The sequence below is a fragment of the Oenanthe melanoleuca genome, chromosome 2 (assembly GCF_029582105.1).
Source record: "Oenanthe melanoleuca isolate GR-GAL-2019-014 chromosome 2, OMel1.0, whole genome shotgun sequence".
Lineage (NCBI taxonomy): Eukaryota > Metazoa > Chordata > Aves > Passeriformes > Muscicapidae > Oenanthe > Oenanthe melanoleuca.
Window position 1 is genome coordinate 118,449,224 of NC_079335.1, and position 72,089 is coordinate 118,521,312.

At 38.7% G+C, this 72,089-nt stretch overlaps 1 protein-coding gene across 3 annotated transcripts; it reads right to left on the reverse strand.

The window, feature by feature from the left end:
- Window positions 1-22,129: 22,129 nt before the first annotated feature.
- ABCB5 (ATP binding cassette subfamily B member 5) lies at window positions 22,130-58,329 on the reverse strand. Of its 3 annotated transcripts, none has more exons than XM_056484981.1 (30): window positions 58,242-58,329; window positions 57,857-58,018; window positions 57,441-57,504; window positions 56,346-56,433; window positions 56,176-56,224; window positions 55,216-55,360; window positions 54,706-54,772; window positions 54,304-54,495; window positions 53,014-53,185; window positions 51,907-52,031; window positions 49,436-49,610; window positions 49,028-49,141; window positions 48,096-48,206; window positions 45,695-45,820; window positions 44,237-44,440; window positions 42,884-43,054; window positions 40,692-40,853; window positions 39,992-40,222; window positions 37,939-38,085; window positions 37,291-37,395; window positions 36,359-36,436; window positions 35,782-35,865; window positions 33,729-33,932; window positions 32,932-33,032; window positions 31,523-31,663; window positions 30,843-30,999; window positions 28,879-29,076; window positions 27,782-27,988; window positions 26,660-26,806; window positions 22,130-25,432 (listed from the first exon to the last, which is right to left on the reverse strand). In XM_056484981.1, the coding sequence occupies exons 2-30, from the start codon at window positions 57,887-57,889 to the stop codon at window positions 25,235-25,237; spliced, it is 3,996 nt and encodes a 1,331-aa protein (XP_056340956.1). In that variant the 5' UTR covers window positions 57,890-58,018; window positions 58,242-58,329; the 3' UTR covers window positions 22,130-25,234. The 3 variants fall into 3 exon arrangements, with proteins under 3 accessions (XP_056340956.1, XP_056340958.1, XP_056340959.1); XM_056484983.1 differs by having other exon boundaries at window positions 22,132-25,432; window positions 57,441-57,532; XM_056484984.1 differs by lacking the exons at window positions 54,304-54,495; window positions 54,706-54,772; window positions 55,216-55,360; ... (3 more) ...; window positions 57,857-58,018; window positions 58,242-58,329 and having other exon boundaries at window positions 22,134-25,432; window positions 52,835-54,176.
- Between the last annotated feature and the right edge of the window lie 13,760 nt (window positions 58,330-72,089).

Genomic DNA, 72,089 nt, shown 5'->3' on the forward strand with positions numbered 1-72,089 from the left:
GACTGACCCATATTTAATGTCATAATGTCATTTTATTTAATGTAAATCTGACACAGAAATGTCATAAACAGACACAGGGTAAGACTTTTTTCTCTTTCCCTGGCTAACTTGTCCCCAAAGATCCAATATTTTGTTTTTAATAAGGTAGGATTTTCATATAAGAGTAGACTTAAGGAGCAAAGGCATAGAAAGAAGAAAGATTATTCAGTGTGTAAAAGGCCTCTTCTCTCCTTCCCACATTATTGCTGTTAACAAAGTCTTCAGTGTCTGCAAATGCATCTGTCTGCACATGAAAAATCCATGGCAAGCATTAGTTCAATAGTGCTCTTGCTAATTAGTATGAACACTTACACATGCAAATCAAAATAACTATCAGTTTGTGCATGCAATTATTTGATTTATGCATGCAAATGTCCAGCTGAGGCCAGATCTTAACCTGTTGTAAACTGAAATAACTCCACAGGCTGCAGTCAAACTATGCTGGTTCATAGTTGCTACAGAATATTCCATGCTTTATTTCAGGCAATTTTCATTCTTGTGGAACTGTAGACACAGTTATAGATCTGCTTTAAAAAGTTGGCTTTTGGCACTCCTAGTAAAGACAGTATCTGACTCTAATGATGACCTGAATTTTGCATTGTCTATGAGTTCTATAAGCTCAATCTCCTCTTTCTCCCTGAAGCTCAGACCATGTCCCATAACCTGCAGTCTGATTCCAAGCATGGAGTGAAGGTGACTGCAGAATGAAGATCTGGAAAAGGATTAATTTTTCAAATATTTGTCCAGCTTAAACAACACTCTAACAGTGAGCAGGCTATTTTGATGTAGATACTGATTCCACCGGAGAGTATTTCCATTGTGTCACTACCATGTTGCATTTGATTAGGGAATGTTGTGGTCCAAATGACATCAACATGGTCTGAAAAATATGTTTTTGAGGCTTTCCAGGTTTTTAGCCTTCTAGAGGTTTAAAGAAGGAGTTTCAAAATCATTGCTAAAAGCTTTGCAGTGGATGTATTGAAGCTCATAAAATACAAAATATAATTTTTCTTGACATGAGATAAGATTAGTCTGACCCTAAAGAATACAGACATGTTGGTTCTGCTGGGTGGAGCAACAGGTCTTTTAAAGAAAAGTAAGTTGTAAAATAACCAGAATATGATATAAGCTCTCATTTGAGGGTCAGCTGTAGCAGGTGATTTGGTTATGGCAAATAATTCTGGGCAATAAATACCCAGGAATTCTTCTCCATCTCCAACCATTCACCATTCTGAGTGTGCACCCCACATTGCAGCCCTGGTCATGTTTGTAAGCACAGTCATTCCCATCCAAGGAAGTGCTTGTCACTGGTGTATCATGGACACCTTGGTAATGGTTTGCTGCAAAGTGACCCTGAAATAACCTGCTGAACCTGGCACTAAGATGGCCAGAAATGAGCTCCCAGAATAATCATGGGTACTGGGATACAAGATAAGGAGACATACAGGCAATTCTGGATGAAAATGATAACTTTCAGCCAGATTTGTTTGTTATCTTAGCTAGTAGATTTGGCAGAAGTAAGGATTCAAGGAGCAGCATGGAAAGCAGGCAGTGACAACAGCCTCAGAGAGACATGAAGAGTGAAGTCCAGGGCACACAGCCAGAATTGTATGGAAACACCTCCTATTTTCTCAAGCAAGGTCTAGATTCAAAGAGACTTACTGCTGTGATACTCGGAAACTGTGAAAAAATTCGGAATCTATGCATGTTGCAGTGAGATTTTTTCAGTAGCAACATGCATACAAGACCTGAAGAATAATCAACTTGACCTTCTAAGAGATCTGATAGGAAAGCAATGTTAGCATCCAGAGGTGACTAAATATATCTTTCTGCTCCTTGGCAAATGAAACAGCTATTTTGTCCATGAGCTCTGCTTCTTAAAATTACTACTTGATTTACAGCTGCTAAGTCATTTTAAGGACCTGATTAATCATTTGCTCTTGGCAGGTGGAGTTACAGCTGCTAAAAATAAGAAACAATGTCTTGTGTCTTAATCAGCAAAATGGGGATCGCGGCCAAACACTGGAGATTCTTGCAAACTTTCTGGGCACATATATGTATATATGATGTATGTTTGGGATAGAAATACAAACACTGGCTGCAACATGTTTGGTTACTTGTCCCAGTTATCAAAAGGAAGATGAACTCCATTCCCACTGCATTTTAGTGCCATGATGGGTCAGGGATATTGTGTGAGAAGACAATGTTCAGTTGTGGGTGTACCTAGCAAAGGTCTCCTCTGAGACTGACAGGTACACCAAGAGGTAGGGAGTTAGCAAATGCTTCAAGTATCATTTTTTTTTTTTTTTAAACCATAGAAATTGATACAATAAAATAGAACTGGACAAGAGTATAATATAAATATAAATGTTTGCTAATGGTTTGGTTTTTGGTTTTGTTATTGTGCTTGACAGCAACCCACTAAAGTAAGACTTTAAATTCTATACACCTGAGTAATGTTTGTAGAATTTATTCCACTTTCCTATAATGAAATCCCTGCAAGAAAACAACTTTTGCACTTATAGGCACTCTGCCATTTTTACATATTCTATATAAGTTATTGTAGTAGCCTTTAAGAATAGAATATTACAGGTAAATTCTAAAGGGACTGGATAAAGACAGCTGCATAGTCAAACACTTCCTCACCTCTTATGTCATGAACTCTCAGCTGTGAAAACTGAATTTATCCCAATTTAAACAGGAAGACTAGAAACTGCTTCTTCTAAACCCTATTCTATTAAATGTAAGAATTATCTGCAAGACTTCAGTGATTAGCAAAGAATCACTAATATAGTAGAAAAGGCATTTGGTTCCTTCTTAGTCCCCTAATTATTATTCTTTATGCACAAAAAATAATAAGACAAGCAAAAAAAACCAAACTGGTTTAATAACTCACTGAAGAGTGCTGTAGTTCATGAATTTTATACAATTCTCAGTCACAGTCTTGAAAATGGAAAAGAGAAGAGAAGAAAATGCCAAATGAGTGATAATTTCCAGACTAAGAATGAGCACTCAGTATAAAATTTTTCAATACAATTGTGTTGCAAACTCTGTTAAAGACATTGGGCTCTAATGTGCATTTTTGAAAGAACATCATCAGTGAGACAATATGGACTTCATTAGCTCCAACTTCAACTGTGGAAATAAATTTGTGTTGAAGACACTGTCTAACCTCTCTATAACAAATCACCACTGAGCTCAGATAAATATTCATGATTTCAAACTGTTCAGGGTAATAGGATTTGGCTGTTTGCTGCATTAGAAAAAATGAAGAAACTTGCAATTTGAATTAAAGATTTATATATAGTACTTTTATGGAAATTGTTTCCCACACATCAATATTTAGATGAAATCTTGAAAAGGAAGCCTAAATTAAATGAAAAGGGAAATATAAAGGACATATCTAGATCATGTAAAACACATATTGGGGATTTTTTTTCATAAGTTTTATTAAGATTAATTTTGCTTTTTTTTTCTCCTACAGACTGATCAATAAAATTAGTTCACTCTTCCTGATAGGAGAATTAAAGCAGGATGTTCTGGTGAAAGTTTTTGACTCAGGAAAGAGATTATGTTTACACAGAGTATTTCCACAGGAAACACAGCAATAGAAACATAGAAATAGAAACAGATTATATGTAGCTTTGCTCAAAATACGCAGTCATTATAGTTTATAGTTTTGCTTAGACCTCACAAGAATATTTTGGGTTTATCTATGCTGAGTATATGTATTTAAAATACACATATAAGTACATATTTCAGTCATATGAAGGTTTATACACTTATTTTTTTTTTGTATTAAAAGGTTTCTTGACTGTGGCTTTGACTGTTCTAAGTGGGATTTCCTTACTGCCAGTTTGCAGCTTCTCACTACTGGATCATCAGTATTTTATATCATTCCCTATTTTATAAGTATCTGAGGATCCTGGTGGACAACAAGGTGATGAGCAGTGTGTCCTTCCAGCAAAGAGGGCACCAGCACAGGGGATATGATAGTGAAGGAGTGCAGTCAGCAGATAGAGAGAGGCAATTATTCTCCTCTATTCAGAAACTGGGAGCATGTGAAGTGCACTGTGTCAGACTCTGGGCTTCCCACTGCAAAAAAAAGGACAATGACACACATGAAATGAGCTGCACAAAGGCTACAAAGACAAGGAGGGCTCAGGAACACACTGTATGGGAAGTTATGGGGATGCTGAGAGAAATGTGTATTCCCACTGGAGGAACCAAGTACAGGATTGCTGTCTACTGCTGGGTGATGGGAAGACCCAGAGGAGCTGGAGCCACATTCTTGTCAGAATGGAAATAGGAAAAGGATGGTGGGCAAAAGATGCCAACTACAGGAAGGAAACACTGACTGAGCAAAGCAGCACAGTATTCACAGGGGAGTGGCCAAGCTCAGGCTGCCCAGAGGGGCTGTGGGTTTGCCAGCTCTAGGGCTATTCAGGAGGGTGTCCAAGAGCCCTGAGTAACCTGACCTTGTTTCACAGTTCTGTCTTCTTTGAGCAAGAGCTGGATCAAATAGAATCATACAACAGTTTAGCATTGGGACTGCAAGCCTCTCTGTTGAGAAATTCTTCTCTTTGAACAAGGGAATGCTAGAAAAAGGAATGATTTAGCAGTGTAAACACAACTGGAAATTGGAGACTCCAAGAATTCACTTTTATGGGTAAATGAAATGAGCAAAAGCCTCATGTGTTCCTGAGACACAGCAAAGTGTACTCCTGGGAAAATGTATTCTCAAACATACTGTAAAAGCTCAGTCATTAATTCTTCATGCTTTGTAAATGGGAAATGTGCCATATATGTGCTAGGACTCAATATAACATTAAAAAACTATGTCAAGAACAACTGTTTTGAGTAGTAGAACCCATTCATTCTTTCCCTGAATGAAGCAGGACCACATTCAGAACCATTTTGGAGATCAATCATATTCTTTTTAAACTGGGGGATTAAAGACCAGGAAAGTGATGGCAATACTGTTTAATAATCAATCTAAGAAACATCTCTAACTGGTATTTCCCTGTTTTATGGATAATCAAAGACTGTTAAAGGTACTTACCATGCCACTTTACTAAATTTATTTTTTCAATTAAATTATGGTAATAAAAGTAATTCCTTTACACCTTCAACAAATGTGATGCAAATCAGGGGACCAGGTCACTTTCAAACTGTGGTCAATGCTCACAGACCAATAAATGATCTCTCATACTTTTAGTACCTTCAGAAATAAGAAATCAAAAAAATACTTTGAAATTATAGTTATTTCTACATTTTTAGGATACACTGCTCTTAGTGTTGTCTTCAGCTGCAGAAGGATCAAACAGAAGGATCCTGAGGCAGCAGAGAACAAGGGTGAGAATACAGGTCTGAGTCATTCCATAATGCTGCCTCAGGACTATAAATAATGGCAGAATCAAAGCTTAATGACTGTGCTGTGTCAGTGACACTAATTTTAGAACGAGGAAACGGTTCTTCTGATCACTACAGAAATAATTGTTGATGTGCTGTTCTGAAGAAGTGATGTCAGTGTGAAAGGGGATGTGGAGTGCAGGAGCTCTCACCAGCTGTCACAAGCTCACAGAACCTTGCTGGTCAGAAGGAATCTTCAGAGGTCATCCAGTACCCCCTGTGCTCAGAGCTGCTTGAGTCTTCACCAGCTTCAAGGATGGAGAATGCACAGTACACTGCTTGAGGAATATTTATCCTTTTCATGTTAGTTGTTTTAGGGTTCAGTGAGATCCCTGGACCTTTTAGCTTGTGTTGTTCATTACTTTTTGAAGGGTTTATTCTTTGTCTTCTTATTATGGAACATGATTTCCATTTTGCTCTATTTGGCTTCAAACTGCTGATGCTTGATCCACCCTTATGATCTTTTGTGGTCACTAGTTCCTCTAGTTACATCCATTTCTAACTAACTCAAGGAGGATAAGACATGAAAAAACTCAATCAGTCAGAAATGTGTTGTGTTGGTCACTGTAGCTCTGAAAAGTGCACTAGTTGTTCTTTGTAGCTTCACATAAGTACTCTGGTATTCAGTTTTAAATTTATTCATCTTACCAAATTAGCCTCATTACTAAAACCTATTTCCTATGGGACTTGGTGATCTTAGATGTCTTTTTCAAACTTAACAACTCCATGATTCTATGTAACATTATAAAAATTTCCCTTAATCATTAGGAATCCACATACAAGTCAACAGTAGAGCAAAAAAAGGAAAATGTGTTTTTTAAAGCCCTAGGAAAACAGTACTTGTTTTTTCTCAATGGCATTGTGTGTGATTTTTAAAGGTCATGCAAGTATTTATTGACTACAATGATGTAATAATTACTTAGTACCTCCTCAAATTAGCAAGTTTGTGAGCAAACAATAGATTCTTATATTCATTGACAACTTTTGGTGGCTGCTGCAATTTGCAAGTATGTTTTTGTCAGTGTCTACAGTTTACCAAAGCTAACATTAAGTCAAATAGTGCCAGATTTCACCCTTAAAATGTTGCAGTCATTTTCTTTGTGAGTCCTTCTAGTTTTAGCCACCTTTCCCCCCACAAATTTAATTCTAGGCAGTATGCCAGAAAGACCCTGGCCACAGCACACTGACAACAATGGCAGAACCACACCTACCAAATGGCTTACATGGTATTCCTGGGCAGGCCCAGATAAGTACCTGTTTTAAAGTAATTTTCCAGAACATCACTTTTAAACTGTGCTTTAGTAACCTCTGAAAATCCAGTTTTCACTGCTTTTATTGTGCATTCTAACTTGGTTTGGCTTGTTGTTAAAAAGAAGTGTCTCAAGTTATACTCCTACTAACAGTATGTGAGCTGACAATGTGCTGGGTCAAGACAGTGTCTCTCTCTGCTCTGTCATACTGACAGAACTTTCCTGCCTGCCAGAGTTGACAATTAATCAAACTTCATTAGATGGAGTGGTGGAGAGCCTGTCCCTACCTGGCCTCCTTAATCCCTTCCAAAACTTCCATTTGTACTTCTCATTTTACTGTTGGAGGTAGACCAGTATGGAAGGAAGGTCCAAAGTGTTAATAGTTCTGTACAAACAAGGGAGGGAATGTTTTCTGTGTTCTCTTGATTTTGTTTTCAGTTTGGCTCCCACATACACATAGGGCTCAGAGCTGCAGCCTCAGCTGCTGCTCTTGTCTTTACAGCCCACTCTGAACTGTAGAAACTTTCACCCACACTTCTAACTGAGACTATGGGCAGAATTGCTGCCTGGAGATTGCAGAGGAGTGATATAAAGAGGTGCAATCTCATTTGGAGGTGAGTTGATTTTGGTCTCTCAGTAACAGGCAGCACTGACAGCAGAGCACCAAGGGTTTTCCTGATGGTGACCATGATGCAGCTGTTAGGGCTGTGTGTCCACATCTGTGTGTGTCACTTTAAAGCACATGCTTGAATAACAGGTCATTCTGTATTTTAAAGCTCATCTGAGGCATTCAGAAATAAACAAACTCACAGTGGTGCATACAAGAATCCAGCATTTGTAAAACTGCTGAGTGACAAATGCATCTATGCATGATCATATTTCCAGCTCCCATATCTAAAAAATGTCTCAGTAGGGATTTGATCCATGATATATCCAGCCTGCATACTATGTTTATGCAAGTAATAACAGCCATGAAAATCAACTTACCTGGGAGGTTGCAAATTGATAATATGGCTCCTTTTCCTCCATCAGCTCTGTGTGTTCCCATTTCAACCACTGTGCCATCCACAATGCCCACTGTTACATCCACAGTTTGAGCAGTGGAGAGCCAATGAGCAATAACAAGAGTTGTTTGACCTCATGTGGCCCATAAACAAAACACCAAACTGTAATTCATGTCCCCTGTTGCTTGGTGGTTTGGAGTAATTCCTCTAATTTGTCACATTGATACGGTGGTTACAACCCATTGATCCCATCTGCTGAATATCCCTATAATCCATGATTCTCTCTCAACTGACTTAACTAACAAAGGGCTGCTTTCCCTGGCAGACTGAAGTCATCACCTCTCCTCTCTTTTGGCATATTTTCTGCTTTTCCTGGAGTATGTCTTTTTAAACTGCTGTTGAAAAGCCCAGCCAAGATGTGCAAAGCTGGGAGCATTCCCATGGGGAATGGCTCAGTGTTGAAGGACACTTCTGCTCCTGGTGTCTCACAGATTCTAACAGCATGACACCAGTTATTTGCCACTGGAAAATGCTGCTCAGCATTATCTGGCTAAAGCAATCTGTTTGCCTTAAATAGGAAGCTTTGGACTTCCTTTGCCATACAAAAAATATAGAGGCTATAATTTGGTAATTTCTGGAGGAAAGCTATTCACCTCACATGAGCACAAATGCTGAATTTCCAGGAATAAACACAAACAAACAGCTTAGTACCAGCAGACTACCTATACAAGCAAAGAAGAGAGATAAAAACCTTTTCCAAAATGCATCTTACTCAGTTTTATCCCAATGAACTGCTGGGAGTTAAACAGTGCAGTTAAACTGTCTGGGGTGTTCAGTGAGGGCTCCTCCTCTCTCAGGGCCATGGTGTCAGCTCAGCCCCCAGCCAGATAAGCCAGGTGGAAATCATTGTTGCAGAGGTGGTGAGGTGGAAGAGATGAGGATATTGTCACAGAAGAACAGTGGGCAGCTTTCTGCCCTGAATGGGAAATAATCCTTGTCCTTATTACAAACCTGTCAAGGAAAATGGTAACTGTCACTTGTGTCTTCTCTCTGAATTTAAATTGAATTCTTGATTGGAGACAAGAGTGTTTTCCCACTGACAAAACCTCCGTGTGTGAGCAGCTCTCCTGGCAGCAGCAGCAACATTCTTGAGCTGTAAGTCCCTTGGGTGAAGCACCTTGCTGCAGCAGGGCACTGGGCTTTTAAAAAGATTTTGAGAGCTGCATTTTCCATTTTCGACACAAGGTGGCTGCAGAAAATCAGATTGTGGTTTAAATTCACACACACACCCTCCCTCTCTGTGTTTTACTGGATTTGCAGGGAGGCAGATGTGACTCACTTGGGATGGCATATAACTCTCTGTTACCTTTTGATGTCCCTCCAACATTTCTACTGCATTTACATTCACTCAGCCACCCTGTAGCTTTCAACTTTGTTCTTATTACCTGGCTGATGTTAATTTCTCTTTTCCCAGTGTGCACGTAAATCCCTTCATTTTCATTTTGCTGAGTTTAGAGAAAAGTTAAATTTTAGAGATAAACTGATGTATAGACAAACAGACAAAACTCCACTACACACATGACAAAATCCCCAGCTCTTATTTGGTCTTGAACTTTGTGCCAACTCATTTCCAAGGAAGAAAGTGATTTGAAAATCATAACAGAAGATCCATTAACATAGATTATAAACACATTCTCCTTTTGTTGATTAAAACTTGTTCATAAATTGCATTGTCTATGCCATGTCTTACACCTGTTTTTATCAGTCATACAAAAATGATGGCTGCCTATTTGACCATGCCTATAAGTTCTCAGAAATCTCTTATGTAAAATGATTTTTAGGTCATGTTCCTCCAGGATGGTCTACAGAAAACATCACAATTTTTATCAAAATACAAGATTCCATTTTATGGCTTTCACCTCTGGATCAGACTGATATATATGATAGGGCAATCTGATATCAGATTAACAAGTCATTCAGTAATGTCTCCTTTAGGTGCAGGTAGTTAGACATCAAACTTCTGGATGGATGGCTAAATCCAGGTAAAATAATGCCCACATGAATTACAAAAATTATAAAGTTCAAACTAAAAATGCTTTATAGGCTGAAATGCTAGAGACTGGCAAATAGATTACTTTCAGAATTAGTCATCTCCTGTGGAGAAAAATGGATTACAACAAAAAGACAAGAAGAAGGTAACTCTCATGTATTTAGTAGCTTTAAAATGTAGTTACTATTACAGCAAGTTTTATATTGGCTACATTGTAAACATCACTATTTCATCTCCAGTCTTGCATCAAATTAATCTTGCAAATTAAGCTTCACTTAATGTTTATGAACATGATATCTATGTCCAAAAATTGTTTCAAGCTTGTATAGTAGTCTACATTGTACTGGACCAATCTTTTTGTGTATAATTTTCCCCCAGTTTATCTATTTAAGACATCCAGGAGAGAAGAGTTTACAAGCCTGAATGGAAGTTCCCAGTTTTGGCAAGCACTTCCCTTATTCTCCACCCAAAGGGGAAATACTATGAATGAGTCATCTCATACAACAGACACTTTCTACACCCCTCATATAAAGACACACATTTCTTCTGCACCAAAGGGCTCCAACCATGAGGAATCACTCCATATATAGGCAGCACAGCATGAAGTTTGAGAGGGTTTTCCAAAGGCATCTGGAATTGCCCGGGGATGAGCAGAAGCTGGGGAGCAAATAGCAGCTACAGATCATTTCAAGAGAAATATTAGTTCAACTGCAACCAATTTCCTGCCCTTTGCCTTGGGACACTGTTTTGCATGAGGCTATTTTTAACCTGGGTTATTTCTTTACTATGTTGTGGTAGCTGCAGGCACACTGCCTTCAGATTATCAAAGCAAACATTAACTTGGAAAAATTGACTTATTCAGAATGTATATAAAAGGTGAAATAATACTGTTGCTTTTGTTTTACCAGCAAAAATCATAGCAAAAGACATATTGAAAGAGCTGGTGCAAAATATTATGAAAGTAAAGTCTTAGGGGCTGATAAGAAAAACAGAGAGAAAGACCAGCAGATATATCCTATTGTGCCATCTATGCCAAGAAAACTGAATTTAAATAAGAGTCCTCCACCCAAGTGCTGGCTCTGCATGTGTGGACAAAGGGGCACTCACAAAGGTTGCTTCACTGTTGTCTTGAGCCTTTGCTGCTGGCAGTAGTTGAGGGTCCTGAGGCTGTCCTGTGACAATTTAAATTTCAGGGCTGAAGGATCCCTTGAAATCAACCTCCAGAGACCTTTTGTGCCTGCAGATCTGTATTTTCTCACCTCTGTGTTTTACCTCTAGAAGCAAATAAAGCCACAGCACCACTCTACAGCATTGTTTCATGAAGTGTGTTTATCCAAGCCATGCTAGGAGGCCAGGTGGTGCCACCAGCTGACACACCTGTGAGCTGAAAAGAGCTGTCAGAGGTGAAGAACTGATGGGGGTAAACATGTCAGTATAAAAAATGATAAGCACTGCAGAGTAAAAAAACAGGTACATCTCTTTGCTTTCAATTCTACTGCAGGGAAATGAGTATGGGATGGAATTTCCAAGACAGAGGATAAAAAGGTGGTTGAAGATGCTTTTAAAAATATATGACTACACCTAATTCATTAATTTCACCATTTAAGTACAGCAGATCCACAATAAGACAGATAAGAATGTAGTCTTGAAAAAGTTTCCTTGAATTAATTTTAGGATGATTGGCAACACAAAGTTAGCAGTAGATGGGATATGTTTTTAAAACTGAGAGACACATTGAATCCTTTCCCAACCATCCTATACCATTCCTTCATTGAGTTCACCTGTCATCAGGATCATAAATATGCTAACTGAAAATATGCTAAGTTTATTTTATGAATTGGTATTCAGGTGGATTGAATATCCAGTGAAGTCAATTGAGCAATAGAGCTCAGGGACTGAACTTGAAAGGTCATTCTATTTAGAAAAAGCAAAAACTACCAAGAATTAAACAGCCTTAGGCCAAATACTCATCTTAAAAGAAGACCACTACCAGTGAACAAAGAACCTGGGGAAAGGGAAAAATATATTTATCACCAAATATAGGTGCATTTTGGATGTTGGGATAATAACAATGAAGCTAGAATAATGTCAAATCAAGCAGACTGGGATGCTGCAAAAAATTAAACCGAATATCAAGTGGCTCTCAAGACACAGAGAGAGAAAATGAAGGAAGCAGCAGCAAGGCCATTGTGTACAATTGCCTCCACCAACACTGCATAATGCAGGCATTAGGTAACTAGAAAGTTATTACCTTGTCTCAGCTTCCCAGGAAGCTGGTGATGTCATGTACGTGGGAAAGGCAGGATCACAAAGGGGTCAGGCAGCTTGGAAATGGAAATGACCACTGCCAGGGAGCTCGTGGGCTCAGCCTGGATAATCTCTGCTCCAGAAAGGAAATGACATCTGTGATTCTGCCCAGAGGTAGCCAGTCTGGGACATTCTGGTACATCAGAGGTACACTGCATGCTTTACTTGGCAGAAAACAGATATCACAACGTTGTCTGGATGTGAAGAAACTGATTAGAAATGATAGAGTTGTATTCTAAGCTTGTGCAAATAGTTTAGGCAATATTAAATTTATTTTACTGAATAAATAGTATGTATAAGACAAATCAAGGGAAAGTTTAATTTGTACTCAAATTGATGGCCAGTAATTTAATTTAATAAACTCTTCCTGCATCAGCGAAAATTGAATTTTAAATCACCAGGTTAAATAAAGAGACCATTCCAATGTGTAGCAAGATTTGTTGTGCAAATTTTCTGTCAGGTCAATGATGAGTAAGACCTGTAAAACCAGAAAAAAACCCCTTTTTGCTGGTGCAAAGTAAAGACTGGCCACTGCCACCAGCATATCCCACTCATAACACACAACAAAATTCAATCTGTAACTCCTTTAAATTCAGATAGTGTACTATAGGATATGAAGTTCCTGTTTAAGGATAGTGATTCATACCACTACTCTTGGATATAAAACAGATGTCTATTATTTCATTGATGCCTTTATCTGGTATTAGAGCACCTCTAGGACTGCTAATTTATAAATTACACATATAAAAATAAAACATCATAAATGACGAAACTCACATGAGGTGTAGAGAACACAACCTGATTTACAAAAAGCTGTGGTTATAAATAAATACACTCTTCTGAAAAATGTTTCCATTTGAAGTGGTGGAGTCATCATCCTGAAGTGTTGAAAAAACATAGTTTAATGGTGAACATGGCAGTGGCACTAGATTGACAGTTAGATCTGATGATCTTAAAAGTCTTTTCCAACCCTAAAGATTCTATGAGTCTATGAAAATTCTGTAAATGACTTTAATTTTTTTTGGTATTTGACATGATGAACCTGCTTACACTCTTTTATGTATTGGCAATTAAATAAGTACTACCACATATTTATGATATAATTTTGACATGTAATATATTAAATGTACTAAATGCATCATTGCATATAATATATATTTATACACCATGTATGTGTAATAATATTTTTTTCGTATGGGGAGATATATATACGTGTGATTCCCCAGAAAGAGTACAGAGATTTAGGTCAGTATATGGTATTTTCTTCATGAATTAATTAAATCCTTGATTTTAGAGCATAACTTGCTTGAAATAAGAGCTGTGATCTATTTTTATCACGTTATGCTTACAGGCTTGCTTTTAACTAATGAGCATTATTGTCTTTTTGCACTTTTCCTTTAAAATACCAGCAAATTATATTTGTTTTCTGAACAGATCCCATGCAGACCTTTCCTGTCTTTTCCTCAAGATTAATACTCTTGACTCCTAGAGCAATTCTTCCAACTCTCCAACTGATGTATTGAAATGATTTTCTTTTTTAGTATCTTATCTGTGTTTCTTGGTGAGACATTTGAACCTGAATATATAATCAATAGTTGGCCAAAATGTAAGTTCAGTGGGATAACTTTTTTTGTTGTTGTTGGTGGTTTTTTTTTTTGTTTTGTTTTGTTTTTTGTTGTTTTTTCCCCCCTGGATTAGAGAATTTACGAGAAAATTCTGATGCTGACAAAAGTCAATAAAAAGTTCATGACCATACACCATAAAAATAAGGTTCATATTTTAACAGTAAATTTGAAACGATGGAGGGAACACACCTAAAACAGCATGGAGCTTGGAGCAGGAAGTTGTTTTCTGAAACAATACAACTATTTTTAAATGACAACCCTTTTTCCTCCAGAGTTGTGAAAGTTGCTGTACTTGGATTAAGGACAGATGTGATACATTTTGAAGAAGATTTGTTATTTAGGACATTTCTCCTACAATTTTCATCTCAGCAAGACACATGGAAAAGCAAGGCTAGAGGGGGACCCTGTGTTTCAATCCTATACAGCAACATTCTCTGCAGAACATATTGGAAAAAAAAGGCAATTAAAAAATACAAAATTTTGCATGTCCATCTCTCCTTGCTATAATGTCCATCTTCAAGCAAGCAGAGCCCATTCCAGCTCTCCAAATTCAGCACATACATCCATACCTGACAGGATTTCATTTTAGGCAAAATTCCTTGTGAATGAGACAATCAGAAAATTATTTCACTGAAAGAAGTCTTAAAAAACCCTAAAAAATACCTAACAGAATAGGAGATTTAAACTTACTTAATACTTCTGAAATACTAAAGCAAAATTTATTCCCAGAACTCAGTTTATCCTGTTGCCTTGAACTACACAGTTTAGATATAATTATGGGAAAAAAAGAGGAAAGATAACCTGGAGTTAATATCTATTAAACCACACACTCAGCTAGAATCATTATTTTGCAACTCAGTAAGCAGGCAGCATCAGTTAGAAGCAAACCTCAAAACACTCAAAGCATGCCACCCTAAATCAGAAAAGCTGAGGCTACAATGATAAGAAAGGGAATAAAACCACCTGCTTATTGTCCTCAGCCAGGCAAGGAGCAGCAGATAAAGTCTCTAATGCCCTCGTGTTAATTACAATTACTATTGCTATTACTATTACTATTACTATTACTATTACTATTACTATTACTATTACTATTACTATTACTATTACTATTACTATTAATTACTATTACTTATTACTATTACTATTACTATTACTATTACTATTACTTATTACTTATTACTATTACTATTACTATTACTATTACTATTACTATTACCTTGACTAAATCTCTCTTGTCCTTTCAGTGTACAGGCTTATTGACAAACAGGATCTGACTGAAAAATTCCCTGGGACTCTTCATCAGGCAAGTTACTACTGTGGTGCATTTTTTTTTTTTTTTTTTTGACATGGGCATGACAAGTCAAGTGATCTTAAAACTCCAACCAAGGACTTTCAAAATTCACAGGCTAATAATTGCCTCTTGGGGTGGGAAATCAGAGGGATGTAAAACACTGCAGTACCTTGTGGCTGGACTCACACACAGCCTCAAGGACTTTGCATCTAGAGGAAATAGTTTTACTAGCACTTTCATTTCTAACTTCCTGCCCCTTGGAGAGGCACTGGGTTTCCAAGAGACACTTCACTTGAAGTGAAGCCTTTCCTCAGAATGCAGCATGACACAAGACAATGTTGTTGCTACAAATGAATGTTTACACAAGTGGCAATGTCCTTAAAATAAAAACATGTCAAAAAGAGGGGCCCTCAGTGAGTGGGAATTGCAGAAGCATGGACTCTGCAGTTCATATTGTGCAAAGGGAACAGGCCATTCACAGTCCAGACTGAATTTTTCAGTGTCCTGCTGGCAAGTTATCCCAGAAGCTCTTTACATGGCAGCTTGTGGGGCTGTGCCCTGGAGTGGCAGCGTGCTACTGCAGCACGTGGGGCATGCACTCACAGCACTGTGAACATGGCCAAAAATATCACACAGAATAAACAGAATAAACAGAATAAACAAGCAGGGATCAGTACACACAGAGATCAGTTTGTGTGCCAATAGATGTCAGTGTTGCATGTCTTATATAGCTTTACAGTTCTGGCAAATGCTAGCTGTGCTGGGAAAGATCTGTGTATGTGTTCTGTTTTGTTTCATGGGCTCTTGTCTATGTTTTTTTTTTTTGTACCTAAGCCTGTCCATATGACAAGGAGCAAGCAAGCTGGGGCATCTGCTGGCTAGTTCTTCATCAGTTAGGAGTTATAAATAAGTTTTATCTGTCAAATTACAGTAAAAGCACACGTTTTTCATTGATCTGATTAAATTTGGAGGCCAGACAATTAGCAATACCATCTGCAATCCAGTTGCTGATCAGACTTCAGAGAGAGAACAGAGGTGAAATGGAGGAGCTGCAGAGCTGCACAGAGCAGCCCCAGCTGCTCCCTGGCTCTCTTGGTGCTGATATATCTGCTCATGTGCCGAGCTGTTGTGGGCACACGTAACTGAGAGCAGGACTTGGCACGTTTTCTTGGCAACCCCTGGGTCTGACTCATGCTCTGAGAGAAATACCAGAGCACTCCTCTGCTAAAGCACTGGGAAAAGGTGCCTCTTCCACACTGGACACATCAGCAGGAGACTGAATGCAGGAAGGAGAATTTTTCAGGGGTTTTTGTTCTCTCACCAAGGTTTGTTTTGCTTTACTTGCCACATCATTCATCCTGGCCAATTCCTTCCCCACTGCAGCCCCCACTCCCTCTCCTGCATCTGTGGTTACGTAGCAGGGGAATCACAGAAAATGTTACTATAATTAATGTGCCACTGCAGGATCCTGTCCTGCCTGTGCTCTCATTCTTGACTAGTGACTCAGCCCTTCTTTTATTTCCCCTTATGGCAATCAACACACAGCAGTGCCTTTACCCCAAATGGAAATGTTTTGGTTTAGGACAGCTGGCATACCCCTTGCTTGGCGATGCCAGGTAGAACACAAGCAGTTCTGATACTGCCACCACAGCAGAGAATCCAAAGAGATTTTTTGGCCTCCTGAATTTCCTGAGTCTCATTAGACTGTCCAGTGCACATCTGTAACAGTTCACAACCAGGCCTGTCAGCACATGGTTCATTAAAAAGCCAGGGCTGGCAACTTCTTCTGGCTGAAATCCTTCCCTTCAGCAGTAACACAAACACTGATCTGTGCACTGTGTACCTTCCTGGAAGCTGGGAGGGAACAAAAGCAATCTCTTATCTGACAGGTCACTTCTCTGTGGGGGGTCAGTGTGTGCAATAGCCTCTGCTCTCCTCAAGAGTGGGGAAGTTGAAAATCCCCAAAGATGAGACTCTGACCTGAGGAATTTGCCTTGTAAATTGCACAAAAATTCCCAATGGGTGAGAGGTTTTGTTCTCCTGAATTTTTTGTTTGTTTTCCTTTTCTTTCCTCCCTCAGTAATATTGTATGTCATAAAACAAACAAGATATATACTTTAAAATAAAAAAAAAGGAAAAAAAAGCAGATGAGAATTTAAGTCAGGGCTATTATTTCCAATTCTCCTTTTCTCTGTCCAAGTTAAAAAACTTTTCTGGTAAATTATTATAATTTAATTCTTGGAGCATATGAGCTACTAAACTCATATCAGAAACCAGAATTCCTTAAGGTTAAGCTGTCTTGAAACCCTTCTCATCCCAATAACAAATGCTGGAGGTGTAGACTATCATCACCTTGCTCTGTTAATACTGCTCTTCTTCAGGAATCTCAGATATATCCTGTATTGAGGATCCAGAGAATTTTTCATAAAAGCATAGCTCAAGACCTATTTTGGCTAACTATCTGTTCTAGCATTAAAAGATCCTGAGAGTTTTTGGGCTTGTACTAAGGAAGGAGGAAAGGTGGCAGTTTATCAATACGAGGAAGCTGGGTGTTGGTTTTTGTAATAGTAAAAGTGTTAAAAAGATAATAAAATGAAACCAGAATGAAAACTCCAGACCAGACCCAGGGGGCAAGGCTCAGAAGGCCCATACAGGGCACTGCCAGCAGCCCTGGACCCCAGAGGTCTCCCATGGGAGAAGGGCAGGGAAGGAGCATCCCACCTTGGACAGCACTGCAAGGGTTCCCTGGGACAGGGACAGGGAACACAGTGCAGGTGGTGGCTGTGCTGGGCAGGTTCAGAGTGGCACAGACACCCTCATCCTGACAAAACCAGTTTTTGTGTGGTGAGCACTGGGAGAGGCACACTGAGGATTATTATTGTGCTTGTGCTTGAAAGTGCTCTGACAGGAGTGAAGCTGGATGGTGCCAGTCATTTAACAAACAACTTGGGGAAATTCCTCCCCCTCTCTTGACATGCTTGTCATTTATTCTGAAGCAAGATAGGACAAGAGAATATGATGAGAGAAGGAAGGCTATGTGAAAGATGTCCTTGTAGAACATAATTTACGCCTCAAGCCTCATGAAATACTTCCAGAAAACACCCACATCTGACTATCCTTCAATTCAACCTTGAATGGTTGCCAAGTTTTTTTAAGGTTAAAATAGTGCAGTCCTGAGGAAGATTTGGGGATGCTTCTGTTTGTGTGTATTTACCTATGCGTGTACTTCAAGTGTTTAAGGTTTGGGGTTTTTTTCCTGTTTTATTTTTTGTTAGATTGGTCTCATTTAGAACAGGATTTTCCTTGCCTCATCAGAACAAGGCTGGCACATTTTAGAGGCAATTGTCCAAATAATAAATATGGTAGCAATTATAGTAAAGTCCCATTGGACTCTGACTTGCCATCAAACTAGTTTTAAATGCAATAACTGCATCTCAGTAGTGGAAGCTCCCAGACATTTCTAGTGCTAAAAGCTGATCAGGACATCTTTATCTCCCTGCACAGTGGCTAAAACACAGCAAGCCACATTTTGTGTGCCTCTGTTTCCAGACAATCATTATTTCAAGTAATGTCTCCCGAAATGGGGCCTTGCTAGTCTTAGTGAAGGATGGAGCTATGAGGATACCTAAATTTCTTTCTGTGTGTCAGCTTTTGCCACTGAAGCATTGACTAAAACCTGGAGCAGTCTAAGAAGAAATAGGGGAGATGAAAGAAATTCCATCAGATTTTGGGGAAAATGAATAGAGCTGCTGGTATTTAAAAAAACAACTCAAATACAAGTATGTAATACAGAAGGTAGTTTTTAGCAATGTTCTGCTATTTACAAATCACTTGTAATCAAAGAACACAACCTTTTATATGAAACACTAAAAAAACCAGTGTATATTCTTGTACTTTTGTATTTTTTATTAAAAACCTGAGATTCAGACAAAAAATGTGACTAGCACAAATCTGTTACAAACACCTGTGGATATTTATGCAATATACCACTCCTGGTGGCACTATGATTGAGTGTACTTAACATGAAAGGGGATAAAATGCAGTTTTATGTGAACTGTGCTCCCCATAAAGAGGTAAACAAGCTAAAGAAGCTGCAGCAAAAGCTGGACTTTAGTGAAATGCATTTTAAATGTCACTGCACAACACATTTCTTCCCTGGTGCTTGGCAGAGCTGTGTGATGATGACTAGGGTGGGATAAGCTGTGCTGCCATTGGCTTGGCACAGTTTTTAAGGACCCTCAGTGTGAGGGTGTTTGCCATGGTGGGTGGCACTTCTAGGCTCCTTCTGTGTTGAGCATTTTCTAACATTGAGAGGGGTTCAGAGCAGCAGTGAGGCATTTCTGTTTCCCTTTTGTTCAAGAATGATGTGCAACTGTAGGATGGATGGGGGAAGAATGAAATATGAAGCCTTCACAGGAAAACTCTCCTTTCTGGAAGAAGGGAAGCCTCTGGCAAAGCAGAGAGATGAGGAAAGGTTTAATTTTGCTGTAAGTATTTTCAGTAAAGCTGTTTTGAGTTGTGCAGTTTTTCATAATAGCATCTCTCATGAAAGCTGGGAGCAGCTGGACAGACCCTCTGCTGCTTTCATAGCCTGAGCTGTCTGGGCTTTTCAAGTGCAAGGAGTTTAATTGCTTTCTCAGGAGATATGGCTAAAAGGCCTAGATATAAAACTAACAATGGTTTATCTACTGAAAAACAGAATAAATATGTGTGAGTCAGTGGCATCATGAGGGCAAGTGCAGTAAGTGAGCCAAGGGAGAACTTAATAGTCTGACTAAGCTGAAAAGAGAAATTACATCATCAAAGCTTGATGAGAGAGAGATTTTCAGGAGAAAAAGCTCGTTTTGGCTGCAAAATTGAACTAAAATGCTGACAGCAAATGGACTTTTTCCATTATTAATTTGAATTTTTTATTGGATTATTTTCAAACTTCTTATCCTAAAGCAATCTACAGTGAATATAAGTATATATTTTATAAATATAGAACTATATAACCATTTAAGTATGCTCTCACATGTATGTATACATTGTATGCTTTCCTCTTTTCTATAAGTGGGGCAGATTAGAATTTTCCTCTTAGAAAAAGTACATTCATAATTGTGTTTATTTTTTAAAAATAATTATGTATTGACAGATCCAAAGACTAAATGATGGTGGTGGATGCAGAATTTTATTATAACCAAACCTATTAGTGTTGTATAAAGTGGTAGTTTTCTGGCTGAGTTTGCTTTGAAGAAACACACACACTGCATTGTAAGGGATGTGTTCATATGAGTAACAGATGCAAAAATGGGAACTCTACTTATAATTTTTAGTGTGATTTCATAAAAGCTTCATACATGTATATGTTATTTCATACCATGTAGATGTTAGAAACATCAACTATTTTGGTTCCTGAAAATGCTGACTCCTTGTTTAAAATTTTGTGCATGCCATCCAAAAGGGAAAAAAAAAATGCAGATTCTCTTAATTCAATCATGGTTAAATGCTGGTTTGTCTTTTCTGCAACCTGTATGCTTCCTTCCAATTTTTGCCCACTCATGATATTTCATGAATGTTTTCCCTTTACTCCAAAGTTTCTTGCACTGCTAATATCTAGATGAAGAAAACTGGTCCTTGTTTACTGTGTAGATCCTTCCTCTTCCTTGAAGCACTTGGCTGCAAAGCTGGGCTCCCCAGTGCCTATCTAGAAATGCCTGATGAGCCCAGGTAAGCATCTCCAAGAATTATTTGCAGGACTGATAAACTAACCTAGTCATCTCTTTAAGAAAGATAAAACATTTGGAGTAAAACTCCCTTCACCTGATGTAAATGTAAATGCATACTCTGACTGAAAACTGATACTCTTCATTTCGATTTACAGTAAGAAATAGGCACTTTGATTTAGTTCACTGTCTGTCCAGGCAGACATTTGGAAACAGAAGAGTCATGTCCTAGAGCACTTTAAAGGCAATCTGATTGATTGCTTGAGACCCAAATGCCTGCAGTTATGTGGTAAGTGCCCCACAGCAGTGCCTCTTCCCCCTTGTTACCCTCTTGGTAGAGTAACATGTCCATTCTCCATGAATACTGCTAGCAGTGGATCAAATACCTAAGAAATCCTTCTTTCCTTGGTGAGAACTTGAACAATTATTCCCACAAAAATAGCCATATTCATATAGTTGTTCTTCAAGGACCATAACAAAAGGGACGATTGACAGCAAGGTTTTTGCTTTGGACAACATAGGACAGAGAGAGCAGTAAAAACACATTCTGTTAATAAGGATTAGAGACAAATGAGAATGTTACTCCTATGGAAAGAACAGTGCAATGAAAAGTATATTGGTCAATTTAAACAATTCCACAAAATCTATTTGTTGAGCTAACATGACTTTAAAACATCTTTCTGTGAAATCATTCAGTAGCCTGGCATTTTCAGGAGAATTACAGGAAGGCTTAGCAAGTTTGCTTTGGAGCTTGGGATGCTGATGTCACTGAGCAGGCAGGGGATAACCTCAGCGGATGTCTGAGCTTCCCTAAGGCACAAAAAAATATGGTTTCCAATGAAAAGATATGCTTCAGTTTCTGGACTTAACTGCTGATGAACCAGGTAGGCAGTAAATGCTAAAATGAAATAATTGCTAGGGTATCAGGCAGATAGGATCTGCCTGCACTCTGGATAACAAGACACAGCACAGAAGCAGATGAAAGCAATCCTGTGTAAAGGATTAATTTAATGAATGCAGTGACCAGTTTTCTCCTGATAAATTTCTGCTAATTGCAGAAAGAAATCCTTTAGCTTTGCTGTTTTTGTCACTTCCCCTCTCATCTCTCTCTGTGTTTTTTACCAGATCACATGGTGCAGCATCTGTTATGTGTGCTAGGCAAGGTGCTTGAGGAGGAAAAGCAGTCCAGACAACTGGAAGAGAACAGTCAGGGAGAGCCATAACCCTGGAAAATCTCAGGGCCAATCTGTGGTGAAGCTTATAAATAGGGCAGCTGGAAGGCAATAAATGATAACAAAGCAACTGGATTCTTCTACCTTTGCATCTAAAGCTATCAGTCATTTACAAGTACCTAGGGATGAGGACTAAACCTGATATAAGCCCTTCAAGGGCACTTTGGAAGAAGAAACTACAGAGATGCTGTTTGTGACCTTGTTTCCCAACTGTTTTCCTTTACTATGTTGATAATCTTAGAAATATTTTAACGTCTCAGACATGGAGATGTGTTTTACTGAAGTCTGGTTTGTCTACATACAGCAGCAGGGATACACAGAAAGAGGTAAAGTACAGGTTTTCATCCATTGTTTTGTCAAGTTTATCTGCAGTTTGCATACAGCTCTAGTGATTGCCAGCCCACATTCCTCTATTATTATTCAAATCCATTAAGAAACAGAAGAGTTTGGAAAAACCTTGGAAAAGCTGCCACTGTATTTCCTGCTTCAGCAAGACACAACCACATCTCCAGATAAACTGTGTGAATTTTTCTGCTCTCCATGGAATCACAGTTTGGTTTGGGTTGGAAGGGACATGGAAGATCACCCAGTCCCAGCCTCTCCACCATGGGCAGGAACACCTTCCACAGACCACTGAGTTCACAGCCCCATCCACTTTGGCCTGGAACACTTCCAGGGATGAGGCATCCACTCTTCTCTGGCAGCCCATATCAGTGCTTTACCACCCCCATTGTAAAGAATTTCTTCCCAATATCTGCTTTTAATCTACTCTCTCAGTTTAAAGCCATCACCCCTTGGTCTACCACTGCACATCCTTGTAAAAAGTCCCTCCCCAGCTTTCTTGTTGGTCTCCCTTAGGTAAGCTGTTTGTTTCTCCTTGGAAAAGACAAGTTTCCTGGGCAGAGTGCCCATGGTTGCAGGCAGCAGATGGGCCTTAAATGGGGGCCAAGCTGCTATATTTCTATAACAAAACCACACTTATTCGACCAAGAACCACTTCTTCCCAGAAGAAACTCCATTGCCCCACCCCTGGCCATGATGAGGTGTGTAGAATAACCTTTGGGTCCTGACCAGGCTGTCTCCTGGCTCTCCCAGTCCTGGCCAGAACCAGGACATGGTTGCAATTACATGGAGTCAGTAAAGTCATCCAGCTCCATCTGTCTGCTAGTAGGCAGGCACAGCAAGTTGGAAAGTAATGGATGCTGAACTGAATGGATAATGAACACTGAAGTTATTTCCCCTTTTTATTTTCAAAACTGAGAATCAAAATCTAGTGCTTATAATTTTAAGTCCAGTGCAGAAACAAGTCAGGGAAAAGGGAATTAATTTGAGCCCACATTAGATAATTTGAAATGTAATAAGGGCAGCAGCTCCATAGTATGTGCCTATTACAAGAAAATTAAGAGATCACACAAGAGGGGTGCCTGAATGAATAAAAATTCCTCTTGAAACAGTCTCTGAGAAAAACTGTGAGGGAGAACAACTGTATTTATTTTGGCAAACCTGAGATCAGATTTCATTCTGTGTGTTTTATTCCCCTTGTAGGTCCTAATGCAGGAAAATAATTGAAATGAGCAAAGGAGATGGTAATTACTGTAAGTTTGTCTGCTGCAATCTGGAAATTATAAAGTACTGCAGGTTGCTCCAGGCTATAAATCTTAGCCCAAAGCCACGTGTAAAGCCTTGGAAAATTAAAATGCTGCAATTTGGTTTAACCAGCCAAAAAATCCCAGCTGCTGAGTCACTCTGACTACAGAGTCTTCAACAGCTAAAGGATGTATTGCAGCACCCTGAGGAATATATCAGAGGAATAACAAATTATTAAAACACATGTATAAACAAGCCTTGCCAACACTTAAAAAAAAAAATCTTTGAAATTATTCATAGAAAACAGAATAATTTAGAATGGCAAAGACCCTTTAAATGATCTAGTCTAAATGTTAACCTAACACTGTCAGACCCACTTCTAAACCATGGCACTAAGTACCATGACTACTAAAAAGAAATGAACTTATATTGAAAACAACTTTTCCTTTTCCCTGTATTTTAAAGAAAAGCTGTTTGCATGTCTGACAGAAGGCCATGCCAATTGATGCCATCCCAGCTTCCCACAAAACTTTTAAAATTATCTTGATGGATACAAAGAATGACTAAACTCTGTTAGGTCAGCATTTAAAAAATACTAAACAAAAAAATGGTATCTTTTATGCAGTTTATCTTGATATGGAAAGGTTGTAACTATTGTAATTATTGTCTGAAACAGAGTGTTTAATATCCAAGTGATGCCTTGGGTTTTAGCTTTTATATTTTTCAGAATCTCTGCTGCTTAGTGTGTAACACTGAAACTTCAGATTAGGTGTTAGTAAATTCTCTTCAAAGGGTAGTTAGACAAAACAATTCCTGTCTAGCTAGAGAATCAAGGACAATTGGTGCTCAAAAAGCATAAACAACAGTGAGGGAAAGGGGGCAAGCCAGGAAGATGAGACTTCATAGCCTGGGGCTGTGGTTGGATAATTGACCCCAATATGTAGATGAACCAAAACTTACAAAAGTGTAGAGACTTGTGACCAGGATCCATCTTAGATTTGATTTGGGTATAGCCCTGGCCAGGCTCTTGCACTGCCCAAAGTTTATCCTTTCAGTAAATACCTATTTTATTACTTTTGCTTTGTCTAGTCTCTGTCTCTCTTTCCAGGCAAACAAGAAATGTGTGAAGCACAGTAATATAAGAAATGTGGCATAAAGTAGGGAAAAAAACAAGCCCATGAGTCAACATCCTTCTCTTTAATACATTTTTTTTTTTTAAATCTCAGTTTTCAATAAGAATTTATAATCATCTTTAACTAAAGAAGACCTTATGACTTCATCTGGCTGGTGAAGAAACTCAAAGAGCAGCCCCAAGCACCAGGTTGTTGTTCATCTGTGATGCTTAACTGCTGTCATTCTGTTACCACCTTGGTCTATGGCAGCTGGTGTGGGCCAGGATTTGGGGGGACAGGGATAGCAGGGTACCCACCTGAGCTGTGGGTGAGACTACACCAGGTCTGACACCCTCCAGAGCATGTGGCACACCAAACTGCTCAAGTCATCCAGTCTCTAGGACTCCCCTGTGCATCTTCTGTGCCCCAGCACCGGGCATGCACTGCTCATCCCCATGGATGTGTGGGCCAAGGGCCACACTGGATACAGCAACGAGGCAGCAGCACAGTTCCTGCTCATTCAGCACAGGCACAGCCAGCAGTGACCCTCTGCACAGCTTTTCATGTCTTCCCGCAAAAGAAACAAAACAAAATAAAAAAGGCCAGCTCAGCAAGCAGCACTAATTAGAGACTTGTGCATTTACAAGGGCATAGTAGTGTCCTTCCCTTGCCAGCAGCTGGCCGTGGGTGCCCTGCTCCACCGCCCTGCCGTTGTGGATCACCACGATGGTGTCGGCTGTCTGCACGGTGGACAGGCGGTGCGCGATGACGATGCAGGTCCGACCCTGCCGGGCGTTATCCAGAGCCTTCTGCACAACCTGCACACAGACAACACAGCAATGCTCAGCCCCTCAAAAGGCTTCCCTTGTCCTGGGAGCCACGTTTGAGCTCTCACTCTTTATCACCTGAATGCATGTCCCACGGATGTACAAGTCAGTGCACGCAGGGTTTCTCACTGAGGTCAGTGAGCCTGAACAAACAAGTGTGAGACAAGGTGTGTTGGGCTGATGTGGCCAGAAATGTGTATTCTATCACTGTCTGTAAAAACCCGGTGGGGTAGGGATTCCTTATCTCCGTGGCACATACCATCTGCTAATGGGCCATCTTTAAGACCAGGTGGGGCAATCATTTTTATCTTTTCCACAACCCATCCTCCCTCCAGGAAGATATCATCTGCTGCTGGCCCATTCAGTCCCACTTCATGACTGATAAAATTACATCACCTCACTGGGAGATGCTCCAGCAAGAGGGAGGAGCCAAGCCTTTCCTACCTAGATAAAAACTGAGATTTTAGACAACAAGATACCGTCTTTCCACTGGATTCCAGAGGAACACCAGATTTTCCACATCATTCCTGGAGCTTCAGAGGAAAACTGCACCTTGTACAGGAGCACTGCTTCAGCTGAACCACATCTGCCACTGCAGGAGCAGTGTAGCCACCATTTAATGGGACTGCTACCAGCACCCTCACTGATGGGGTGTCAGGTTGTATTCTGACTCTGTCAGTGTTTTTGGGACTGTTCTTTGTAATACTGTATTTCTATTTTAATTTTCCTAGTAAAGAACTGTTATTCCTAATTCCCATATCTTTGCCTGAGAGCCCCTTAATTTCAAAATTATCCTAATTTGGAGGGAGGGGGTTTACATTCTCCATTTCAAAGAGAAGCTTCTGCCTTTATTGGCAGATACCTGTCCTACAAACCAGGACACATGGAAAAGTGGGTTTTTGGGCATCCAACTCAGGTCAGAACACAAATTCAGTATTTACCATCAAATATATCTGATAGGAAGACAGCTAAGGAGTATCAGAACAATGTGGAGTTTTATACTTAAGAGTTTTAGGTTTTTTCTACTTTTTGTTTAGTAAATGTAAACAGCTTTCTAGAATAGTTAAATTCAAACCTTTCAGGTGGGAAAGCTACTGTGATATACCTGATTTGTTTCACAATTGAGCATTTGTAGCATGTTTGCTCTAATTCTATTTGACAGAAAGCAGCTAGCCACGCACTTAGGCATAAGTATTTCACATAATAATCATTATTCACCTTTTCACTTTCTGTGTCAAGAGCAGAGGTGGCTTCATCCAGAAGCAGAACAGCAGGATTACGGACCAGAGCACGGGCAATCGCTATTCTTTGTTTTTGGCCTCCAGAAAGTTGTGTTCCTTTCTCACCCACCCTGGTATTATATTTCTGGATGTTAAAAAATAAAAAAGATCACCAGTGAATACTCTTAGAGAAGGAAGATTAGAGAAGTAAAATTTATTCATGGCTATAAAAGTTGGGCATTTTCATCTTGAAAGGAAGAATAGTGCAAGTGGTTTTAAGAAAGCTAAGGCTTTATAAACATCTCTAGTACAAGCAGTTATAAATACAGCCACATATATTCATACCCAGACTGAAAATTTGCTCCCTCAAAGGCTGGAATAGGTTCTGAATAGCAATGAGGCATCCAAAGAGCATATGATCATAATATTAACTAATAATTTAATGCTTACTGACATATGCACAAAGAATTTGATGCTGCTTGTGAAATAAGAATCTCAAACATTATTAGTAGTAATGAAAATGAAATATTTTTCAGCATCATTACCTCAGTTACATGTACCCAGAACCACAGTGAAAACAAGCTATCAAAGCATTTTTTCCTTGTTAGAACCAAATTCTTGTCAGGCATGAAGGTCAAATGCCATGCCATTCACTTTTGATTTACTGCCCCTTTATATTTATTGAGAAACACTCCCTGTGCATATCCATTCAATTAGAAATATACTGCTCTGCTTTACTAAATGTTTTTTAGAAAAATAAAATGTCTTTATCAGAGTATCTTGAAGAGTTTCTGCTGTCAAAGGAAAAATATATAAAAAAATTATTATGAGCACTTATACATAAAACATCCCCTCATTTCCCTCTCCCCACCTGCCTCTCACCCCTCAAATATTTGGGGTTGTCTACCACTGTAATAGTGGAAACATTGGCTTTTTTTTACAAACTAAAAAGAATTTTGAGCTTGAAACACACTGGCATTTGAAAACATAATGGCTTTTATATTAGGGGAAACAAAAGTGTTTATTTTTAATTTGATCTATGCAAGTGAGCACTACATTGATATCTCTATAACATTCCAATATATGATATCACTGTGAAGAAAATATCACTGTCTCTTACCTCTGGCAGTTTTTCAATGAAGGCATGAATATTTGCTGCTTTAGCTGCTTCTTCAATTTCCTCCTGACTAACCACCCTGCTGTTGTCTCCATACTGGATATTTTCAGCAATGCTGCAGTCAAACAAAATGGGCTCCTGTGACACCAGACCCAGCCTGGACCTCAGCCATTGTAAATGCAGAGATTTGGTGTCAAATCCATCTGCTAGCTAGAAAAAGCAAAAGAAACATGATGCCAAGCTGGCTACTGAGCTCACCCACACATACCTGCTATAAACAGGAAAGTGAATTCTAAGAGAAAGCAAATTATGTGTAATTTTACCAGATGTAATCAAGTAAATTTTTTGCATGCTACACGGAAAAGAACCAGCAGAATAGATGAAATATTTTCCTGCATTAATTTGTAATTTTGTGTTGTTTTGCTTCCATTTGCTAGCAGACAGAAACAGCATGCAGGTTTCAGGTTGTTCTTGCAGTTCTTCCAGCCCTACTGACCACAAGAAGCACCTGGAAGCTCATGGGAAAGTCTTCCCCTTAAGAAGCTGAACACAAAAATAAATATTTTCAGCTGTAGGCCTTTTGATCCTACAACCTCCAAAGGAGGTTTCTTTTGACTTTTTATATCCATTAACAGGGGTTGTACCAAAAAGCCCATTGGGACCTCCTGATGGTGACACAACAACAACTATATGAGATTACATTTGTGTTATCTGAAGCATGTATCTGTGTCCCTAATGTGTTAATTCACATCAGCAAGACAACTTACACTCTGACAAGCAAGATACATTTGTGTTATGCCCCTGTCTGACCAGGGTGTGAGGAGCCCTGGGGAGGAAGTGCAGTCAGACATGGTCATTCCTTTCCCAGGCAAGATCTGAGGAAGGACACTGTGCCAGCATGGATGGCACTGCTCGTACAGGTGGGCAAAGGCACAGGGCATTTGGGATCTACAGATCCACTGGAGGCACAGCCTCAATAACTCACACCTCTAAAAAAAGGCATCTCAACAGAGGGACTGCCAGAAAGCCTCTGCAACCTTGGCAGATAGAGAGTTCTGTAGATTTAATTGCTATTAATAGCCACACAAGTCTATTCTTACCACTTGTCCTTCCACAGGGTCATAAAATCTCTCCAAGAGCTGAATGGATGTGCTTTTGCCACAGCCACTGCTTCCTACCAATGCCAGAGTCTGTCCTTTTTTAACCTTCACACTGAGTCCTTGCAAAACCTGAACTTCAGGCCTTGTTGGATATACAAAATGGACGTTCCTGAATTCAATGTTGCCTTCAAAATGGCTCTGAAAAGCAGAGAGAGTTTACATGATGATATTAACATTTATTAGCCTAAACTATAACAACACTTGTTAAGACTTGGTTATTAAAGTGAGAGATCCGAGAAAGTTTGGGAAGGTGTTTTCAAAAATGCTTTTGAAATTCTTTTAAATGACACATTGGACTGAGCATAGTGTCACTACTTATAGGATGTTCTGTAAGTCACTACATCTTTGTAGTGACTTTGGAGAAGTTTTCTGCATCTCTTCTCTCTATTTTTCACTTGATCTTTGAAAATAATAAACAGAAGCACAGAATAAGCTGAGGTGGAAGGGACTGTCCAGGATCAGAATCCAACTCCTGGCCTTGCACAGCACCATTCCCAAGAGTCACATTATGTGCTTGAGAGCTTTGTCCAGACACTTCTTGAGCCCTGTCAGGTTGGTGCTGTGACCACTTCCCTTGGAGCTGCTCCAGTGCCCAACACCCCCTTCAGAAAAATAGAAAATATCCAGATTTTTCATTTCTAATATACTTAATTGAGACAATTCTAATTGTGATATAAATTGTGTCATTTGCTTTCCTCATCTTACTGTGCAGGTAGCACAATTTGAACAAATGCAACACAAAGTCAAAATCAGAGATTAAGACAGCAGAGCTAAATTCTTCAGGGCACAGAGGACAAGCTGTGTTTTAAAAGCAGTGATAGTTGTTAATTAGGCTTCCTAGCCAGGCTAATATTTAAGCACAAGTGGAAGAAATGGGGCACATGCCAAGGCTGTTGCTTGTCTTGTTCTTTGGGGTATGAGCCAGCCCCCTGTACATGCCAGCAGCACTATTATGATGCTCTCACAGAAGGTGAAAACTTAATTTGATGGACTCAAAGCTTTGCTTTGCTAAGTCACAGGCATCACTGGCAGTTAAATCCAGTCTATACTAAAAATGTTAAGTCTTATTTTAAGTTTTATTTTACTGGAATTTTATTTTACTGTAGGCCTCTGCCAAGTCATTCAATGTCTGTGCCAGAGAACCCTGGTTCAAGAAAACATGCAAGCATGCTCAGAACTTTAAAGGCTGAAAATCCTGGATATAAGCTTGAATTTATAGATAACTGAATTTGGCTTCTTGAATAGGAGCTACCATCTAAACCTACATGGGAAGTGAATTTTAAATTTAGATGAACCTGGATGTGTCATTGTAATCCTTCCAGAAGACGTAAATTGAAAGTATTACATGCAGAAATTTGACAAGAGGCGAGGTCTGCCTCCTTAATGATGATTTTGGTTTAGAAACAAAGCTCTTTGGATGTTTTCTCGTTTTTTATTTTTTATTGCCTTTGCTTATTGTGTCTTTCCTCCCCCAACTTTAGAGCAAACTAAATTATTCACTAAGCTTGTTTTGACCTTCACAAGAGCACATTTTTAATTGTAAAAGTTTCCACAGATGAAATAGGATGGCTTTTGCAAAGTGTCTGTCCGTAAAGGAACTAATCTCTTTTATTTACAAAATAATTAGACAAATGCATTAGTATTTAATTTCTCCTAGTTCCAACCCCCCTGCCATGGGCAGGGACACTTTTCACTAGACCAGGTTGCTCAGAGATCCACCCAACCTGGCCTTGAACACTGCCAGGGATGGGATATCCACGACTTCTCTGGGCAACTTGTTCCACCCTCACAGTAAATAAATTTTTTCTAGTTATTTAAAAAAAAAATATATACACTCAAAATCCAAAGAAACAGATCTCAAACGTCCCCCCCAAACCCCCATGCAAAATACCACCAACCCTTACCAATTTTTCACCTTGTTCACTGTAACTGTCAATTAGAGGTTTTCTGTCTAAAAGCTGAAAGATTTTTTGGGCTGAAACTTGAGCTTTGCCATAGTCTGGTGCCATGGAAGAAGACTGACCAACATTCATAGCTGCAAACACGACAGCAGAAAAGACTCTAAAGAAAAAGGAACAAAATATGGTTCATTCCAGGTAGAACAATGCACTCTTTTCCTACCTTCCATATTCCTACTTCCTTTTCTTTTCCTCTTCCTGTGAAACAACCCTTCAGAATAAAGTGTTCTAGCATCTTTAGGTTATGATATTTCTGGAGCTCCTCACACTCCAAGATGCCATCCAGTATTAGGAAGGTCAGCTTGTTCTCAAAGCTGCTTTACAGCTGAACAGTGGTATCATGTCACTTCTCTTTTTAACACCCTCTCCTGGAAGGGATGTCAAAGGGCAAAGGCTTCTCCAGAGTGGGTGTGCTGAGCTTGCTGCTCACTCTCACTGTTTCACTGCCCAAATATGTACCTTCCCCCAAAACAGCCCTTATGCCCAAAGAACATTCCCAACAAACTGAATTCCTGGATTCCCATGCCCCATTACCTTTGCAATTTGATAAAATAATTTGCATGCATTGAAACCACTACACTGTGTACTGATTTTGATCATTTTTATGTTTTATAAAGTATACTCACATAAATACATTTTCAAAGTTGGTCAGACAATTAGCAATGAGCCACGCTCCAAATCTGAAGGCTGCTGCATTAATAAAGTACTCTGAACACTGAGCTATTCCGTAGGTAAATCCATAGAAAGGGGCTTTTTTCAGAGATTTTCTGATTAAAAAAAAGAGACTTTACATGAATTATTTGTAAAACAGAAACAACAGACACTGGCTGGGGGATAGCCAGACTTCTAGAATTAAATTTTCAAGCAATCCAGCTCACCCCCAAAAACACAACAAATCAGCCCACAACACACACTCACAAACAATCCCTGCCAGACCCCAAGAGCCTCTGGCTTCATGACACAGAATCACCCTCAGGACAGAAAGCAATGAAATCCTTGATCCTCAGTTATGTTAAATTGAATGCCCTTCCTTTACTTTTGTAGCAGGGCAGGTCACTAGAGGAGTTAGTTAGAATGATGTAAGTTAATAACTACTCCATATGACCCATTGTATTAAGAAAATAAGCAGGCCAAGAGCTGCCTGCAGGCTGCCACCAGCTCATCCCATCTGAGCAGAGCAGGGAGGCATTGCTGGTATCCCCACAGGACATCAGACTATGCCACTATTTCCCCATCTAACCCTCTGGAAAGGCTTTGTTTTGTATAGCTAATTGAGCACACAACAAATAAGAGTCTGGTGAACTCTCTGCCATTGTTTAGGATGCTCTCCAAGGAAGAGGAAATCTCCTTTCTAATCTGAGCTGTAAATCAGACCTGTGACAGTCCGAGCAAGCATCCTGCCAAAATGTGGGTCCTTAGCAGCTCACCAGGTATTGAATTTTAACACTATGTTGGCTGAGGACAGTTTTTGCAATAGATCATTTTCAATTCCCTCTTTTACATTAGAAGAAATTTAGATTTTAGGCTATTTTATTTAAATAAAATGGAGCTAGAAAAATCTGGCAACCACAGTGATTCAAATGCATTTCAGTGGAGAGAATTCAGTGGGATGTAATGGATCAAACAAGGGAAATGTATGAAGTTATTTTCAAGGTTCAAGGTCATATGAGGGGAATAAAACTAGTTTATGTTATAAAGGGTGTGGGGGAGCTGTCAGTTCCTAAATTAAGTAGTATCAGTGAAATACACTGATAAGGAGTGAATATATATCTTATATTGTAGGCAAACAATATTCTGTAACACATATGCAGACAATGCATTTTATAAAGTGCTTGAATAATAAAAGACAAATCTTTCAAAAGTTTTTTTCACTCTACACTTAATGTATATTAAAATATAGAGACTATACACATTTCAAAGCTATATGAACAGATATTGATATTCTTCCCAGTCTTTTGGGTATTTGTTAGGTTCCAAGAAAGGTATTCACAGTAAATCTGAAAGACTAAAGTGTACTGTAAAGAAAAAAACCCACCTATATGTATGATTCAAACTAGCAACATATCTTTCATAAAATGCTTCTTCCTTGGTCAGTGAAGCTACAGTTCTTATGTTTTCAACTGTTTCTGTTGAAATCTAAACAAAGATATTAAACAAATAAGAGGTACAACTCTTATTACTCTTACAACTGTAATCTGCAAGATATCTTCTGAATACTTAATTTATGCTTTAGCATTTATTATTTTAGATCAGAACATGACTGCTTAAGAGTAGAGATCAAGGTGAGGAAAGTCCTGAGAAGTGAAATTATTCATCAGCAGTGTCTTCCCTAACCCATGGGTTGTGGCCCTTATTAATTAAACCAAATTTAATAAAACGGGGACAAGCACTAGTAATCTGGACACAGCTTGCTCTTTTGCATCAACCACTTCTCTTTCCAGGTGAATAAACACAGTACCCTGAAACTCTTGAGCACATTAATGTCTTGCCTTTATGACAGAATAGAACAGTTCTGATTTTGCAACCCCTGTGGCTGCAGCAGAGCAGTGCAGAGCCACTTTGCTCACCCTAGACACAAGGTGCACCTGTGCTGGGGCTGCTTTTGCTGCCATTGCCCAGAAATCCACTATGGAGGCTGTCAAATTCATTTTTATATTCTAATTTGCAGATGGTTTGTGTTATCTGTGTTTTGCTTTTCTTGAAGATATATAAACATCCTCCTTAACACCCTTCATTCATCTTGTACAATTGAGTCAGCTATAATATAACTACAATACTGTCCTTAAAAATGATCTCTCACAAGAGGTCTGTGGTTAACATTGAAGAACTTACTCTTCCAGCCTCTTCCAAAGCTTTTTGGTCTTCTGCAGCATGACCAGCCATAGAGCTGGCATTCACAGCATTTGCACCAGCAACAAAAGGAATGCAGGCCAGGACAAGCAAAGTCAGCTGCCAGCTGTACACAAATGCAACAATGATGGCAGTCACAAGGGTAACAACAGTCATAGTCATCAGTGCAAGTCGGCTTCCAGTTGCCTAAGGAAACCCCAGAAACCCCCCAAATATACATCATTAGACTTTTCTTTTTGTTGCTTAAATTACCACATCAAATTGCTGCAGTCAAGGCCAAAGGTTTGGCTGCAAAAGGAAACCATGTGCAATGACGTGCGTGGACATTATGCACCAACTTTGGTAACCATTCCTGGACATTCCTCACACCTGCTAACATTCAGGCCTTCAAAAGGTGTTAATGTAGTCTAGAGAGCTGGATGTGACAGTTGTTTAATTAAATGTGTCTGGGGCTTCACACAGTACCCAAGGTAGAGAAAATTGTGACCACTGTGACAGTAGGGTGAGTTGGCAGGTATATGACCAGCATTAGGAAAGAGGGGCTTGGTTCTAGCAACAGCCATCCACTGAGACCTTCCACACTTAACAGGGGTTAAAAATATTCATCCTCAGCTTCCTACATTGGTGCACTTGAGGTTATGTTCTTAGAGAAAAGAAATCTGAATTTGGCCACCCTGCAGAAATGTTTTATCTCAGTGGGATAATAAGTAGGAAAGATTAACTCTGACTGAAGAATTCTCAACTCCTCCCAGCCTGTATAACCTTCTCATCAAAAACTTTTTAAAATGAGAGTTGGTTAGTATCCAGCATATGGGTGGGCTCTGATCTGCTGAAAGAACTTCTGCAAATAGCCCTGTGGAAATAGTTCATCTTTGAGAGTTGTGATGGTACAAACAAAAACCCTTGGATGGGAAGCAAATATTCTTCTTTCTTTTGCCAAAGGCTTTCCTGCCCTGAAAAGACTTTTCTTGTTCAATAAATTTAAAATATTAATTAAACCAAGGCCAAGGTGAATTGTTGCCATATGTTCTAGGGATTGCACATAAAGATGGATTTGGTAACTTCAATCAGTGCAGCATGAGGCATGGTACTGACTTACTGACATCTGTCACTCAAGAGAACACAATGGCTCTGGAGACCCATTCATGCCCTTAAGTTGTTTTTTGTTGTTAGAGAACTGTGTGCACCCTTCCTTTTCAGTACCCTGATAGAGTGATAGACTTCTTTGCCACTGAAGTAAAAAAAATTTAAAAGATAAAAATTATTAAATTTTTGTCAAAGACTATTTTATCCCTGCAAGCCCACAATGAAGGAGGGTTGGAGAGAAACAAAAATCTATGGAGACTGAAAAATGTAGGGATTAAAGCGATAGTGATGTAGAAATTTGAAGGGAAAAAGAAAGACACTAATAAACTTTTCCCTACAAGTCCTGGGGTGTTTTTTTTTCCCCTGCAAAGAGACAGGAAGTAACAGAAGTGTTAGGCAGACTGTCAGGTTCTGCTGATGAGGTGAGCAGTTGAAGGAACTGTGCAGAATTTGCCATATTCTCTTACTCTCTCCCACACCAGCTTTTTTGAGTAGTTCCTTTCATTGGCCATTGCCCTCCATGGTGCTTTTTAATTATGCTGATCTATTTCTTACTGTTTGTGAAGCACATTTTGTGGCAATTGGAAGAAGAATTCTCTTCACTGAGGCCAGTAAGGGTTTGTATCCTCTGCAAATGCAACCTCTTTGTGGCATTCAGGTGACACCCATGACAGGGTGTAAAACCTGGGCTCAGTGGCTGTGGTCCAAGCAAGTATGCAGATTTCACTTTGCATGGTGAAATGCATTATTATATATTTAGCTTAAAGACTTGCAGGGAGGTACATGAAAGGTACATGAACATCTGCTGGGTTCTTGATGGTTGGAAAATATGTGGGGTGGATTTCCTACTTTGTTTTCTGAAGCAATCTTGGAGTTCCTTGTCAATTGCACTTAATATTTGTAAGGAAACAGATATTTAAAAAATGTACACATAAAAGAATCAACATACGCCTTTAACTTGGGAAGCATCTGTAGCAAGACGGGTTAGCAGAACACCAACAGCATTTTTCTGGTCATCATACCATCCAATCTCCTGCAAGAAAAGACATTGATTTTTGTTTCAAAAAATTGCATGAAAGTACAAAACAGGATGGCTAACTGAATTTTCTCTCTGTGTAGTCAGCATTTCCAAGCATATGAAGAGAAAAAGCTTAAAAAACATAATTATTTTGTGGACATTTAATTGTTCGTATCAAAGTGCTTTCCTGAGCATGCCTATGTTGAAGCTTTTGTTATAACCCCTATTTACTTAGACATTCCTGAGTCCTGAAGAGGTTAACTATTCTCTTACAAATCACCTGTCCCATCAGCTACAGAATCATAGAATATCCTGAATTGGAATGGACCCACAAGGATTTGTCCATACAGAGAGGAAAGGAAGTGTTTTATTTGCAAATGCTATGGTAGGGTTCCTCTTTCTTCCAATCATCAATTCACTGCCTTCTGGTCCTTTCAGATGTTTCTATAACACACAGGTTCTTGTCCAACCCACTGCTGTCTTTCTATCCCAGCTGCCCAGTTCATACCTGCTGAAGTAATGCTCTGAAGGACAAAGAGCGCAGTCTCATCGTTAGGGCTTCCCCAGACTTCCCAAACATGATTCCCTGCAGGAGGAAAAAGAGTCATGTTTTCTCATCTGATGCTGTGGCTCTGTTTATAAATCTGCACAACAAAAGCAATCACACCAAGAAGCACAACAAAAGCCATCACATCTACAGCCCCATGAGGATATATATCTGTCCTGGGAAAAGCATCATTCACATTCCTGAACCTGAAACTTGATTTTCTCACAGAGAGGAAGAAACATAGCAAAAAAGGCATCTATAAATTACATACTTTTATCACAACCACCCAAGCAAAGGGAGATTAAACTTTTCTGGTCAACCTTGCACACTCAGACAGCAGCACTGCAAGATAAATCAACCTGTCTGGTGGTTGGTCTCCCTACTCTGGCTGAGACCAGAAATATTCACTCACAGCAGTCATACTGATGGATTTTTCTGATATGGATATCAGTGAGCACTAAGTGTTTTCTGCAAGCTTTAAAGCAGTCATAAGAGGACAGCAAATGATGGAATTTACTGAATGACATGAAAAACACCATCAGCAATGGAAAGAGTGAGTCTGCTTTGTACTTACTTTGGCAAGAGCCTGCAGACTAGTCAGTGAGAAATATTAGTATTAACTTTGACTTTTAAGGCCAGACCCTCTACTTTGTTTTCAATCATGCTGAATTAACACTGCCTTCAGTGGATTACTTGCACCAAGAGCAAATATAGACGTGTCTTTAGATAAACATTAACATTAAATCTACGTATCTCAGGAAGACCCTGGCACTTGGGCGTATTTCCATAAGCTCTGATTGTTGTTTTACTTCTCAGATTTTGTTGATATGAGTTATACCTGCAGCCTGCTGGAGAGTTCAGAACTTTTAAGATTTCAGTGTAGAGACACTTACTTGGATTATGTATGCTGCTAAAATAATCACTCCAAGTATAAGAAATATTAAAGAAAGCACCACAGTGTTTTTAGTCCTTTTTTCTGGATCTCTTTCTTGAAAAGCCTAAGAGAAGGAAATAAACCACAAAAATGACTACATAGACAGGCATCCATTACATTAGCCAACCTTCAATTCAAGAAGCTTTCTGCTTTAATTTCTTTTAGCAAGTATCCTAAAATCAGTCTTCAGTGAACTTTCTATTGAGCACCCAGTAGATAGTCCAGCTTTCTGTTTAACCTTCATTGCACTAATTTGTACATCAATGCTTCTCCTTTCCTCTGCTAGTCAGATGCAGTTTCACAAGCCTCTGCTTCTAGAAAGTCCCTTCAACACTTTTCAATGATGCATTTATACAAGTTAATCCCACTCAGAGACTTACATGGAAAGAACTGAGTGGTTGAGCATGAGGAAAGCTCAGGACTGCAGCTTCCAGTTGCAAAAAAAAAACCTAAACAAAGCAAGAAACCAAAAACCACCCTCCCTCACCAAAATCCCCCCCAAAAAACCCAAAAAACAACCTCCTGCCAAAAAAACCAAAATAAAACAAAAAACAAACAAACAAAAAAAAAAAAAAAAAACAAACAAACAAACAAAAAAAAAACTTACCCCAATGATTTTTCCAAATATAACAGCAAATGTAGGATTGACTGCACCTATGACAGCAGAAGCAATCATTCCCAGCAGTACATAGAACCACTCAGGTTTGTTCAGAGCCAGGATTTTTGAGTAAGGCACAGCAGGGAGATTTTCTTCCTACAGGAAAAAAAAAAGTTGTAAGTTTTCCTTGGAAAGTTGCAGAACACAAAATTCCCCAGACAGTGAGTGTCCATTAGACCTTGAGCAGTGAACTATGCTGAAAGTCCTCTGTGAGCACTCCAAACATGCTGGATTTGCTGCTTTGCTGTTGCATGTCCTGGAGCATCAACTGCACTGTAAAAATTTGGAGGCAAAAAACTTAACAAAAGGCAAAGTCACGAGGGGAGAAGGGCCAGGACAGTTCACTGAAAGTCAGATAGGGCTGGTCACTGTGAATGGCACCTAACATTTCAATCATTATAAAGAACTGAAAGCCTCACAGTTCAGAGGACAGAACAGATCCCTCCAGTTCAGGTAAGTGCCAGTAGGCTGGCAATAGAACAATTGGGTAGAGAGGTAATTTTTCTCTTTCCCAAACTGTATCCAATGATCATTACCAAAACCAGGAATGAGGCATTTGTTAGTCAGTTAACCTATTTGCACTTTGAAGGCACAAAAAAAAAGTTCTGTCCTGCTCTAACACATTTTTTAAGTGCCTGTGCCTTCAAAAGGATATTTCTGGAAAAGCAAATAATAAAAACATCAGAAATAGACAAAATATTAGTCAGGATTTTAAGCAAGTTGCTCTTGCCTCCTGGTTATTTCATCCTGTGTTTTAGATGCTGAATGAGGGTGGCTAAGCCTCAACTATGAAAGTGGGTTGACTTTTTCTGAAATAATTACAACTGCTGGATGTTCAACTTCTTAATTTGTTCTGAATGTGATGAATATTGTATTCTTGAGCATGAACACCCTCTACTTCCTCTAAGGTCTTAAGCAGTATTAATATACAGTCAAAAAGTATCTTTAGAAGTTACATGACTTTTAATATGAAAATGGGAATGGATCCAACTCGTTCTTGGTTTTTGAAATATTCATTAGCTGGAAGATGTGCTTTAGAGAGGTGGAAAAATCTATAGATAAAATTATATTAAGGATTTAATAATTATTTTAGGTATTATTTATTACAGATGAGATCCTAACTTCCACAGAATCAGAAGAATCAATGGTTTTACTTTGGAATTTATATTTTAATTCTTCACTTCAAAGGTCGCGAAATCAAAAAACCCCAAAACTAAACAAAAACTCAAGCAACCTTAATATACCTAACCACTCTTCCAATATGTTTCATGAAAAAAGTACTACAAAATAGAGAAAAAAACCCAAGTTTCTGTTGAGCTGCTCATCCCAAGTCTGATTCAAAATTCACTAGAAAACTGCTCTTTTTGATTCTATGAGCAAGTATTATTCAACATTGATGAAACAAAATAATTTTTCTGAACCCCGAACTTCCTATGTGACTTTTATTGATGTATGGCATATGTCAACTAAGCTCTTTTATCTGTAAAAACCCTGCAAAACCGAAGCATATACTAAAGCAGAGAGAGTTATGGCTCTTTAATCAAAATGTCAGGGTTTTGATTCTTTATTTTTTGCTTGACATAAATGTAGTATGATACTCCAAAGTGCCTTCAGTTTGGGAACACTTACTCCAGGGATTATATTATCCAGCAGTATTTACAACAGCAAGTACCAAGAAGTAGAGAATCTTGCAAATGAAATTTCATAACTAGTTTTAATTAGATAGAATAAAAACACCTGTACCACTGAAACAGTACTCCAAAATTGTGCAAAGCAATGTGATAAATCAATAGCAATTTTTTTCCAGTTCTACATTAAGTCAGTAGTGTTAAAATGAAGATCTTTGTTGAGATAAATTGTCCTCAGATACTCAGACTGGTGAGTCAACTGCAACAGCACCAGAGTAAAGGTTGCATAAAGCCAGCTATCTAAATGTAATCCAAGCTTTTTTTTATGCTCAAATCTTATAATTAAAATTCTAAACTGAAGTTCTAATACCAACCTCCACTTCCTTTTTTTTCTTCTTTTTTCCAAAGGGATTTTTAGATGACCTCCTCTTGCTCTTATATCTGCTGGATCTTCTTCGAATGCTGCCTCTTCCTGGTATCACAGATGTTTCAAAATGATCTTCAAGAATCAGCTCTTCCATAGGATTTTTTTCCTCATATTCCTCAGCTTCTGTGCCTTCACTATCTTCTGATGTGCCATCATCCTGAGCATCACTGGTACAACCCTAGTGAGAATTCAGGATACACAATTACAGGACATTTTGAGTAGAAAGAAAGAAAAGCATGTTCTTTTCTCATGAATGTTGCTGTTTCAATAGTGTAACTGCAGTTGTCTATAGGCCACATATTTCAGTCTGCAATTGCAGACCAGCAGACTATTTAATTCTGATTTTCCCTCTCTTTTCCTTTAAAGAAGTCTATGGAATCCACCTGGAATCTAACACCTCTGTGGTTATGCCATGATTATTCAGTCTGTGCCTTAAACTCACTTATGTTTTTGACATGTTGGATTGTGAATATGAAATACTTATGGGTAAAACCCCCAAGAATTCCAAGCCTGTGTCTGTGCCCAGACTAGAATAGTGAGCAGCTGCCAGTTGGACAGCATGCAGGAACTAGAGAGGGAAAATGGCTTCACCCACCATTTGACAACTTTGTGAAATGGAGAAAGAAAGTAAATAAATTTGCCCTTACCTGCTGCATTACAAGGGAATAGTAGACTCCTTTCTGCAGCATCAGCTCGCTGTGTGTCCCCTGCTCAACCACAACACCTTTCTCAAACCCAGCAATAGTGTCAGCAGTCCTGATGGTAGACAGTCTGTGAGCAATCACAATGGTGGTACGTCCAGCCCGAGCCTTGCAGAAACACACAAAACCCAGTTACAGTTCAACTGTGCCAGAAAACAGCACAGAAATAAAGCTACTTCAGCCACCTGTAATATATAGTAAATCAAAACTTTAGAAATACTTTTCTTTCTTTTAAGACCAAAGATTATTATTCTTTCCTGGTTTTATGTCCTTGTTTAGCAGTCCAAGGACAGTTTTGTTTGACTAATTTAGATAAAGAAAGATTACTCTTTTTAGACAGGCAACAAATATTAAAGACCATAATTAAAATTTACTTATCATTTGACTTTTTATAATACTTGAACTGTTTGAGCTAAAGTTGCACACATGTGCATGATGGGGAAATGCTGTGAGAATAGTTAGATCTTTCTGAAAACAAAGCTAGGATAGCAAATATAGAAAGAACAGATATTTTACTTATATACCGTCGCTGCAAATTTTTGGAAGCACAACATCAACGTAATTTCTGACAAGAATTAACAGGAAATCATGGAGGAACAAACTTGCATCAAAAATGAGTTTGGCTTCCCTCCACCCTGATGCCTGGAGCAGAGGGCAGCTTGGCAGGAGGACACATCCAAGGCAACCTCACCCAGCAGGTGTGTTCTGGGCTCCTGGAACCTGCTGGGAGCTTCTTGCTGCAGCAGTTGTACATCATATGGGCACAGGAAGAGGGGCATGAAGAAGGTGAGGCCATCTGCAGTAGAGGGCTGCTTCCATGGAGGTTTAAATTCTTTCCTCTACACCTGCCACTCTCATGGACCTGATGCAAGTCACTCCCAGCAAGTTGCCACAGTGTGGTTTTTATTCCTCTGGCCTAACACACAAAGCCTTCACCACTGCAGCTGGGAGCTGTGATCAGAACTAGCAAAATGCTTTATAACATACAAAGTTATCTGAAAAACAGCTGGCTACAAGGAGCTGAGCATTCATGAAGTTAACTCTGCTCCTCAGCTGTAAAAATAATGAACAATAGTAGCACCACATTTTCCACTCAGGGATGTTGAAAAGAAATTTGGAAAGCTCATTAGGGGACTACACTGATGGACATCAAAAAGCTGTGAAAAGATAATTAAATTATGACTCAGGGCTCATTTTGGTGTGTTCTGAGAACATGAAAAAGGATGAGAAAGAGTCCACTTAACTGAGTGACCCCCCTCTGTTATGCACTAAATGAAGCAGTAAGTTTCTGGAAAAGCTGAGTACTTGATTAGAAAATTTAAAAAACAAAAACAAACATGCAGAAGAAGGATTATATGAATATTATTTTTGCATCTACATGTTACCTCAATACTAATATCACTGGAATGACATGAATTTAACAAACAGCTGCATTTTACCTCAGATTTAAACTGACTAGCAAGTGAAGATGACAAATTCTGTATTTCCCTTGAGCCATTCTGGTAATTGATATGTCTCTGCATAACTACTGAAATGAAAGGCAGGATTTTTCACTTCATTTAAAAGAATACATTAAAATAAATATTAGACAAAAGAAAAAACATTCAAGCCAAACCATGAAGTTCATTTTCAATCAAAGCCTATGGGTTGTACTGTATGTTGATGGAAACTGCTGATGAAGGTGGGCTGTAAGGAAGGTATTGTGTACATAGAGCTTTCTGAAAATTATGGAGCAACTATTCAATAAAGAACAAATACTACAGATATCAGTAACATGTATTTTTCTATTAATCCACCAGAAAAAGTCCATTCTATCCTCATACTTTGCTTTGATAAGATGCCATCAATATGTGACCAGTGAATGGACAGTTATAATTTGAGAAAGGGAGTGCAGGAGACCTAAGGTACAGTCTTTGTAATTAGCTATAATGAAAAACCAAAACCCCTAAATAAATAAAGACGATTTTCAATAAAATTTTTGATAATTCAAGCTCCCTGTTAAAATTGAGCATCCACCCAAATTTTATTTTCCAATGTTCTTGATTCTGATGGAAGCCTGCACTGAAAATCGCACATTAATTTTTCTGAAGTTCTTGTTGCACTTTTTCATAGCAGCTGCTAGCTTCAGTGAATCCTACCTTATCAAGAGCTGCTTGCACTATGGATTCACTCTGAGTGTCTAATGCAGATGTAGCTTCATCCAGAAGAAGAATTTTGGGATTTCTTGCCAGGGCACGGGCAATAGCTATTCGTTGCTTCTGTCCTCCACTCAGCTGAGCCCCTCTTTCACCCACCATGGTGTTAAATTTCTGATAAAGGAGAGAACAGAACAGAGGCTGTGAGACATCTCAAATACTCACTCCTCTGTGCAACCCCAAGTACTCATCTTCTAGAAGATATAGCTTCTTCCAGCTGGCTTGAGCACAGGCAGAGCAAACTTAGAAGAACATCCATCCAATGGCTATTAGCCAAAACCTCCTAACCCCACATGTTGTGCCTGCCTAACTTTAAACTTATGGTTTTTAAAGATCTTTATTGCTCACTCAGTGCTCCAAACCCTGGGGTTTCTCAAGACAAGCCTGTAAAAAAAAATCTCTGTATTTTCTGAGGATTGCCTACCTTTCCAAAAGGGTTGGAATTATAGGGACATAGCAAGAGTGTGCCTCTTCTGATTCTGAGACACTCTCCCTTGGAGCCATAGTTTGGATCCTACTGACAGTATCACTTACTGCAAAGTGACATGTCTCAAAGTCCACTATTGTTTTTTTATTATATAGCTATTTAAGAGTAAATATGATCAAATCACTCTTCCTGAGAAGAAGGAACCTTGGAACAGATTGATATGCTTGAGAGGTGGAGCCAAGCTTTCTAGTAAAAGGATTTGAAATCAAATCCCAGGTGGGCACTTTTCCCACATTTTTTGACTTCAGGAGGAAAGGGAAGGACATATTATCCATTTATGAGGATGAGTTTAGATGCTTGACCTTGCTTCTCAGCCCCATCCTGAAAGGAGTAAGGCACCTACTGCTAAGAGAGGGCTCAAAGCTGTGAATCTCAGGCAAAGGGAGAGCTTAAGCTTGTAGCTGCTAAAACGGTCTTGGTTCAGGGCATACTTATTTACTTCCACCCACTCCTCCATTTAATGTGAATGCACAGGCAGCTCCTGACAAAGGGCTTTGGATTTCTGGTTCTTTTTTAAAGCCAGTTCTTCTATGCTTTATGAAATGGGTAGGAATGGCAATACAGCTGTGAAGCTTCCTTTCTCCTGAGTTAAGGCATTGACATTTTTTCCCAGACTCCAGCACAAGTCCTTTGAGAGCAACCAAAGGCACAATATGTAGCTGAAAAACCCTCTAAACTGAAAGCTGCTGGAGACAATATTTTGAGAAGTTGTAGTATAACTTGGATTCCCATGCTCTGCCTCTCAGAAACAGGACACCAGCCTAAATGGACCTTTCCCTCTTACACTCAAAGTAAATTAATGATCTTACATCAGGCAGTCTGGCTATAAAGTCAAAAGCATTGGCCTCCTTGGCTGCTCTCTCAATTTCAGCATCAGAAATGTCTTCTCTGCCATAGCGGATGTTCTCAGCTATTGTGGTTGCAAACAAAACGGGCTCTTGGCTCACAATGCCAATGTTTTCTCGTAGCCACTTGGTGTTGAGGGTCCGAATATCCCGGCCATCTAAGGTAATCTGAGAGGAAAAGAGTGTGTCAAAGAAGTCAAGGAAACAGTTCATAATAAAGGGTTTAATTACTCTTACTTGAATGAAGTATCAGCCAGAAGGTCAAGAAAAAAAAAAAAAATTTGTCTCTAATAGAAACAATGCTGGGGGAGAAGCTACAACTACAGTTTTTCCATCCACTGCACATGCTGGAAAATTATAAGTGGCATCAACAGAGAATACATTGGGGCTTTTTTTTTTTTTTTTTTGTTTTCCTGTCTGTTTTCCTCCAAAACAATCCTGTCTGAGTTGGCTTGAGAATTTTACAGCTTCCTTGCACGCTTTTTACATGATTCTCAAGCCCCCATGGTGTCCTCACAGTTGTGGTTACACAATTATCTCTCTGGCTGGGCTTTACACCAGATCAAAGAGAGTTCAAGCTGGTTAAAAGGAAAGGGAAAGTTATTTTTAACTTAGGTAATTTGCAGTGTGGTCATATGAACATTGGCACTGACACAGCAAAATGAGGCAGAGGGGCAGGAATGAACAGCCACAGGAGAACTAAGTTTAAGAAAGAACTGTGTTGCAAACAGCTGCCTTGACACCTTATATATTGATAGTGCAATTTTTCATATTTGAAATGTTTACCTACCTGCAACTAGCAGCAGCATCCTTCAAACACTAAGAATGAAAAGCAAATTTTCTTAAAAATACATTATTTCATTTTTCTCTCTCTCTTTTTTTTTTTTTTTTTTCCTTTGGAAATCTCTTGTGGAAGTATTTACCCTTTACCAACTGGATTTAGTGTTCAGTGGTAAAATACATACAATGCAGAATGATTGAAACAACTGTGGGCTAGCAGATAGTGGAAAACAAGCCAAGAAAAAAACATTTTAAATAGGAAAACTCTCTCCAGGTTTTAGCTTACATTCAATGAAAAGGAAGCAAAATACAGCAAGACTCTGTTGGATTATGCTTTGCTCAAAAAATTTTAGGGAATTTGAAAAATGAACAGCTGATAACAATTATTTTAAGTTCAGATCTTGCAAGTCTATTCCAAGACTTGTGGCATTTGCTATTTGTGACACAGCACTGTAAGAAGGAGCAGATTAATGAAGTCAAGCCAACAAGAGAAGACAATTAATTTGAAATTTAAATTGGGGAAATATGAACTATGGAGATACATAGTCAAATTCAGTCAAAACATAAAGGTTCAGTCAACATGGGAAATTCATGCATGTCCTCATAGCTCTGAGTTTTTACAACTCTTTTGCAGACACTCACTTCTCCCTGGTCAGGATCATAGAATCTCTGCAGCAACTGAACAGTAGTGCTTTTTCCACAGCCACTGGCACCAACCAAAGCAATGGTCTTCCCAGTTTGAACTTTCAAGTTGAGACCTTTGAGGATCTGGGAATAATAATAAAATAAAAATTATACCTTAGTTTAACAAGTTTGATTAGAGGACAGTCTGTCAAGGTAACTGTACTAGTTGTAGGCTATCAAGGCAGTAGTGAGGGCCACAGTCTGAAGGTATGGCAACATTAATAAACTGATTGTACCTGGTCATATCCTGGAGCAATGATAGGAAGAAGTCTTTACCTGTGCTTGAGAGATGTATCAGCCTTTGAAACAGGATGGCTGCATGCAACCTGCCTTTTGGGAATGGCCTCTAGATCCTTCTGGCTACCAAAGCAAGCCTGGGAATTTTTTGATTGATTGATAGCTGGAACAGGCCAAGTTCATGCCAAGAAACATTTTAAGAGTTCCCTTGCATAGACCATTGCATTCCATTGCCTGGGAAAATTCCCCAGCACACTCAAATAAACTAATATTGACACAGCCACACTGCTCTGAACTTCATAGCTCATTTTTTCCAATTTGTGTGATCTGGTAGCAGGCTTGGGGTTTTAAATCATCCTGCTGTCCTCCAGAGCATAATAATTATGCATCTCACAGAAAATTATTTTCAGGTGCTAAGGGGTATCACTGAAAACCAAGCCTGCTTTCTTCTATTTTTATAATGTAAGTGGCTGTTTTGATGAAGTAATTGCTGGGAAGCCCTAAATAAATTCCATTCTTTATTGTTAACAGCAACCTGGGGAGTAGTTACAGATCAATGATATCATTTTTGCTATTTTCATATTTAGAGTACATTTTACCTCAAAAGAGGTCCATGTCATTACAAGTAATGCTGTGTAGTTGCCAAAATATTTGGCTGCTATGGGAACTCTTCTTGTTTATACCAGGCTGATTTATAAGTTTGCCTACACATGTTTTTGCAATGAGAGATTAAAATAGTTGCAATATTCCTCTTCTCTCCCTGTATGACATCCACTCAGTTTTATATCTCCAGGAAGCAGAAATCCTGGTGCCTGCATTATCAAGAATGAACTTTATTCTAGATACCACAATATCTCCAGGTGCAAATAATCACTACCACATAGTAGGCTAGTTCTAACACTCTTTCATCAGGCAATGTATTGCCAAGATTAAAACTAACAATAACTGTACTCCTTAGATCTCTGTTTGGTTTGACCTGGACAGGAAGGATTATGCTGTGTTGCATCAATTACTTGAGAGATTGTGGGTAACTTCTATGCAGCTTTACTTATTCCTTTTGGCTCTACTAAATAACATTGATGCTCTTAGTAGGGGGAGCTGCTGACTCAGATTTGGGAAGGATGAGAATTTCCCTCTCATTTGGTGTGTTCACAACATAGATCAGGAGCCTGAAGAGGATTTTTAGGAAAAAAGATGAAAACTGTTCTGTCCCTTTAGATTTCTGAGCCAAGAGGGATAGAAGATGCGTTGTACAAAATACAGTTAAGGAGAAAGCCCAGCTCTGAATCTGCCCTCCAGCCATCCCAGTGTCTTGGAGACAGATTTGATGCACAATGGGAGAGACTCAGATGACTGAGTTGGGAAAAGCCACCTGAAGAAACAAACGGTCATAGAAATATAAACCTTCCCATTCTCACCAGTCAAGCTTTTAATTGTTGACATTTGAAATCTCTATTTCCATCTTCATCAAGGAAGAAACAACAGCAGCAAATTCCTTTTCCTTTAACCTTTATCAAGGTGTTCAAAGGTTATAAAAAATATGGCATAGAGGTCAAACCAACTGTGTCACCACAAAAGTAATCACCATGACATGATGTACACAGCTCACTAATGGAAACTGAACTAGCAAAGAATAGGGACAACAGTTTCTTGAACAGCAATTTTAACATATGCCCAAAACAATGCTTGACTTCCAAATGTACATTTAGGATGATATGTTTCAATACTCTAGATTGTGTATTGTTGTAAAATCTGTCAATTTTTCACGTGGAATATCGTAACCCCAAAGAGCCAAGAAACTGAAAAAAAAGTAACTTTCTGATTTAATTGCTTAAAATCTGGAAGGCTTAATGAAAGATTTTGAAAAATCTCATTTGATTTATCAAAGCTCTTGTTCATAGAAATTCAGATTAGGAGCAACATGTATTAGATTTGTCCTGCAGAAGAGAATGAGATACATGGTGACAGTAGATCTAGAGCTTTGTCTTTGTGCATAACTGGGGGGAAATTATTCCCCACCCCCCAAAACAGGGAGGCATTTCACATTCAAAAACAAAACTAGACAAACTATATGGACATAGGCTGAGGAACTTTGGTACAGTAATTTAAACAAAACACTTACTTTAGCATCAGGTCTAGAAGGGTAACTGAAATGGATGTTTCTGAATTCAATTTCTCCTATGAGTTTGTCTGGCTTGTAACCTTCCTTAGAACTGCTGTCTATGAGCCGTTTCTGGAAAGAGGTTTGTAAAATAAATTGGAGGTTATTTCACTTTTGAAACTCTTATTTCTGCTACATACATTGTTCTTTACTTTCTCAGATGCTAATTTACACTTCAGTTCATTATTGCAGAATTGCTGCATTTTACCTGCAGAATGCTGAGTATGGGGCAACATCAAATTGTGAATTCTACTTGACAAATATAGTACATTTTCAAAAGCAAGAAATCCATAGCAGAAAATCTGTAATTGCAGAACTTAATCACATTCTCTTGCAGCTAAAACATGAGCCTCAGTAATCTCTACTGGAGGGTTTTATGCTCACATGAAAAAGAATGATATACCCATTTCTCCACAAACTTTTTTGTCCTACTTTAAAATATTTTATATACAGATGCAATTACTGCATAGTACAGCAAGACCAAGATAATGATATGGAAAACCAGTTTTATAGCACCATCAGCATTACAGATTATTATTGTTATAACTTTCAATAGTGATATTAATCCCTCTTCACCAATTCTCCCTCCCCAATAAACCCCATCTCAGCTGAATTTGTGCATACATGCATTTTTTAAAATTAATATAGTGCCATACTACTTTCCCTCTGGAGCTGAAAGTCTAATTAGAGAAAAATCTCAACTATATATCTCAGAAACACATGCCAGGTTTTCCAGCTTTCATTTTCATGGGTTTATGTAGTAAACATCTATAGATGATTTGGGGCTTTAGAGCACTTTTGCTACATTTCTCAAGGGAAAAAAAAACTAAAAGGAAAGGGAGTGGAAGCTAAGTTGGTTGAAAGGCTTCTATTCTATGTAGTTAGGTGCTTACTTTATTGATAATCTTATACACTTCATAGGCAGCCCCACGTGCATTGGCCACAGACTCCAGGTTAGGAGCTGCCTGGCCCAGGGAGAAAGCTCCAATAAGCACAGAGAAGAACACCTGTGGGAGATGGAGAGGAACATTGCAATCAATGATTACAGGGCCACCAGTGCCCACATGGGCACTAGAAAGGCTTAAGCAGCAGCCCTAGGTTATTCATCCCACCTTACAAATAGAGTCCAAGACAATCAAACTTGTATATTAAAAGCTAGGAAAAATGAACACCTTTCAGTTGTTTTATACTAAGTCTCCAACAGCTAATTTAGCAAGCAGGTGGCAGAAAACAGAGACACCACTTGCATAACTTTCCCTAAAGATACAGAACATTTTTCTAATCTGCATTGCTGTACTTACAATTAGCACACGGGTGATGTCATAATGTGGATCCTCAGCAGTGAGCTTGGTTCCATACCAAAATGCAAGGGCATAGGATCCAAAGATAAAAAATTGGGAAAGACCTAGACATGTGTTAGTGGTAATTGATTTTTGTATTCCAACACGTTTAGCCATCTCCAGGTTTGCATCATACCTGAAAGTGGGTAAGGAAACCATTAATTTGACAGGTACCACATGCCATTCTGGTTGATATTTTCCAGGGCCCCTTTCTTAATTAACAGGATTTATGTAAGAGAAACAATTAAAATCTCAAAGAGAATACAGATTATTATATATACATATATAAAAAAATATATATAAACAGAGAACTATTAGGTAATTAATTTGAATAAATCTGCTCTGACATCTACCAATAATATTAGCATACTGTTATGGAAGACATTCAGAAAACAATTAAGCATCACAATTTTGTTATCATAATGGAAGACACAGTAGCACCCTTGAACTCATTGTTTCCATTAATCCTGAAGGGAAACCTTGAAAAAGTTTTAGCAACATTGTTCATCACAGAGCTAAAGTTAGTCATCCACATTTAAAAGAAGCCAAATAAAGATAAAATCCCCCAACAACCCCAGGCAATAGGGAAGGAGATAAATGTGATGTCCCTCTGACTGCAATGTTTTTCTCTTACTGGCCATTTTGGGATTTAAGTATCTTCCCCTTAGTTCAGTTTACTAATTAACATATATAACCAGTGAACACAGACAATCAGTATAAAGACTAACAATTTCAACTAGAGATGGTTCAAATTCATTCACTCATCTATAGTTTTCAGCAAATAGCTTTCATTTACTCAAGTTCATTATGTAAAGTGTACCCTAGAAACAGTGTAATTTTCTACTTATAATTAACACAGTCAGTTGCTTGAACTCTTATGTATTTCCAATAAAGTACAACCTCATCGTAGAAAGACATGAAATTAATTCAGCTGGGAAACAACCTTATAAAAACTGCATTAACTTTGTTCATGTAAATTTCTAAGATGCCACCAGTGCTGTATTTGTTAGTCAAACCTACTGAAATATTTTGACTTTATTGTGCTCTTAAATCCAGGCCCTACATTTGAGTCAGCAGCATCATAGGCCTTCCAGGAAAATGGGTACTGCATTTAAGTAGTGTGATAAATACATGTGAACACCCAAATACTAGGAAAAGCCAAGCCAGAAGCTAAAGATGTCTGAAGATCCCTTGCAATAATAAACTTTTGTGGTCAGTGGAGGCATTTTGCAGTGAAAGGGTGCTTTTCCTAACTCTGAGATCAGCATTCAAGAGCTGTGTAGGAGTCACAATAGTATCTGAAAAATGCACTCCCTAGTAGGAGTTTGTCCCTAGTAGAAGATGCTCCTAGGGGAGCCACTATGTATGTTTGGGGTTTTTAGAATAAATGGAGAGAGAGCTGTGGAAGAGGCTGACTGGTCAATCATGAAAAGGAATGGCCTTACTTGACTCAGGTATCAGTTATTTTGTTTTTAGACAAAGTATTTTGAATGGGTATTGGCAGCTCCTGTAATTTAATTTTCAGACACTGGTGATTCCAGAAGATTGGAAGAAGGTGGGGGGGGAGACTTATCTAGGTCATCTTAGGGCTTTTTTTGCCTTTACTGTGCAAGCAGGCACAGTCTTAATACTGTTGCATCTTAATAACAAATTCCAGTAAGCAGAAGACAGGGCTATAGGATAGTCAGAGCTCCATCCCTGGAAGCAAATGCAGGAACAGGCTGTAGGATCCTAAGCTAGGGTTGACATCACCTTAAAATTTTTGCAAAAGACAAAGGCAAACATGAGTTGAAAAAGACAGAAGAGTTTCATGGGACATATGGATCAGGTCATCTGCTTTGCCTTTCCCAGCTGCATGGAATCAGTGATGCCTTGTATTTGTATAAACATTTATTGCTTATGCTTGTTAAGTTATCTGATACACATATCAATAAGCCACAATCATTTCACCTTGTATGTGTGACTAGGGCCAGCACTGGGCAGCTACACATGTTATTTGCAAACCACTGCAAAAGCCAATAATGTGATTTTACCCAAGGCTGTTATCCTTGGGTAGTTTAAAAATAAGCTCAGTAATCAAAGATCAGAACAGTAGCACAAATGCTTTAGAAGATAAACGACTGATTGCATGCTTCATTGCATCTGACTCATGGATAAAAGTAACCTTCCCACCACTTTCACATTCAGTTCAACTCCAGATCCCAATCAAAGGAGAAATTTTCATCTGTGTTGCAGTGACATCAAGTATTCACTGACTAGGTCTATTTGCACACATTAGTTTTTAGCTGATTTGTCCATTTATAGAAAGACAAAATGACACTAAGGAGAATCTCATCCCTCTGCCCCTCCAAAAAAAAAAAAAAAAAAAAAATATCTCCACAAACTAAACTCACAACTAAATTTTAAATATAATTTTTAATCTAAAAACTTACTTCTCTAATGCCTTCTGCTGTCCATTGAAAGCCACAACTGTCCTGATTGCTGTCAAAATTTCTTCTGCCACAGCTCCTGCTTTGGCATAAGCAGACAGCTCTTTAGCAGTAAGGGAAGCCATGAGCTGAAAAGTTGAAAAACAGCTGTAATTGCAGCCTACTGAAAGAATGCATACACTTTCTTGGTGAATCAGAACAAACACACAAGGTGCACAAGGTCAGACTAGCAATGCAGGGTCAGATCCTCCCCAAATACAGTTCAGTTTATCATTGTCTCCTCACTACAATCAAAGGCTACACAAATATCAGGTGAGCTTCCTGACTAATCTGCTTTCTTCCCAAGCTGAGGACAGCCTACAAACTACACTAGGAAGAGTGAAAGAGGGAGTGCTGAAACTGCTCTGCATTTCTGAGGTGCTCAGACAGAGCAGTGGCAGATATTGAAATAAGCAAGTCAGTCACATTACAGCCTCTAACATTCTTCTTCTTAACTTATTTGTAATGCTTTGGGTAGGAAAAAAAAATCCATAAAATAATATAAATAGCCACTCAGGAGTATGAGCCATACACATTAATGTGGCTAAACAGTGCACAAGGGGAAAAAGCTTTCCTATCTGAAAGGGAAACCTCTCCAGCCATTCCACTGATTTATATCACTTCAGTTCTCAGCAGCTATATGTACCTGCATAGCTGTATAGATCTATCCTGTGCACAGCATGAAGCTTGGTAAAGTATTTGCAAGAGATGTGGTACATGCATGAGCAAATGGAAAGAGATTGAAAGGTATTTGTGCTAGGAGGAAAAAGGAAGAGTTTCCCCAGCGCTTGCCATGAGGAAACTGCAGTGCCAGAAAGATGCTTTGATGCAGATTACCCTCCTGCAACATGGCATGAGGACAGGATATGCAGACAGAAGGAACACAACTTACAATTGTGTGCTTGGGAACCCAGGGAAAAGCTGCAGGAGGAGCAGAAATCAAAGTGAGAGTGGGGCCAACCTCCCAACTTAGAAACCACACTAGGTTTCTCCCATTCTCTCCCCCTTTTCTGTGCATAGGGGTTGTAAGGTTTATCTGGTTTCTTTGTTTATAAATCCCCACGCACTTACAGTTGACCAAAATGCTGCTGATGCAGCAAGAAGTGGGCAGACTGACAAAACCACCAGTGCCAGCTTCCACCCATAGATGAATCCTATAATAAGCCCTGACACAAACGTGGAAAAAAACTGCAGAAAGATACTGATCTTGTCTCCGATGCCTTCACGGATGGTGTTGATGTCACTTTAATAACAATAATAGAAAAAGATTTGTTAGTTTAGAATGCCTCTCATTGGGACTCCCTCCCTCTTCTTTTCATGCTGTGTGGCCTCATGTCAGGAGCTTTGCCATTTCCTAACTGGCAAAAGGAAATTTCTAACCACAGCTACTGAACTGTACCATTAGGCTCTTCTGTGGCCAACACACAGCAGAAACCTCCTATTTTTAAGGACTCATTTTCTGTATTCTCAACATTCTCTGTTGTTTCTATGTCATGTCACTGGGTCACCAATGACCTAGTTTTCTCATCTGGCATCCAAATGAAGAAACATAAGTAAACAATCAAACAGTCTCTTCACCTAACATGACCATCTCTAAATAATTTCTTCTGCTCAGCTCTCCAATGCATTTTATGTTCCTAATTTTGGCTCATGACTCAGATGAAGAGCTACCTCCATTCCATCATACCGTTATTTGGAATAACTTGTATTTTTAATACAAATTTTCTTCCCTACTTTCTCTTCCCAGAACATACAGATATTACAGTTGAGTGTTTTCATTTAAGCTTCTCATATACTTTTTGGACAGATGTGTGTCCAAGACCACTATAAATTAAAAAAAAAAAAAAATTAAAAAATTAGTGTTTGCACATAATCCCATAGCATGTGGGCATCCCTAAATCTATTAGGGTCTATGGAAAAACTCCAAAGACTTTTACTAGCTAGATAGAATACTGCCTGAATTTGGACTGGGTGCAAGTACAAATTCATTTCCATTCAATTAAGTGTCAGCTTTTGGTGTTTATAAACTAGGTGGAGGCAGCAGAGATATTTGTTTAGCAGTGACTGACTTGCACTTCATGGACTTCAGAAAGCCAGTGTTGGGCATTTCATGAAAAAACCCTTCCAATGCACATATCACAGAAACTGCACAAATGAAGCTGAAAAGGATAATGAATTTCTCACTTTGAGCTGCAATATTCCATACATTAGGTTTGGTGATGGTTTGGGGGTTTTTTTGGCTTTTTGAAACTCTTTATCCCCATAAGGTTTCTGCTGAGATAAATGTCAGTTTTCTTTTAAATGCCATGCTTGGAGGTGTGTGCATGTGTGTGTAAAAAACCCCATAAGCAGAGCTCTCACTCTGTCAGTCTGGTGTTCAGTGTTCCTATCTGGGTAGTATCAAACCAAGCCATCTCCTGATGGAGCACTGCAAAAAAGAACTTCTGCCGGATCCTTGCGGTTTGCCTTGTCGCAGTTACCAAAAATGTCCACACTTGGATGATGCTCAGGATAAGCACAGCAAAGCCAATTGCCACGTAGTAGTAAGCAAACCTGGGATAAGAGAATAAAAGCTCACGTGATCCCACTGTGTGTCATGAGAGAAGTTAGACATAGAGCAGCAACTAGTCCTCATTGATCACACCAAAGTAAATACTGTGAAGCCTGTGAGTGCATTATTGGGAAGCAAATATGGCTTCTGCACAGATAACACAGTGAAAGAAAATCCTCCAACACATTAACAGGATAACTACAGACCCTTACTTTGTCATTTCACCTTCTATATCCACGCTTGGGTCTGATGGGCAGCTGGAACTGTTTACTGAAGTATCTGTGAAGGGGAAATAAAAAGTAGGAATATTTGTGCAAGTGTTATATAGAACAGTTGATTCACAGTAATATGGTATATCAGTTTGAGAATATTTTGTATTTTGCAAGTGGGGTCTTGTAATACAAAATTAAATACAAAATAATTTGACAAATGCATATTTATTTTTAAGCAATTAGTGCCTGATAATAAGGAGTATGACCAACCTCAGTTATCTCAACAAAGTCAAAAATCATTCATAAAGTGTACATCCAATGCTTTGGTTTTACCCTGGTATAGTCATTAAAGATGGATGGAAATGACTGAGTTATTACCAGCAGGATGGGTGACACTCATAATATATTTCCTTAGATATGTACCAGTGTACAGTCTGGGGGAGAAAAAGAATCTCTGCCTCAGGAGCAAAGCCAACAAATATGTATAGAAATTTAATTCAAACTTTTTACCATTGGATTGCATGCCACTTAGCACAAAGCTGTTTGTCATCTCTCCAAAGATGATAATCATAAGTGGCATTCCAGTACCATTTGCAGCCGCTGCGACCAAACCAACTATCATCAACAGGACATCCACCCCATCAGCATAGCGAAACTAGGTAAGCATTAAAAAGAAAAGGAAAAAAAAGAAAAAAGTGACATTACACCTGACAGTTCGTGTGTTTGCTACAGTACAGCAGATGTGCAGAACATGCTTCATCCACATATTCTAAGGAGCAGCACCCCAACTGAAAGTAAACTCAGTACGTAAAGATATTGTAGTAGCCCAACTCATCTTTAAATCAGTACTCAGGCTGCTAAGAGGATAGGACACAGATTCTCAGTCTGGAAAAAAACTACATGTTTGCAAACAAAGATGACCTTTGTAGAATGTATTGCATTTTGTGTTCCATTGAGTTACATATTTACTAAGATAATGCCTCTACAATGTAAACAAGAGCAAGTTATTGACCAGCACCTGGCTTACACCTACCAGCAGAAAAATGCTTTCACCAGAGAGAGATTGTAAGACTTGTTTATCCCTGAAGCTTTGTTTTTTTAAAAGGATGTGAATTTCAACTGCTATAGATATGCCGGGATGTGGTTAACCTGAAATCGGAGCATTTAATTCCTGACTGGCCTAACCATCTCAGAAAGTGTAAATACACATGGAATAAACCATGAAGAAGAATAAAACTTTTATTATTTCAGAGTAAGCAAGTCCACATGCTAGAGCTATTTCTGTTTGGGAATAGCTGTCCTATAGAAAATGGACACAAAACCTTATATCACTGGTTCTCAGAGAGCAGGTCTAGAATCAATAATTCTCTGGCTTCTTCTCCAGTTTTTGATTGCCTATGAATTTTAATTCATAAACAACTCACAATGCCAAATAAAGAAATGAAAGTATAAAGCAGACAGAACACTAACCAATTCAAGAATGCCAACCATTTGTTTCTCTGGCTTCTCATCTTCCTTCCTAAAGTAAAAAAAGTAATTGACATGAGTGTTTTTTTAGCAAACCTGTATTAAGCTCTTCCTTCCCCTGCCCCTCTGACTTCCCCATACACCCAGTTAACTTTAAGGTAAAAAATACCTACTTTTTCTTCTTGGGCTCTAACTGGTCAATTTGTTCCACATGTTCTTCATGCTGGAAAGAAGGACCATCACACCCCTTGTTTCCAGATTCTGTGAAATAAAAAGACTTCTTTCAGCATAATTATCTATCTATTGTACCCCCTTCTTGTGTCTTTCACTGCTGATTCTTTTGCATTTAAAGACTAGTGGTTTTTTCATGTTCTTGGGAAGAAGTGTCAAGAAAAATTCAACAGGCTTTCTCTTCAGTTCATCTTTATTCCCAGAAAAAGCTTCTGTGTCCATTTCTGAGATGGAGTCAACTTCATTTTTATAATTAAAATATATTTATACAAAAATATTATCAAAAACTAAAACAAAGAGTTAGTTCTTTTTTCAAATACCTGCACAACTGAATGCAAATTAGGAGAAGTCCTAATGAAATGAGTGGAATTGCTTATAGTGGAGTTTATAATTGCTGTAGGTAGCACAGAATAGGTGGCAGTTGACTAAAGAATCATGTTCTTGACTCTAATAACCATCTTCACTATTCTGTTGCAGTAGTTGTTACACATCCCACTTCCTTTGTGCTGAGGATGTCAAAGATACATGAAAGCATCATCCTACCCTGGAAGCTTAAAGTTCTAAATGCATAGAATAAGACATAACAAATATATAAAGAACAGATGAGTAACCACAGTGGAGAACCAGCTCTAAAACAGAAGTAGAAAAGGTGCTCTCTGCACCAGCCACTCCCAATTTACATTTACCTTAACTTTAGCTGCTGACTCACTATGAATAGAATTTTTTACCTCTTTAATGTTAGTTGGCCTACAATGGCTCTTTTAGAAAACTATTTGAAAGCAATAACATTCTTCCAGCTTAACTCAGGAGAATTTTCATGCCTTCCTGAATGGTTTTGCCAATGTAAATTAATTTTGTTGAACTTGATTCATGCAGAAAATGCTTTATAGGTGTGGCTTTAATTTGCTCATTTGTAGGAATCTCATCATTTTATCTCCTACAAAACCATTATGGCAATCAGGAGAGCTTTCTAATTTTCTTTAGAATCAAATCTGGGGAATATATTCTTCAAACACACATATGGTTTTCCTTCTTACCAGGATCAGGGAGGTCCTGTTCTGTGGAATTTGCAGAATAGTCCATTGTGGTTTTTGTTGTATGCTTATGAGAGAGTCACATTAATTAGAACCTGCAATAAACCCCCCCCCCCCCAACAAAACACTTTGATTTAGTAAATATTTAAAGAGTTTGCATCAGTAGATTTTTCCATGACTCATCACATTTTGGTCTCAACATTATTTTACTTAAACAGAAAGACTGAAAAAAAAAATAAAATAGGTAACAGTATGAAGAAAGAACTCCTATTAATGAGATATTAAGAACAGTGCAAGCTATTATGATGTAACTTAGGTCAGTAGCCTGTTTTAGTAGTCTTTTATGCTAAATCCTGAAATAATTCATATAAAAGTTATTGCAAGAAATCTATTACAGAACAGATGGCATCTCTCATTACCTTATGTTTGATTAAAACTATATGAACAACCATAACACGGTCACGAGTACAATGATAAAGACACGCTCTCGCTGTGCTGTGTGGTACTAGGATGCATTTAGAGGCAGTAAATAAATGATGCTCTGAGTCTCCCGAGGCTTTTCTTTTGATCTATCAAACACTCTGGTTAAAAAAGAAAAAAAAAAGTCAAACGACAACAACAACAGCAACAAAATCCCGAACTAAAAGCTACAGGTGAATCTGACGAAGCCTAAAATAATATTGACAAGAAAATGCCTTAACAACTTTAGATGAGAGAAAAAAAACAAAAAAAAAAAGAAAAAAAGCCCCAAAACAACCTGTTCGATTTCTCCTGTGCTTTTCCCCTCTCGTTTCTCCAGCTCACCTGCACAGCCCACGCTGCCTCCCGGCCGCTGCCTGCAGGGCGGGTCCTGGCGCTCGCCCGGGTTTATAGCGGCGGCACCGCCCGCCGGGCCGGGCCGGGCTGGGCTGGGGCTGGGGCTGGGGCTGGGGCTGCGGCTGGGGCTGGGGCTGGGGCTGGGGCTGGGGCTGCAGCTGCAGGGCAGGTCGGTGCCGCAGCCGGGCACAGCCGCCTCCGCCCAGCCCAGCCCAGCCCAGCCCAGCTCGGCTCGGGCTGCAGATAAAGGTCGGGGCGCAGCCGCCCGGGATAAGGCTCCGCAGAGGGATGCTGGCCGGCTCCTGCCCTCTGCCACCCTTCGGGAGCCGCCCGAGGGTCCGAGCCTGCAAAGCACCCACAGAGAGCCCATCAGCCCCTTGCCTGGCCATCCCGAGTCTCACAGAATGGTTAATATTAGCTGGGCACCGCTGGGATGGCACCCTGCCCAACCTCCCTGCTCCAGCATCTATGGCACGTACTTTAGGCTTGGTCCATATAGACTTATTTTGGATATTCCCAGCGAATATTCACAGCACAGCCACTCTGGGAAAACCTGTTAGAGTGCTTGGTCACCTGCAAAACAAAGTTCTTCCACATGTTCACAGAACTTTCTGTGTTCCTATTTCTGTTTGTTGCCCCTTGCCCTTGCCTGGCCTCACTGAGAAGAGATGCTCTGTCCTCTTGGCACTGGGTTGATGAGATCCCTCTCAGGCTAAACAAGACCAGCTCCCTCAGCCATTCCTTATAGGTGAGGTGCTCCAGTACCCTCATCATCCTCACAGCCTTACACTGGACCTGCTCCAGAAGTTCCATTGTAAGAAATTCTCTTATAATGAGAAGCCCAGGACTGGACACAGTCTCACCATTACTAAAACTAGATGAATTTGAATCTAGAAAACTCAGCTGCTAAGCAGACATGGAGGGGTATCTGAAGAATCCTTGTCCAGGGAAACATTCTGATTTGGGAAATCTATCTGCAAAGTCCTGCTCCATTTGGGAAATTGCATCACTGCACTTGGAGAATTTAAAATAAGACTGAAGATATCCTGGTGAAATGTTATTAAATAAAGGGTTCCACTTCTAAATGACATGACAACTGAAACCAGCTAAATTCAAAATTGTTTTTGGAGAAGATAAGTAACATGTTTTGTTCATTTGGTTCTCACCTCTTCCCCACAATTTGTGTGGGATTTTGTTGATTTTTCACACACCTCCCCCCCCACTCCCCCCCCGAAATTAGACTGTTTCTTGTTTTAGTTTAGTTGATAGGGTGGTGGTTGGTTTTGTTGATGTGTTGTTTTTTTTTCCTCCCCTGTCTGAAGAAATCAGGTGAACAAGGTTTTCTGCACAAGCTTGAAAATAACAGTTCTTCAGCTCCCCCACTGGTACATATTATAATCTATATAATTTGCTTTCAGTAATGCCACTAGGGTTTATGATCTATAAACTCCTAGTTGTTCTTCCATCCACTCAAATGCCAGTATCCCAAAGAAGCCTCCCAGATATTTAGACTAGTTACTAAGCTGAAATTTTTCTCAAGTAACAAGTTCAAGACCTGGCCTAATTTAAGCTTCTCTTGTCCACCTCCCACTCATTATTCAGATTATGTATATTTTATATTCATTGCTTGTGATGCTCTGAAAGAACCTCAGCAGAAAATGCATTATTGGGTATTATTGGCTCCTGCCCACTGGAACCCTGTATGTTCAGGTAGAGTCAAACTCCTGCATGTCAGACCTGTGACTTCTTTAGCACTTTCTTATCTCATTAGCATTACCTAGAGTTTATATCACTTACTTATATTTTATAGTAATTATATGTATATATATGTAATTAATATTAGCCTGGAGAAAAGGAAGCATGGGGGAGCCTTGTCATTCTCTAGAACTACCTGAAAGGAGGTTGTGACAAAGTGTGCATCTGCCTCTTTTCCCAAATAACAAGTGACAGGAAGAGGCAGTGGCCTTCAGTTGTTCCAGAGGAGGTTAAGTTTGGATATTATGAAAAAATATCTTCACCAACGCTGTTAAGCATTGGAATAGCTACCCAGGGAATTTGGTTTGTCACCATCCCTGAAGGCATTTAAGACATGCCAGCTGTGGCATGTAGGGACATGGCTGAGTGGTGGACTTAGTGCTGGGTTAATAGTCTGGCTCACTGATCTTAGAGATCTTTTCAAACCTAAATGGTTCTATGATTCTACAGCTCAGTGTTAAGCCTGCATTATGCACATACACATCTGTCTCTGTTTCAAAAAGTTAAGAAGGGCTTTGGCTTCTGCTGCCATGAAGAATATGAATTTACAGGTTTTTGGAAGAGACAGAACAGCAAACTGAAATTACTTCACTGTCCCAGCCTCAGGCTTCACAATTTTATGCAGTATTTCCTTCACCAAAGGTAACAGGTTTTCTTCTTGCTCATCTCAACAAGAGTGAGAACATCTCCTTACCATATCTCAGGTTTTTGTTAGTACCAGTCATAAACTGTTGTTTTCAGAAGAAAACTGTATTTGCATATAAAGTTTTATACAGAGGGACATCCCACCTGGAAAGCAAACTCTTTGTGTGGAATTGAGAGCACATAGATAGCAAAGTAGAAGAATGGAGGCATCATGAATGCAAAAAAAGATCACAAGGACTCAATTTCAGAGCTAAGATATACTCACACATCATACTCAGCATCACTGGCATCTAGGGAGTGTTTAATCCCTCCAAAACACAGACACTTACACTTTTCAAAGCTTCATTATCAGTTATTCACACACAGTAACAGTTAATTCAGTAATTAACACAGTACTGTTAATTCAGATCCGTTGCTCTACACTCCACAGGCCTGGCAAGAAAGACCCTCAGAGCTCCTCTGCTTAGAAAAGTTTGTCCAAAAAGGGTGTGAGAGAAAGCAGGGCACAGAACCAACCATGCAGAAAAGAGAATCACAGGGTGTTGAGCTGGAATTTGTTTACTTATTTCTCCCTCCTCTCCCCGTTTCTTCCTTTGGAAGGGATGCTATGCTTTATGCAAATTAATGAACATCTTCAAAGGGAGAAAAAACCCACCCAAGCTATAAACAAAGAGATTAAATAGAAAATGAACAAAAAGAAGGAATAATAAATAATCTCCTAGAAAAATATTCCCCATCAAACCTACTGAGAAATGGACTCATAACCTAGTTACAGCTAACCACTGTGTGCTTAAGTAAAAAATTAATCAGCATATTCTGATAGTTTTGTAGGAGAAAAAAATTTTGTAATAAAATACACATGTAAAACACAGAAGACTCCCATCAACAGAAAGGAAAGGAGCAATAAAAAAATTGTGGTTTACAATTTTGTGGTGAACACATTATGATAAAAGTATCATAATACAATTTGGAGAAGATATAGTATTCTCCCTTTACCGAAAAGTATTTTGTGTCTTTGGAAAAAAATGGATGCATCTGAAAACTATTCTATTCCAAACAGCCAATATACACCCATGTCTCCATGTGTTTGGTTCATCTGTGTAAATGTTGACACTGACAGGAAGGGTAACATTAAACACAATCAAATATCATTGATTAACACCAGCTATAATGGACTAGGAAAATGATCTGCTTTAAAAAAATTATTATCCATAAGCACATTAGTAAAAACAAGCAAATGAAACACCCCATCAGAAACACCCTGTAACACTAGCTGGAAATGACAACTTGTTTTCCCAAGAAAACCATTAACCCTGAAAAGAATGCAATGCATGCTGTGCAAAACTAGGTGACACCCAGCTTTACTGAAACATTTCCTCAAAATGACAGTCAAATACAAAGGAGGTGTACTGTATTTCACTGCTATTATAGCTCCTTAGCACTTTTTGATTTCTTCAACAGACCAGAAGAACACCAGCAAGACACCTGTGCACTCAGAAACCATCCGTGGGAAGTCAGGGCTAATATTTGATTCACTGCCTTAATTACAGCTGATCATCCTCGTCCTTCATGCTGACTTGTAATTCACAGAGAGCACCTAGAAAAGATCATGTTTCACTTTGGTTTTTGTTGCTTTGTGACTTTTGCTTATGTGACCTGAGATTCAGCCGGAAAGGGCTTGACAGAGTCACTTAAAAATAAGAAAGTCATATTTTCTCATTTATTTGTTGGCAATCCGACTAAAAAATGAGAAATTTCTATTGTAGGGTTTGGGTGCCATTAGTTATAACCCCCTCCCTCATATCCACAGCAGTACTATATATATTTACTATACTGAAGCTCAACTGTAATACTATTAATAATCACTGGGAGCAGCTGTGGTCATGGCACAGTACTTGGAATTAGGAAACTGGATTTTGGTGAGCATAAAAAGAGGGGCTTAATAAAGGAAGCAGCCAACTAAATGTTGTAATTCTCCAAACTGAAACAATATTATTTATTCTGCTGTAACACTGGCAACTGCAGAGATATTGGAGATTTGATGCAGTGAAGGGAGAAGGTCTGGGTAGAGGTGAATGTTGGAGGAATGAAAAATCAGATAAAGAACTATGTCCCAACACTTGAACTTTCTGAGAAAGACTGAGCTATGTTGTCTGAAAGTCCTAATGCTGTAACCAAGAAAAACCATTATTTGTGGTTTCCCAGAAGCTGGGGATAAGTAACACATCTGAATATTTTTAATTAAAAAGTGACATCAAAGATAGCTATTTATTTATAACGGTTTCTAACAGAACAACTATCAAGAATTCATTCATTAACGCTGAAATAGTTTTTCAAGTTCTCTGTAGTACACATATTCTCAAAGAATAAAAACAAGGACATGCATTTTATTCTTGTCTGTGAAGCTTGCAGGTCTGTTTTAGGAGACACTTAAGTGATAATTCTGAAGAATGTGGAAAAATTACTATAATTCTTCTTGCCCTAAAAAAAAAAAGTCAAGTCAATGTGATTCATTGCTTTTCATAAAATAGAGATGTTTTATTATTTTTTCTTTCGAAGTAATAGAATGAGATAAGTAGTAAGATCATATCAAGCAGAGAAGGCAGTCATTCTGCTGGAAACTTAGTATGCCTTGAACAAGAAAATGTCATACATTATGAAAATGGTGACTTAAACTGGTAAAGATATGTAGAGATAGTTCAGGGGACTGGATGTTGTTATACACATATTTCAGAAAGACAGGGAGGAAAGACAGGGAAAGGGAGGAGGAACTGCCTTATGTAAACAAGTTATTAATTCTAGGGCCTTCCATCCTGTATTAGGAGAAAGACAGAACAATGAGTTTTTAGCTATCAACTCAGAAGTATTAAGTGGGCAACAAAGACAAAAGGTAAAAAAATGCCCCTTAAATTCTTGGAAAGTGCCAAGAACAGAATTTTCTTCTAAGAGTCAAAAGAAGTAGCTGGAGATGAGCTTTCCTATGTTTCACCCTGAGAAATGGAATGAAATCAAGGAAGATTTGCATAAAAGAGACAGTGATATCCTGTAGTTTATTATCTTTTAGAGAAAAAGAGAGGAATGCTAACAGAATAAATGAAAGCTTGACTATAGTATTGTTTTTACTCAATAGGATCATTGTTACTTATGGAAAGGCAGTCTAAGGGCAAAAGGGATAAAAAGAGTTAGGGATTAAGAGAAACCTGTTAAGAACTTGAAACACAAATAAGAGAGTATTTCATTCAGAGGCACAAGATTCTCATGTAGAGATAATCTATCAATAAGCAGAACCTGGGAAGAACTTTACAGGCAGCTTTTCTGCAAAATAGCATCTGGGAGATGTACTGGAAGGAAAACTGAATAGAAGCCAATGCTGTCAAACTGGGATGAAAAAAAAGCAGAATTCACAAAAGCACAGAAGAGTCACATGTGAAACATATGGAGGAGTTTTTTCTCTGTGTACCACTGTGTCAAGTCCTGAGCTGGAGTTCTAGTGTTGGTTGTTTCGGGACAGATGTCGGTGATAGGAATTAAGGAAGTGAAGCTGAAGGCATATAAAAGATATGACCCTTGAGGAAAGACAGATGGAATTGAGTTTGGTAGAGTGGAAAATATGCAATTGACTCTAGAAAAATCTGAGAGATTCTTGCAAAACCGGTAAAATCCAGTGTCTCCATATCTACTGTGGTACTGAATTACAATAAGAAAGAAAAAGCCAGAATGCACTGGGCCAAATAACTGATGAAACTCTTGGTGTCTAGACTTTGATGTATTTATTTTTTTTTTCTCCTTTTAAGGTGAAGGAAATTTTTTTACAAGGAAAAGATTGGTATAGATGATTTTGCCTTGAAGACTGGGAAAAGGTGAAATTGTCTTCTGAGATCTTCATTAGTTTAATTTTCTCTGTTGTGATAATAAATATAGTGAATGATAAAACAAAACAAAAGTGGTTTAATCACAATTTGTATAGTAATTAAAGAATGAGTTTTGCAATAAACTGAATCTGTGGAACAGCTGGAAACAGTTTTGGTGAAGGGTTCCACTGGCAAAGGATGGGAAAGTGGACAAATGGCAAATACTTCATAACCCAGTCTGTACTCTGGGTGGGTCATTGACGTGGCCCATTGAAATTAACATAAATTTTCAGGCTTCTTTTTGGAGTGCATCAGTTGTTTCACCTTCAGATGAAAGTGTGGTTTGGTTTTGGGAGTAGTTTATTTCTGAGTTTAGTCCCAAGAGCTTATTTCTATAGAAAACTATCAATTCTTTCCATCTTTTGCCATCATGGAACATTGCTCTTGTGGCTTTGTTCCTGCACTGACATAATGCATTCTAGAGAATGCAATCCATATCCTTGGCTTTGGCCTACAAAAATGTTTCTCTGTGTTTTTCCTTTCCATATAACATCACTGCCAAGATGCCAAGGAAACTCAGGCTGTGTGGTATTCCACAGAAATGAGACTGTCCAGAGGGACTCTTTTTGAGCAGAATAAATAAAAGCTGTTAAAACCATGAAGTCCATGGACCTCTTCTTCAGGTAATGGATATATTTTCAGCAGTGTAGACATAACTCCTGTCATTTTTTCACAGGTACAATTTCATGGTGTTTCTTTAATATAGCCCTGAGATAAACAAAGTTGTGTGAAATTAAACCTTTTTGTATCTGAAAGGTCCTATTCAAGCACCCTATCCCATCTCACCTATCACAAAGTTAGGTGATAGTGAATTATCAACAGTTCACAATACAAAAATGTGGAGAAAATATAAGATGTCTTTACTACAAGGATGGCATCAGTCAAGCTCCTGTCTTTGAACTAAGTAACACTTTGAATGTGCTGCATAGTGCTGGACAGGATGTGAGCAGCACAGAGAAAGTTCACTTTTTAGTCTCAAACTCTCAAAGGGAATTATCAAGTGACAATTACTTTCTTTTAAATATTTGTATTTTTCAACATAATACCAAATCTTGAGGGCAAGGACCTCTTTCTTTAACATCTCACCCTTCAATAATAGAACATTTGCTACATATATATAATTTAGATAACATGACTGAATCAAATGGGTTATTATTCATACACATAGGATGTGTTTACTACTGGAAGATGTTCTGATTAAATGTTTATATGCTCCCAAGGGTCAACAAATGTGGTAATTTTCATCTAAAGGAACCAGTGTAAACATCTCTTCTCTCTGAGCATGCTCTTCATGACTCATGAGCACATCACTGAATCTTTCCCTTGTCAGGACAGGCCATAATAAAAATTAAGGTTTTTAAAATTTTTTTAAAGATGTGCAGAGTGACCTTCCACTGATACTATTTAATCCAGGAAAAAAAGGAAGTTAAAATGTAGAGGCAGAGAAAAAGTGATGAAGACACATAAAGCATTTAACCCTACCTAAAATAAAATTCTTAAGACACACAACTGTGGGTTTTGTATTTAAATAATGCATATGGACAAGTCCTGACAGATGGAGAGAGTGGCTGTCTCTGGATTGAGCTGATGCTGATGTTTGGGATCATAGCTTTACCTAAATCACAGTTTTTCTTATCTGCTCCCCCACCCAGCTCTGCACTCTAGCTGTCCCCTCTTCTGAGATACACAGCACCTGCCTCTGCTCTGGTATCATTATTTCCCTGATTTCAAACCTATATTTTCCTTTGTTTAAAAGTTGCCTCAGGTGTTGAAAATCTTAGCTATCCCCTAGCATTCCATCTCAGTCACCTCCAAGGTATATGGTCCCTGAGGACATGAAAGGGAAAAGCATCCTAGGGTTAATAAGAAATTGACTCAGAACAGAGGAGATGGGGGAAATTTCTCCTTGTACTACCTGCATGAAAATAATAATTGATCCCCAGAATAAATTATCCCAATTATAGACTTGGCTTAAATCTCTCAGATTAGAGTTGTTGCTTCTGCTCATGAATTTGTGCTGTGTGGTCACAATATTGTTTTGCTTTGGGGTAGTTAGGTTTTTTCCATGACAGACCATTCACATGTACTTGGCCACGTTCTCTTCTGAGGAAAAATATTTTGGCATTCCACAAAAAAGCAGTAGGACTCCTGCCAGCTAGTGGTTCCTGCCTTTCAGACTGCAGAGTCTGGTGGCTGGTCTTCATGCTGGCTATGATGGCACTGAGTTCTGGTTCAGAGATAACAAGACTGACAGGGCTGAGGGGAGGAGCAAAGTATCACACCTGTCTGTCCCATAGGTGAATAAATTGTGGTGAGAGGCAGTGAGAACTCCATATCCTAAAGCTGGCTTAGTCATACTCCAGTGCTTTAAAGGAAGATGCTGGCAACTTCTAAATTTCCTTTCCCTTTGAGGAGATAGTCCCTCAGGTGTCACTACAATCTCCCTTTCCTACTTCTTCCCTCTTCCTCTTTGAAAAGTAACAGTATTCACTGACCTTGGCTATCTGCATACTCTGCAGACTGGGATCTAAAACTACATCTGTTTCCCATAAGTTCCTGACCCAGTCCTTCAGCTGACAGGTGAACAGAGTTCGGGAACATGTTCTGTCCAGTGTAATCTTTAACAATTTACACTTCCAAGAATGAAGGAAGCCCTTTACACAGACTGAGGAGTCCTCAGGTGACTAAAGGGGCTAGGGAGATACAGATCCTGGTTTTTGTTGTGATGTAAACTCTAAATCAGGGCTCTGCACTGTTTTCATGCAGGGCTGAACTTTTAGCTCTAAATGTGTTTGCAATATTAAACTAGTTATGTAAGTGTACATTTTTGTATGCATCACTGCACAGTGATGCCTGGGCTCTCACCAAACTTTCCTTCTGTTGTACCACTTTCTAAACAGACTACAAGAACTCTAAAGAACTTCTGGTTGGACTGAAATAAACATGGCTAACAACAAGGTGATGAAAGATATTTCCTTTTAAGTAGAATTTAATTCTTTCAAGGTACGCATGAGAACATGTCTGAATAGCTCTTAAAGATTTGGGAAATGGTTAGCCTTTTCAAATTAGCAACAACATCCCAAAAAAGATTAGGTTACCAGAGGCTAGGTTTTGAAATATATCAATCTTCCTTTATGTGCCTATAAGAGAAAGGAGAGGAGCACTGAAAAATTATGGTAACCAATTTTAATTCCTCTTTATTCTTTTAAAAAGGACATCAAATTATCTCTGCAATACTACCAAAAGCTATTTGAAGATCCTGAATGGTCTTATCATTGCCTAATGAATGTCATAGTACAGGAATAAATTCAGGTAGTACATCACTTAATTAACTGGCTCATAGAATAACTACATTCAGAGAAGTAATACTTCATTTTAAGGGATCTTTAGTTGCATTGCATAATGGTAGTAAAATAGACATTCTATGAAGTAACTATTTGGGATCAGTGTCGGCAGAAGTAAATTCAAAGCACAATAAGAAATTCAGTTTTAATATGGTGGCTACTCAAACATTGCTTTGATTTATTATGGGATATAAATTTGTTTAGGCACACACACATACACACACACACAACCACAAAACAAAACAAACAACAAAAAAAAAAATCCAAGAATTCTTGTCCCTCCTTTTAACAATCTGTGTCATTCATTATGACCCAGTTGTAGTATTCTGATGAACTGATACTTATGGAAATAATTAGATCCCAGCGGTACCCACTACCCATTACCAAATAGCCTGGAAGTCAATATGCACTGTGTTACCCTTTTTAATGTCATTCAGAAAAGCTTTTAATGAATTGCAAGTAAATTCTTACCATATGTCCAAGAAAGCAACTGGGAGGAACATTCAGCCAGTAAAGCTATAAAAGCATTGGATTTTTTTTTCTGTTTATATTGGATGCTTTCCTATTACCAGTAAGAAGACACAATCTGAACATTCATCACTTTTACACTTTCAAGGCATTTGTACTGCAATGCCATGGAATACAGCACTCTGCTATACACTTGATAAAAATTAATAAGCTCAGAACCCAGCTATTTCTCCTGAGAACTTGGAGATTTATGTATTTTTTAATCAAGAAAACTATTATTGTGTCTTTTCTTTCCAAAGACCCCAGAATAACCTATCACAGCCTTAACCAGAATCCAACGGGGAATAATCCCTCTTTTGCCAAAAGCACATAAAAGTTCATCCTTGGAACAAGACAAAGCCAAAAATTACTGAAGTGCTAAAAACAATCAAGAGTGAGGGCAGGAAACACTTATCCACCAGCAGCTCAGCATTCTGTGGGATGCACAACGTTGAAATTGCTGCTCTGCTGGATGTGGGTACAAGTGTGGCTCTGGGAGGAGGACATCTCTGCAAGCAGACATCTCAAATGATGTGTCTGAAGGTGGGCACAGTGTCTATGCTGAATGTAAGTGAATATCACTGCATTTTTGCAAATGTTAATGCATTTTTCCCCAGGGGAAAGCCTGGATAGATGATGGTTCAGGATGGTCAAAACTTTCAGTAAATGCTTTTTTTTTTTTTTTTTTTTTTTTTTTTTGTTTTTTTTTTGTTTAAATAAACCAGGTCCATAATCCATTCTGCTCTATCATCCCTTTGAAATGTTACTCTGGAGGAATCACAGTGGTCTTAGTTGTCATTTTCTTGGAGAGCAATAAAATTAAGTTGAGTTTAGGATAACTGATGACCATCCTTCTGATGATTTTCATTTTATGTGCCAGCATGTGTTTTGAAAATAATGTGAGTTTAAAATAAACAAAAACATTGGAAACAATTTGTAAATATTATGGACTTGCATTTAGTGATTTGAGTATTTACATGCAGAAAAATCATGTGGCTTGTTGTGAGAATGGTCATATACATGAAAAGAGACTAGCTAAATCCATAGTTTTTAAAAAAAAAGTATATTAAATTGCCTCTTTGATGGCCTGTTTTATAAAAAGCCAGAAATGTTGCTGTTTTGGATAAAACTTGCTGTCTTCAATAAAATATCCTCATTGAAAAAGAAAGACTGCACTTACAGTCAAGACTTATCCTACCCATTAAGGTAGATTTAATACAAGAAGTAAAATAATGAAATTTATCTACACCAATATAGCATAATATTTCCACTGTAACTGCCAGGAAAGAATTACCAGTTGAGTAGAGGGTCAGGGAGAGTGGTATATCTTGCTTTTTTTTTCTTTTTTTTTGTATCACAGGGACAGTATAAAGCATGGTGTAACTTTAAAATTCCATCCAGATGAATTGTAGGAGTGAGAATCCATGAAGTGTTTCTGAAATGATGCTGTCATGACAAACTCTGTATTTCTATGGCATTGAATAATGTTCAGGTTATTTCCTGATGGCTGTCACTTTTTGAAGAAGGAATTTCTTATGGATTTTGGTTAGAAGAGCACCTTGTACTAAATTCAGGGAAATCTTCAAAATATATTTAAAATTATTTTGTGGGCAAATTTATTTCTATATAGCTACAAAAGGCAATATTTTTTTTAAAAAAATAATATTATCTATGTGACTAGATTATTTTTATTCTCTTCAAATTACCAAAAGCTTTCCTAAAAATATTGCAAAACAAAGGTTCAAAGTATCTTCCTTATGATAGTACCTTACTCTTTGGGTACTGATGATACATGACCATGAAATTAAAAAGTGTTATTTTATTACCAACCATCTGGTTTTTTGTGCAGATCCTGAATTATAGTTCTTTTGCCATGAAGCCAAAAGGTTCATGGGAGATGGGAATCAGACATTGAAATGGTTGGTTGAGCATTGATTCAAGAGTACTAATGTGGGGAATTAAACTGGAACTCCACACAAAACTTTCCTTATGTTATATCCCTTATTCCTGTAATGACATATCTCCCCACGTCTTCTAACAATAAGAACTTTGCTCTAAATATTTAGGAAAATAATTTTTAGATATGAGAAAGTACAGAAAGTGGTGATTTGTTTGCTTTTTCAGCTCTTTAACCCCTAACTTGTGTGATCTTGGGGAGATAATTTTCTCCTATTTACTTAAAAAAAGGAGAGATTTTACTGAAGTTTTAAATTATTTCTATATTTATGAAATTGAATTTATGAAATGCAGCTTTCCTGATCCACAGAAGTGCTCTGAGAATACAAAGAAAGGGTGAAATACCCAAATTCTACATACAGAAAAGTCAAATATATACATAGTACTAAACATCAATCAACAGATGAAAAACAAAAGCCAATAAATTTTTATTGTCTTCTGAGAGGATGAACTGTGTGGGCTAGAGCTCAGAAATACAAGCTTTCAATTGGGAATGACATTTGCCCATGAAAAAGGAGCTAGAATTTTAGCAGATGTGTTAAAATCAAGGTTTCCATTTTGCAGAAGAACTTATGAATCACACCTGTCCAGATTTTGCTGAATGTTATGGTGTATGGAAAAAAAAAAACCTGTTGACTTTTCTTAAGGAAGAATAGAACTGTACTAGGCTGGTCAGGAAATCCTGGCAAATCTGGAAGGCCACAGCAGGACATACCTTCTGTTTAAAGCTGGGATGTTTTGTACAGCATTGTGTGGGCTGTAAACTGCAGAGGAGCTACTACTGCATTTTATGAAAACATCACCTTCTAGCTTTCATTTTCTTTCCCCCATGATGTATTTAAAAGAGAGGAAAAGTATCTCAGCAGCTGAAGCTGTTTCTTAGCTCGGTGACAACCCGAGCAGTGAGGACACACGAGTGGGAAGATGGTGAGAAAAAGCTGAAGGAGCTGGTGCATTATCATTATGCAGGGTCATGCACATGTACAAGCCTGCTCAGCCAGCACTCACAGCCTGGGCTCTTGCTGCAGCACGTGATAGAAAAGTGAAGGGCAATCTAATTAAGAACCTGAAGTGCTGTGCTGAGGCCATTCCTGTTTACCTCCCACTATAAAAGAGGTGCCCTCTGTTGCATGCTCCACAGCAATAAACAGCCCTATAGAAAGGCACTGTGGCAAACAGGATACCTCCTGCTCTAATTCCCAGGGCTGCTCTTTCTCCCCTCTGTCCTCGACCTTAAAAAACTCCCATTTTCCTCCACCAGCCCTCCTGGGCACTCCTGGCCAGGCTCAGCAGTGCTTGTCCCTGCCATGTGCCTCCCAAAGGTCACCAAGGACAGGTGTCCTGCTGCTGCCCTGCATGCTGCCAGTGAGTAAAGGCACTAAAGTCCCAGCCCTGGCTCTGTAAGAACCTGCAGAACAAAATGAGGAATCCCTGAGCATCAAAGACAAATCCAGGTGTTTCTCTCCCATCTCTGGTCGTGCTTAGGATTCACCCATTAGCACCCCACAGCAGCAACAATTTTATTCTTGGAGTAGTTACTACTTAACACCCCTAAATTAGTAATATCTTGAGTTTGATAGTGAGTGCCATCTGAGACTTAGGACTTTTTGCAACAGTATTACAGTATTGACCGGATTTCAACTTCCTAGTGAAACAGCAAGACCTTTTATCCCCCCCACTTTTTACTTAAAAAAAAAAAAAGGTAAACGTATTTGAGT

What these genes read in the sequence shown, in the direction of transcription:
- ABCB5 (XM_056484981.1), bottom strand. Translation starts at nt 57,889, where the DNA reads ATGGTTGTTCATATAGTTTTAATCAAACATAAG. An exon ending in ACATCACCCGTGTGCTAATT is followed by an intron (nt 49,142 to 49,435) that starts GTAAGTACAGCA and finishes CATCTCCCACAG; the next exon opens with GTGTTCTTCTCTGTGCTTAT. An exon ending in TAGCAGCATACATAATCCAA is followed by an intron (nt 36,437 to 37,290) that starts GTAAGTGTCTCT and finishes TTCCTCCTGCAG; the next exon opens with GGAATCATGTTTGGGAAGTC.